We start from the raw sequence: 55,195 nt of genomic DNA, 5'->3' as shown, positions 1-55,195 counted from the left end.
ATAGAATTATTATTATTTTTTTTTTTGAAAGGAAAACGACCTTTATTAGTCATTAAGAGATAGTACAAGAGATGTGTACTTGAAAATAAAAGCAAATACAAAAACCGAAACCGAAACCGAAACCAGAGGATCAACAACATAGAATTATCTTAAAGAGCTAATACAAAACGAGGGGAAATGAGATACCCAAAAAGACCAATGGGGTTGCACAAAGTACTCTTAATTGGTGTCTCCTTGTTAATGGTATTTGTAAAGTAGGCTTAATGGTATAAGGTATTTATATCACAAGATCTCATAATTACAAATACCATTAAGGAGACACCAATAAGAGGAGAAAAGTTTTACACGATCCCTGAAGTTCTTTGTGCTTGATTTGGTCCCTTTGAAAAATCTCTAATATGTCTCCAACATTATCTCCAGACAGTAGCGTACACTGGATTACACCCAATAGTTTTTCTTGTCCTCTGATACAAGGCCCGACTAATAGTTGTAGTATTGTACTTAAAATGGTCTTTTGGAAGCACCAGATCAAAGCCAAAAACATTAAATAAAAAATTAAAAAAAGCTTGAATTTAATTGGTGTTTGACTTAAGCAAGAGACAGATTTCATTATATAAAAGTCTAGTTCTTGCTGTTAAGATCTTCAAAGTTAGGTATTGCTGAAGTTTTTTGTGAAATTTTTTCCTTATTTCTCAAATGACCCAATGATGGGTAATATAATACAAGGCAACTAATTATAGAAGGAAAATTAATAAAAAATACCCAAAAAAATTAACAAACTAATAAAAAACACAATTACATTAACACAAATTTACACTCCCGCTCATAAAAGCTTGTCCACGGTAACACTTTGGTGAGAATGTCAGCAGATTGGTGAGATGGAACATAGTTTTTTGCCACTGAATTATTGTTGACTTTCTCTGATATGAAACAACGATCTATCTCTATGTGGTTTATTATGTCATGATGGACAAAAAAAAAAAAAAAAATTCTTGCACAATTGTTGTCTGACTATCAAAAAATATTTTGAATGAACTCAGTGTTTCTATACCTAGTTCTTTCGTCGGTACTCATATGTAGATCTTTAGTTGATTAATTTTTCGACCCAACTAGTATCAGTATAGAGTTTAACCATTATGTTTTATGGCTTTTTAAATAATAATTTATGACTTGGAGTGTCTTTCAAGTATCTAAAAAGTCCTATTTACAGCTCTCGGATGTTTGTTTGGACTTTTCATATATTGGCTGTGAATACTAATTGAGTATGCAATGTCTGGTTTGGTATATAATAGGTAAATTAGTTTATCCATCGATCAAGGTTGTTAATAATTGTTTACAGGGTAAAAACTTGCAGTAAACATTAAAAACGCTCCTTATATGGTAAAAGTAGTATGGTATGGTAAAAATACCTACATCAACCTTACCCCACCAAAAATCAAACTTGGCCCGAGTTTGTTGAGCTTGCAAAAACTAATCAGGAGCCTAATAGGGAAAAAGATAAGAAACATCGAAGGTATTCCTAATCCGCATAGTTGAACGGAGATCAACACGGTAGGTATTGGGTCCATGCTTCTCAAGAATAGGAAAAGGCCAATCTTTTTATTGGTGAGCTTGGAATGAGTTCCTGAAGGCAGACAATTTCTTTTCAAATGAACCATAACAAGATTCCTCGCTTGAACTCCGCAGCTCGATGATGTGCATCAAGCTTTGATTGGCAGACTTCCTCATGCAACACTTGAATTCTGTTAGCATTAACACTTGCCTCGACATTAATATCATTAGAAGTAGAGAAATTAGCATGATCCAAGTTAGATGTGGGCCATGAGTATAAACAACTTCAAAGACTCTTCCTTGTGGAATGATTGACTATGTTGTTAAATGAAAATTCTGCTTGAACACGTATAGACAACGTAATAGGTTCCCAAGAGTGCTCTTATTAACTTTTGTTTGGCCATTCGCTTGAAGATAGCTAGTGGTACTGAAGAGGAAATCCATATCAAACTTCTTCCACAAGGATCGCCAAAAACAATTCATAAACTTCATATCTCTATCAGATACTATAGTTTCTTGAATACCATGGAGCCTAACAATATATATATATATATATATTTTAAACGGAAACAAAACTTTCATTGATGTAATGAAAAGAGACTAATGCTCAGGATACTATAAATCCACAAGGATCAATGAAAAAACGAACAAAGGATCAAGGGTGCACCTTGAAGCCTAACAATCTTGCAAAAAAAAATAAGTTAGCAATATTCAAAGCATCATTATTCTTTTTGCAGGCAAGAAAATGGCCATTTTTCTTAAAGTCAAAACCACGTTGACAAAAACCATAGAAAGGTCTTTTCAAGTGAACATAAGAATAGGGAGAGGGGAATGAAGACCCTGGTTTTGGGTGGAATCCTTAGAAGTTTGACACATATGACATCTTTTAACAAAATTGGCAACATCCTTTTTTGGTTGGGGCCAATAAAATTTAGAAGAAAGAGATGCATTAGTCTTATCAATATCTACAATGACCGGCTAAACCACCTAAATGAACTTCTTTTAAAAATGATTCCCGAAGAGGTGTTTGAGGAATACAAAGGCCACCATAAGACGCTGAGAAACTAAAACCCACTTCAATACTTTCAAAACAGTACATCTTGTACAAAACAATGTCTCTGAGGGACGTGTCTATGCTCTTGAAGTTAACAAGATTCTTTGAACTATACAAGAAAGTTGATCACCCTCATCTCCTTCGATATATTCAACCTTGTCCTCTGTGTTATCTACTTGATCAGTTCCTTGTCCATCTTCCACTAGAGCAATCGTTCTTTGTTGTGGGCATTCATTTGACAAGTGACCTTGCTGGCCACAATGGAACAATTTTCCCAGCTTTGGTGGATTATACTGATTTTGAGGTTCTTGTTCTGGGTTTCTTGAATCTTTGATTCCTTGAGAACATTTTTGATGCTGTGATTGGTCATCTTTGGAATTTTTTGCCTTGGCATATGAAGGACTGAAGTTTGTAGATGAATTCCCTTCATTAAATTCACTCCTTTTATATGAAGAAGGCTGCGTGATTGGTCATCTTTGGAATTTTTTGCCCTGGCATATGAAGGACTGAAGTTTGTAGATGAATTCCCTTCATTAAATTCACTCCTTTTAAATGATGAAGGCTGTCTATCCCCATTTGACTTCTTCATTGGTTGTTCTCAAAAAGATTGGTTTCCGTTCTTTTCCCCAATCTTTTTCCTATTTCAATGTGTGCGCGTTAATTAGTTGCATAAGGGGCCATATCGATTGATCCATTAAGTACTTTCTACATTGGTCTGATTTGGGTGAATTTTTGTCATTAACATGAATGATGATTGCATCCTTCCTTATCTTACCAGGAGGCGCAGGGGGTTCCACTTGGGGGATTTCATCTATTTTTGGCAGTAATAGCAGTGATAACCGTACTCATGTTAAAGAAAATTCATCAAAAAATTCATTTGGTGAGCCTTTGCATAGTGTGGAGCAATCTTTCTCAATGATCCACTTGAGAGAGGTTAGTCATAATACCATAATCACTTGTATTGAATTTTGTAGTTTAGCCACCACTACCACCAACTGTCTGACACATTTCATGTTGTTTTAGCCGCCGCCTGTATTGAGACCCTCAGAAAGCCTTACGGAGCAGGAGGCTATTGAAATTGCTATAACTAAACTGCTATTAAGATCCTACTATGACATTGTTAGGAAGAACATACAGGATTATGTACCTAAGGCGATCATGAACTTCCTGGTAAGTTAAAATCTTTAATTAATAATACCAGTTTGCATCATATTTTTCTTCAATTAAATACCGGAAGCCATGAGAAACAAAACCGTTTGTTTTTTTTGTTATAAGTTCATTAGATTCTTGATGGTTGTTCTATTTGGTTGGGCTTAGGTCTGAGTTTTTTTCCACTTTTTTGTCCAAAGCTTTTGGTTCTCAGTAGCCTTTCGTTTGGTTTCCAGAGTACGGACTGTTGTGTTGAGATTGGTTTTTCAGACTCTGTTAGTTTTTGTTCAGTTCGCTCAGTGTTTCTCATTCTGGAAGTTCTTTTCTGTATTTTCTTCTTTTCTGGTCCTTTGTAGTGGTTCTTTTTGTGTGTAATTGTATCTTTGAGCAATAATCATATTTCATTTGGTGAAGGAAATGTCTTGTCCAAGGAAAAAGTCATTAAAATGCATCTCTTTTGATCTTGTTTGTCAAACAAAAAATTGTACCTCTTTTTTCTTTTGAAAAACAAGACATTTCATTAAATTAATGAATTGAGTCTAATGCTCAAAGTACGAGATAGGAAACATAACAAGCAAGACTGAATTAAAAACTAATTGATAGAAGAAGAAAATAAATAGTTAAAATTGAGAAGAGAATAGTATAGTATTATTCTTCTTACGTATGAATCAAATACAAAGTCTTCTTATATAGGAGAAAGACCAACCGCCAAAAAAGGAAAAAATATTATAGACATAAATAACAAATATATACATATTAGGCATCCAATATTACAAGAGAAATAAAAGAAAATCCAACATAAATGCTTCCTAATTTAAACATGTCATGAATAGAGTAGTCTGCAAAAAGTATGAAAAGAGAGTAGTGAAGAAGCTTTGACAAGAACAATCTATGAAAACCAACAATCATGTGATGAGGCCAAAATAAGAGACAATAACAGAAAGGAGCTTGGAGAAGTAAGAATCCATCCACCAACTTTGGCATAGAACAAGGTTTGGTGTCAAACCAAAATCTGAATCTTTTATCAACATGGATCTCTTCCTCCATTGAGGGGGGAGGAAGCCTTTATTTATAGGAAAACAAAGTATAGGTTCTTCTTACATAGCATAATTATATACAAAAGTTCAAAACTAATAAATTTAAAACAACAATTAATTCGTAACAAACAACTATTAAACTAACCATCCTTCAAAGATAAAGCTTCTAATTACACCATATTCCAACCCCCTAAAATTAGACCCGTCCTCGAGGATGACAATTAGGACGCCATATGGAAGTCATCAGGAGCAAAATAGGGTTTGAGATCACCAACATTGAATATTGGATTAATATGTAGGTCACAAGGCAACTAAATGCGGTAACTTGGTTTGGCCATCGGTGTAGGACTTAAATGCAGACTTCCATTCATTCCTCGGCATTATTCGAATCTGGTGGTATTCACTCTTCATGTCCACTTTTGAGAATATTAAGGCTCCTCGAAGTTGGTCAAGCAAATCACTTATTCAAGGTATTGGAAAGTGATATTTCACTGTGATTGGATTGATAGCTCTACTATTTACGCACATCCTCCAACTACCATCCTTTGTTGGTGTAAGGTTGGTACTATATACAGGCTCAAGCTTGGTTGATATGCTCTTTTTCGAGTAATTTTTCAATATGTTGATGAAGGATTTCATACTCCTTAGGACTCATCCTATAATGAGGTAAATTTGATAGTGTAGCTCCCAAAATTAGATCAATTTGACATTGGATGTCTCGCAATGGATGTAGGCCCTCGGCTCTCTCTCTAAGTTGAGGGAATTCTTCAAACAAACTTTTTAGTTCCGGAGGAACTTCATTTTCTTATGTTTCTTTGGATTTTTCAGCAACAAGTCCTAGAATAACAACCTCCCTTTCCTTCATCAAAATCTGACCATTGATTGTAGTAAACAAGTGGCTGCTGTCTTTTTTCTTTGAATTCTTTTTTTCAATGGGAGTAACAACACTTTCTTGCCCATCCAATGGAATTCGTAAGTATATTCTATCCCCCTATGCAAGGTTCGAATGTCATATTGCCCTAATCTTCCCAACTGTACGTGACATGCGTTCATTTCTAACACATCACATACTATTTGGTCTTTATAACTACTGCCAATTGACAAAGCAATGGTGCAAATTTCACTTGCTTGTGTCTTGCCACTTTTCTTCACCTAACTGATCTTGTAAGGGCTTGGATGAACTTCTACCTTGAGGTTCAAGGCTGTCACTAGCTTCTTGGAGATGAAGTTCTCACTACTTCCACTGTCTATAATCATGTTGCACACTTTCCCATTGATTGTACATCTTGTCTTGAAAAGACAATGTCATTGAGAGTTGGGGTTTCCTTTAGGAGCAATCAGCATCCTTTGGAGAACACAAGATACCCTCTCACCATCATTTGGTTCAATGAATGCAACTTCTTCAATTTCATCACTATTTTCAGTTAGGATTTCTTCATCATCTTCCATGTAAGCTACTGTCTTCCTTTGAGGGCACTCATTGGACAAATGGCCAGCTTGGCCACATCGAAAGGATTTGCCCTATGAAGGTTGGTTGTAAGGGTTTTGGGACTTTTTTTGTTTGCTGCTTCGGCGTTCTTCTCCATGGTTCCTTCAAGGTTTTCTTTCTCCTTTTCTTTGGCCGAAGGGGTTGATGCTGGTTGGTTCATGATTTTATTTGAGGAATTTGCCTACTTGTGGATGCATCCCACAAGGTATTTTTTGAAGCTATCATGGAGCAAATTTCATTGAGTTCCTCCACCGTTTCAGCCAAAGAAATCACATCATCCAATAAATGGAATTGTTGAAGCTTTACTTTCTCTTTGATGTTCATTCTCAACCCTCCAATGAACTGTGCAATTAGGTGTTGCTTGTTCTCGGCCAAATTAGTTCTTGCTCCTAAGTGATGAAACTCTTCTACAAAATTTGCTACTGTCCATGGGCCTTGTTTGCAATTTTGATATTGATTATAAATGTTTCCTCGTAATTTGGAGGAAGGAACCATTCTTTCATCAGTCTCTTCATCTTTTCCCACGTTCAGATAGACCTCTTGCCTTGTCTTTGCCAATTGACTTCCAATTGATCCCACCAAGCGGAAGCTCCCCCTTTCATTTGGTCAATGAAATGTTATTTCTTGTTCAAGGAAAAAAAATCGTTAAAATGCATCTCTTTGATATTGTTTGTCAAACAAAAAATTCTCTTTTTTCTTTTGAAATGGAAACAAGAAATTTCATTAAATTAATGAAATGAGTCTAATGCTCAAAATATGAGATATGAAACATTACAAAATATGAAGCTCCAAGAACTTAGCCAGACTAAATTAAAAACTAATTGATAGAAGAACAAGAAAATAAATGCTTCCCTAATTTAAACATGTCATGAGTAGAGTTGTCTGCAAAAAGTATGGAAAGAGAGTGCCGTGGAGAAGCTTTGACACGAATAATATATGAAAACCAACAATCATGTGATGAGGCCAAAATAAGAGACAATAACAGAAAGGAGCTTGGAGAAGTAAGAATCCATCCACCAACTTTGACCACTTAGATCAAGGTCACTCTCATTAAGTAAGAGAATATTGTCGACTTGCCTATAGAATTTGGAGTAGAGATCCAAAAGCTCCAACAAGTGTTGCTGAAAAAAAAATTAATCTTATGCTTTAGGTACTTTATTTGCACAAAAGCTTCTCCTTCTGAATTCGATCTAGTTCTTCGTCAAGATAAGCTATCCATTTTCTACAAAGGGCCATGAAATAAATTTAATAGTGTTGAAATTATATTTTAGCCCTAAGGGCGATTTTGTCTTTTATCAGTCTAGGGTTTCTCATTGTTTGGTTATTTATACATGTTCTTGTATTATGTACTGGGTATTTGAATTAAAAATAAAAACTCTTATCGTGGTTTTTTCTCTCTGGTCTAGGGTTTTCCATGTAACTCTGGTGTTTTTTCTTTTCCCCTAACTTTTCAAGATGGTATCAGAGCATGGTGATGAGAACGTCGCTGGAATAGAAGAGATTCAGTCATTGACTCTAGTAGGGGATGGAACTCCAAGAGAAAACTCTAACAGTGATGAAATTAGGGCTACCGTCGATCAATACCTACGGTCATTACTTGGACCGATTCAGATTCAACCAGCCATAATCGATCCAGCCGTCACTGTCGTCGGAGGACCCCCGCCACTGCCGACGACGACTTCAACCACACTGCCGCCGCTGCCGTCGAGACTCGACCATCCGCTGTTAGCCCAGCCCAAATACGAGCGTCCGCCGTCGACTTCCTATGTTTTCCAGCCGCCGGGTTTTACAGCCGTTGATTCCGCTTCAGATCCCGCCGATGGAAGGATTTCAGGTCAGTCGTTCTCCCTTTCGACGTTACCTAGTTCTGTCTACCCATCGAATCTTCCATCTTCGAGTCTTCCTTCATCATCGAGTTTTCCATATTTGAATCTTCCAAGCCCTCTGAATGTGCCCGATATATCGGTCTACCAGAACCCACAACGTCATTTGAACCACCTGGTCCAACCGAACTCGGTCCAGCCGAACCCGGCTCAACCAAACCCGGTCTAGCCGAACCCGGTTCAACCAAACCCGGTCCAGTCGAACCCGGTCCAGCCGAACCCGGTTCAACCAAACTCGGTCCAGCCGAACTTGGTTCAACCAAACCCGGTCCAGTCGAACCCTTTACAGCAACTTCTCGTCTCCCACTATTTTTCCTCTGGTTAGCCAGCTCCTCCTGTTGTTTTTCCCACACTGACAGAAACGATATCTTCAGGGGTTTATGGGCAGAAACAACCTACAACGATTCATGGTGGGACTGCTAGTGTTCAACAGCAACTGGGAAACCTTCAACACCAAATTTCTGCACTTGGAGCAGTTGTTAGATCTTTGGCCAATCCTTCAACAGATTTTCTACCAGATACATACCCAGGGGTTCTGTTATGTTCAGAAACTCCGGTAACTACTTACTCTACTTTGCCTTTCACAAACATTATGTCTGGGTCTGTAGGCAATTCTGCAAGAATTTCCATTGGTGAAAAACTTAATGGACATAATTATTTTTCTTGGCACAATCTGTGAGGATGGTTCTCGAAGGGCGGCATAAGTTCGGGTATCTAACAGGGGAAATACCCAGACCAAACCTCGGGGATCCTCAAGAACGGATATGGAAGGGAGATGATTCTCTCCTTTGCTCAATTTTAATAAATAGTATGGAGCCTCAGATTGGTAAGCCTCTTCTTTACTCAGCTTCTGCTCTGGATATCTGGGAAGCTATCCAGAAACTTTACTCGAAGAGGCAGAATGCTTCACGCCTTTATACCTTGAGAAAACAGGTGCATGAGTGAAAGCAAGGGACACTCGACGTAACATCCTTTTTCAATAAATTATCACTGTTGTGGCAGGAGATGGATCTATGTCTGGAAATAGTTTGGAATTGCCCAGTTGACGGGGTTCAGTATTCAAAGATTGAGGAGGCTGACCGTGTATATGATTTTCTGGCTGGCTTAAACTCGACGTTTGATGGTGTTCGGAGCCGAATTTTGGGACAAAGACCAATGTCGTCCCTGATGGAAGTTTGCTCCGAGGTCAGATTGGAAGAAGATCGAACCAACGCTATGAATGGTACAACGCCTAATACCTTGGACTCTGCTGCGTTTGGAGTCAAGTCAACGGGTTCAGAAAATGATAAACAGAATGGAAAGAACCCTCCAATTTGTGAGCATTGCAAGAAACCATGGCATACGAAAGATCAATGCTGGAAATTACATGGCCAACCTCTAAATAGCAAGCGGCGTCCTCCGAACGAAAAATCTAAGTCCAGTTGCGCCTTCGTTAGTGAAGTTGTTGATGGTGCCCCTCCAGGGACGAGCCAGGTGGATCCAGGTACGGTCGGAAGCGGCAGTATTGCACAGTCAGGTACTCCCCATTCCTTTAGTTTCTTTGCTGAGGGAGATGAATCCTGGATTCTTGATTCTGGAGCAATGGACCATTTAACTGGATCGTCTGACCAATTCCTCTCCTATTATCCAAGTGCTGGAAATGAGAGAATAAGAATTGCAGATGGGTCATTTGCCTCTGTTGCAGGAAAAGGTCACTTATCCCCACTTCAAGGACTGATTTTGCATAATGTCTTACATGTGCCAAAAATATCCTATAATTTGCTATCAATTAGTAAGTTAACCAGAGATTTGAACTGCAAAGTTGTGTTCTCACCAGATATTGTTTTGTTTCAGGACCTAAGGTTGGGAAAGATGATTGGCACTGCCCGGCACAATAGGGTGCTCTATTTTCTTTCCGACTGTGCTTCGTTTAGGAGTTTATCTAGCACTTGTTTACTGTCGTCTCTTACTATTTCTGAAACTGATTTCTTATTATGGCATTTTCGTCTTGGTCATCCAAATTTTCATTATATGAAATATCTATTTCCCCATTTATTTCGTAATGTGAATGTGTCATCATTGTCGTGTGATGTTTGTATCCGTGCTAAGCAGCCTAGGGCGTCTTTTACCTCACAACCCTACAAACCTTCCCGACCCTTCCACTTGATACATAGTGACGTTTGGGGCCCTTCGAATGTCACAATGGTATTAGGTAAACGGTGGTTCGTTACCTTCATCGATGATCACACTCGTCTTACATGGGTGTTTCTTCTTACAGACAAGTCTGAAGTGACGACAGTCTTTCAACAGTTTTACATTACCATCGAAACCCAGTTCAATACCAAAATCGTCATTCTTCGAAGTGACAATGGGCGTGAATTTGTTAATCAGACCCTTCGTGAGTTCTTAAACTCGAAAAGAATTGTCCACCAAAATTCCTGTGCCTATACACCTCAGCAGAATGGGGTGGCCGAACGGAAAAATCGCCAACTCATTGAAGTAGCCCGATCCCTCATGATACCTGCATCCTTACCCTCGTATCTATGGGGGGATGTTGTTCTTACTGCAGCTCATCTCATAAATCGGATGCCCTCCCGTGTGCTCAAATTCCAAACCCCCTTAGAACATTTTAAAGAATCCATCTCGTCCAATCGCCTTTTCCCTGATGTTCCTCTTAGAGTTTTTGGGTGCACTGTGTTCGTCCATAATCATGGTCCTCACCAAAGTAAATTTGCTCCTAGGGCCCAAAAATGCTTCTTTGTTGGATATCCGCTCCATCAACGGGGCTACAAGTGCTTTCAGCCTTCCTCTCGAAAGGATTTTGTCACCATGGATGTCACATTTCTGGAGGACAAGCCATTCTTTCCTGTTAGTCCTCTTCAGGGGGAGACTTCGAGTGAAGAGACTAACACTTCCACCTACTCTGTTCCCTTAGACTTGTTTCCCGAACCTATCCCTGAAACGGAAACAAATGAATCTATCCTTCCTACAAAACAAGTGCCTTGGATAACCTACTATCGAAAGCATCTCCGAAAGGAAATGGTTCCCGAAATTGTTTACCCTGTTGCTCCGCCGGAAGGTGTTCAAGAGTCAGAACCGGAACCGGCTCAGGGTCAAGGTACCCCTAGTCATAATGACAATGAGTATGTTGAAGGTGATATAGGGGACTCAGGTGAAGTCAGAGATGATGACAGTGCAGTCAGGGATGATGGCAATAATGAAGCGCCCAGTGGTGCTCAGGGGACTGAAAATGAAAAACAGTTGGGTACAGATCAACAGGTTAACAAGACCAATGAGATTGAGGTTGATGCTACCTTGGATTTGCCGATAGCTCTGCGAAAAGGTACTAGGTCGTGCACCAAACACTCTATGACAAACTTTTTGTCTTATAGTAACCTGTCTACGAGATTTAGAGCTTTCACCACCAGCCTGGATAATGTGATAATTCTGGACAATGTGCACAAGGCTCTAAAAATTCCTGAATGGCGAGGTGCAATTATGGAGGAAATGAGGGCCCTTGAGACTAACAAAACATGGAATCTGGTTAGTCTTCCGAGAGGGCACAAAACCGTAGGGTGCAAGTGGGTGTTCACTGTCAAATACAAGTCAGATGGAACTCTCGATAGATATAAGGCCAGATTGGTTGCAAAAGGATTCACTCAGACGTATGAAGTGGATTACGCAGAAACCTTCTCGTCTGTGGCAAAACTTAACACTATTCATGTCCTCATTTCTGTGGCTGTTAATCAAGACTGGCCTCTCCATCAGTTGGATGTGAAAAATGCGTTCCTGAATGGTGAATTGGGAGAAGAGGTTTATATGAACCCACCTCCAAGTTTTGAAGCCCAGTTTGGCAATCAGGTGTGCAAATTGAAAAAATCCTTGTATGGACTGAAGTAGTCCCTTAGAGCTTGGTTCGATCGATTCACCACCTTTGTTAAATCTCAGGGGGTTTGTTCAAGGGCATTCAGATCACACCTTATTCACTAAAAAGTCAGCACTAGGAAAAATAGCAGTATTGATTGTCTATGTTGATGATATTATATATCAGGAGATGATTCAGCAGAAATTGACAGGTTGAAACGGCGAATGGTAGATGAGTTTGAGATAAAAGATCTCGGTACCTTGCAATATTTCCTAGGAATGGAGGTAGCAAGATCAGTAGAAGGGATCTCAGTGTCTCAGAGGAAATACACACTCGATTTGTTGAAAGAAATTGGAATGACAGGGTGTAAACCTGCAGATACACCTGTAGAAGCCAACCTCAATCTGATAGAGTCAGCAGATGATGTTCCTGTAAACAAAGAAAGATATCAATGGCTTGTGGGGAAACTAATATATCTGTCACATACCAGACCTGATATATCATATGCAGTTAGCTTGGTCAGTCGGTTCATGCAGGCTCCGTGTGAAAGACACATAGAGGCAGTCACACGGATCCTGAGGTATCTGAAGTCTTCTCTTGGAAAGGGCTTGGTTTTTAGAAAGCATGATAAAAGGTGTATCAAGGCCTACACAAATTCTGGCTGGGCCGGTTCTGTTACAGATAGGAAATCTACCTCAGGATACTGTACCTTTGTGTGGGGAAACTTAGTTACTTGGAGAAGTAAGAAGCAAGGCGCGTAGGTAGAAGCAGTGCCGAAGCCGAATATAGGGCTATGAGCTTGGGTATATATGTGAAGAGATTTGGTTGAAGAAGGTTTTGGTAGATCTACATCAAGAAAGTCATGACCCGATGAGACTTTACTGCGATAACAAGACTGCCATTAATATTGCACATAATCCGATTCAGCATGACAGAACCAAACACGTTGAGATTGACCGACACTTCATCAAAGAAAAACTGGATAACGGTAGCATTTGCATTCCTTATGTTCTGTCCAACCAACAAGTTGCGGATGTTCTCACCAAAGGGTTACCCAAACAAACTTTTGACACCTGTGTTAGCAAGTTGAGTCTCATTGACATCTACACCCCAACTTGAGGGGGAGTGTTGAAATTATATTTTAGCCCTAAGGGCATTTTTGTCTTTTATCAGTCTAGGGTTTCTCATTGTTTGGTTATTTATACATGTTTTTGTATTGTGTACTGGGTATTTGAATTAAAAATAAAAACTCTTATCGTGGTTTTTTCTCCCTGGTCTAGGGTTTTCCACGTAACTTTGGTGATTTTTCTTTTCCCCTAACTTTTCAAGAAATAGCAATATACAAACAATCACCCAAGCAAAGGAGGATGGTGATTGGAGACTTTACAAAGCTGTAAACCACAGGCTTCAATCAAATAAGAAAATTTGGAAGGGATTTGAGATGGAGAAAGTGGAGAGAACCTTGCTTGAACTGCATTGCTCAACTCCCTTATGGCTGAAACTTGAAACAAACCATTAAGCTTTTTCCCATAATTCTCAATTATAGGAGTTTCCTCAACATTTTTTTCCATCAGATTAAGATCAAGCTCCTCACTGTTAACACTTAGCATCGAATCATTGTTTGAGTCAACTTGTTTAGAAGAACTAATAGAGCTTGATTGTGTTGGATCGGTATGACAACCCTAAAGGGGAAAGGGGGTGAATAGAGTTCAATTAAAATTTTTCCCAAGCATGCTCAATTTAAACTAATCAAATACTTTTTAATATAAGTTAATAAAAACTTTAATTAATGCTAAATACAAGATTGATGAAAATTAAAAAGTATGGAATAATAAATATAATCAATATTCATCCATCAAAAAAAGTAATCTAAAGCATGAAACTTAAATTAAATCCAAAATTAATTAGGAAAGAGTTGGAGAAGAAAACACCGTAATTTTATAGTGGTTTGGTTGAACTCGACCTATATTCACTTTCCCAAGCATCTCTTGGGATTTTGAATAAAAATTTCCTTAGATTCTTTCCACGGATTAGATCGAACCACTACCTTACTCTATTGGGAATGGGTAGTGGTTGTAGTAATCCGGCAGGAGCTAATGCTTATACCTTGTTTTTTAACAAATCGTGCATTTCTCCACATAATTTTGTACATCTTTCTTCATCCCTTGCCAAAAGAGCTCCCCTATCATTCGGTTGTATGTTCTCAAGTACCTAGAGTGTCCCCCCATTAGGGAGTGATGGAATGTATGCAGTAGAGTTGGAATTAAGGAAGAGTTCTTAGAGATTACCAATCTATTCTTGTACAACAGTTTCCCTTGTTGCATCGAAAACTTGGGATGCCTGTCAGGGTCGCTACTGATTTCTTCAATGATCTTTTACAAATCCAGGTCCTCATTTACATCTTGCTGTATCAAATCCACGTCTAATATATGATGCATTGAGAACATTTGAAGTAACACCTCCTTCTCTAACTCCGATTCTTCTGGGGCCTGTTTCCTCGACAGTTCATCAGCCGCTTTGTTGTTCAATCCTGGTTGATATAAAATTTCAAAGTCATACACCATGAGTTTCGTTAACCATCTCTGAAAATCTGGTTGTACTTCCCTCTATTCCAGTAAGTACTTCAATGCTCGTTGGTCTGAGATAACGGTGAAGCATCTTCCTAATACGTAATGCCTCCACTTTTGCACAACTAGGACAACCGCCATCAACTCCCTTTCGTAAACTAACTTGGCTTAAGCCTTCGCGGATAATGTTTGGCTGAAATATGCCACTGGCCGGCCTTCTTGGATAAGATTGCTCTGAGCCCTGTTTTGGAGGCATCGATTTCAATGATGAATGGTTTATCAAAATTCGGTAGGGCCAACACTAGTAGCGTGGTCATTGTCTTTTTCAAGGATTTGAAGGCCTGATCTGCTTTGTCATTCTATTGAAAAGCATTCTTGTGTAATAATTGATGTAATGGCTGAGTGATTTTGCCATAGTCCTTCACGAAGTGTCTGTAGTATCTAGTCAACCCCAGGAAACTTCTGAGTTCCCTCTGATTTCTTGGTCTGATCCACTCAAGCATTGCTTGTATCTTTTCTCTTTCAGCCTCTCCTCTGCTCCCTGCTCTGAGATCTAATGGCCGAGATACTGGATTCTTCTTTGGCCAAACACACTTCTTTTCGTTCACAAACAATTGATTTACTTTCAAAACTTCAAATACCATTCCTAAATGTTTCATATGTGTATCCCAGTCCGGACTATACATATCACCAAGAAATACTAATACACACCTTCGGAGGAATGGTTGGAAAATTTGGTTCATCAATGACTGAAAAGTGGCTGGAGCGTTCGTGAGACCCAAGGACATGACTAGAAACTCAACGTCCTTCGTGAGTTCTGAAAGTAGTCTTGGGCATATCATCTTCTCTCATTCAGATTTGATGATATCCAAACCTTACGTCTAATTTTGAATATACTACCGACCTATGTAGTTCATCCAATAATTCTTCTATCACTGGCATGGGGAATTTGTCTGGGACCATTGCACAATTTAAACGCCTATAATCCACATAGAATCGCCAGGTCTCATCTTTCTTTCTTACTAACAACACAGGGCTAGAGAGTGGGCTATTACTGGTTCTGATGATTCCTGTGGCTAACATATCGTTCACCGAGATTGAACATTAATTGGGTTCTACCCTTCCTTGAGTGTGATGGCATGATCCACCTTCCTTTTTGGAGGCAGCCCTATAGGGACTTGAAAAACTTCCTTGTATTCCTCCATAAACTCGCAAATATCCTTATCCAGTCCGGTTGTCTCTCCCCCTTTTCTGGCGTCCTTTGTGTCTATTTCTTCATGTATCTCCATTTTCTGAAATTCAATCAGGAACCCTTGATCTTCCTCCTCCCATGTTTTGGTCATCATTTTCAAGCTCACTTCCACTGAGGTCAGTGATGGGTCTCCTTTCATCTCCACTTTGTCATCGCCTTTTGTGAAGGTCATCGTCATACTAGTCTAATCAACCTCCATATGCCCCATTGAATGTAGCCACAGTAGTCCTAATATCATGTCGACATTGCCTATCTCCAATGGTAGAAGGCTGTGACTGTGATGAACGACATGACCAAACACGCTGCCTTGCATACACCCTTCCCTTGCATAGCGGTTCCATTGCCAATGACCACTTCGTAATTTTAGGTTTCCGTTAATGGAAATCCTACTTGCGTAACGATTTTCTGATGTATGAAATTATGGGTAGCCCCGCAGCCAATTCACTATTACCTCGACTCCCATAATCGTTCTCTTCACCTTCATGATCCTCGGGGTGGAAAATCCTAACACCGTTCTCAAAGCCAATTCCATGGTTTTCACTGCCTCTAGGATCTCCTCCCCTACTTCGACTTTGTGATTTCCTTCCGGTTCGTCGAACCCCTCTCCTGCAATTAGCAGCATCAACGTTTCTCCTTGGTTTTACACCGATGTCTGACGAAGTACTTCTCATCGCAGCGATAGCAAAGACCCTTATCTCTCCAGGCTTGGAACTCAGCATCAGTCCAACGCTTCATAGGTGGATTTCTCTTCATCGTTCCCCCCTTTTCTGGTATCATGATGCTCTTGGTGCCTCCCTTTTTCCAAACTTGCAACTAGATCCTTCATTTGTGACCTTTCTTCGCCACCGTCCCCTATTTTCTTTACTCCCGAGTTTTCTGCCGATTCTATGTATGTCTCCTTTCCCTTGCCGATCGACATTTCCTTCATGTCGCTTGAAAGCTTAGTTTTGTTCATATTGAGTAGCATTTCCTTGATGCCTTGCATCTCCTTCTCTGCTCCTTCAATGCATTCCTCCAACTGCCTCTATGCCATGGCTAGCATCCGTCCCAACTTGGAACGTGCTCTGATACCAAATATTAGGATCCCAGTTCACCTGCACAGGAACAACAGTAACACACACCAACTAGATACCTAACTCCAAGAATCAGGGTATTAGATCCCTCCCTGAGTTATGATATTAACCAGCAAACCTTATAGTCCTAAAGCGTTTCTAACGAAAGGAAATAACAGATGGAAAAGAACAACGATACTACAAGGCAGAAATGAAAAGGATACTCGGCTGTTCGAGAGGCCGATTCTCCCAAGGATTCACTCCCAAAGCATTCCCCTCCTTCTTTCCTTCTTCCCTGTAGGTCCTATAAATACCCAAACACTGGTCCCCCTTCCTCTGTACGGCTCCCCCAAATGCTCACTGCCCTCTAACGGTTTGTGCTTCCTATTTCCATTGTGGTCCCCTCCTGTTGATCCTCACTCTTTGTTTCTGTTAAAAAATAAAGAATAGGGAAGAGAAAAACAACAAAGTTATGTGGAAACCCTAGTACAGGAAGAAAAACCACGATATAGACTTTTCTTATTCTTTTAAATCTGATACACTGAATACACAGGGGACACACTGTATAAATAGACAGTAGGAAACCCTAAGGGTCTTACACAATTACATAAATGCCCCTAGGTTAATAACCCTATTTTCAACAGTTTCCATATCCTTCCTCTTTTGTCCTTCCTCTCGTAGACTTCCATGATGGGTGGCCTCATAGACTCTTTCCACGGATTAGAGCCTAACCACTTCCTTACTCCTTCGGGTTCAAGAGCCAACCCAATCCTTTCCATATGTTAATATCAAACAGTTACAATGTCTAGAAGCTTTAATAACACACAATAAACTCTCTAAAAAGAATGGGTATACAAATTTGAGCTCTCACATTTTAATCCTCACAATACACGGAAAATATCTCTCCAGAATATGGTATTTTTCCGTTAGCTTTATCAGCTTCGTTTGAACTCTAATTTGGGCGATTCAAGATTGTCGCGCAAATCCCCAGGTGAAACAAATTTGAGAATGGGGAATAGAAGATGAATATAACCTCTGTGAAGAGTGAATTGGCTTTTGAGATTTTTTTTTGCAAGTCCGATAATAAAGCGCGAGAAACAGCTTCTTCCAATCAGTCATGATTATACTTCAACAAAGCCGGCACCTTTCCTACGCATGCTTCAGCTAAGCCTTACACGAAAAGAGACTTCACCCCTCTACTCCTTACATAACAACATTCCTTTTCCCTCCATACAAAAAAACCTCTCCCACCAACTATTTGAGGGCACAATTCCTTCTTTACCCCTCCTACTATACATCATCATAATTTGGGGCCTGACAATGTCCTCTTTTTGACCTCGAATTCACTGATGATACTATTTTTTTTTTTTTTTTTTTTTAAGTTTGGGGTCTTTCTTAATCTTGAAGTAAATGTTAGATTCTTGGGTTGACCACATGTGATCCCAAGAAGGTGGGTACGTGGGTTCTTGTGGTTTGCGAGATTGGATCTTTCCTTCATTCTATCTAAGTCTCCTTGTGGTGAACCTACCGAAGGCATATTTTGTTTTGGAACCCCATGGTAGATAAGAGGATAAAGAGATTTGTTTTTCGGAATAGACTTGTTTTTTTTTTTCCCCTAAAAGAGGAATACTGACCATCATCTAGTTCAGTTGGTGTTGAGTAGTATCCCATTTACTTTTTCCCCTTTTTTAAAGCCTCTTGTTCGGTGTGTAAGAGTTTTGAAAAGCGTATTGGAACTTTTTGTTGAGGGTGGAGAAGGGAAAAGGAGCACACCTTGTGAGTTGGGATGGGGGATTGGAGGGGGGGATCGGGTTGAGTCACAGAGATTCTTGTTTTCTTAATGCTGCAAACGTAGTGTTTAATGATGTGTAAACACATGTTGATGATGATCAACTTAACAGCCTTACAATCCAACCAGTCAGCTTGCAAAAGTTATACTTTCTGCTTTTGAACTACAATCGCTTTTGAGCTAGGCAGACTGGTAAACTCATCAGGAGCATAGTTGATTTGACAAGTATCACATGTTTTGCAATACTTTTCCTGCCTACTGATGAATAGTTTAGTTCCTTCCTATTTTTGTTCTTGTTCTTTGGTCCAAAGTCTAAGACCATGTTGTTTTAACTAAATAGGATCATATTTATTGCTTATGTTTTGGTTGGTTCCACTCAGGTAGTCCATGCCAAACGAGATTTGCACAATGTATTCATCAAAAAACTTTACAGGTATGTATCATTCTTCAACCATCTTGATTCTGCTTTTGGATGCTCGTGACCTTGTATGTATCCATAGAAGGAACTTCTTGACATTCTAAATTATGTTTCTCGTTTCGATGTAATGTTGTAAAACAGAGAGAACCTGTTTGAAGAGATGTTGCAGGAGCCTGATGAGGTGGCAATGAAGAGAAAGCGTACTAGGGAAACTCTTCGTGTACTTCAGCAGGCTTTTCGGGTATGGTTTTCCTGGCCACATGACACGTGCCGGTGCTTGCATCTTGATATGATGAAAGATCTTTCATGATGGAAACTATTCAGCGTCGAAATAACATAAAATAAAATAACCACTCGGATGTTGAATTCTGTAAGGGTCTATATATGAAATGGAAAAAGAAAGAGGGGAAAAGAAAAAGAATAATATACGATCAAATCTCATAAGAGAATGGGATGAATCTCACAAAGAGATAAAGGGGTTGGGTAATAAAACATCTAGATGGATTCATAACCATCATAATTAGATGAAATTGTTCATAGAACAAAAAAGCCTGGAGTTGCAATTTAAGGGGTTGGGTAATAAAACATCTAGACAGATGGATTCATAGCCATCATAATTAGATGAAATTGTTCATAGAACAAAAAAGCCTGGCAATTTAGTAAACATTGAGAAAACATTTGAGGGTTCTATCATGTTTCCCATTGAAATAAATTTTTCAGTTCAGTTTGCTGTTTGATCGTGACATTCACATGCATGAAGTTCTATGAATATATCTTCTTCTCAATGATTGCAGACATTGGACGAACTACCTCTGGAGGCTGAAACCGTTGAAAAGGGATACAATGTGGGTGCCGATCCAACAGGACTACCGAGGATCCATGGATTGCCAACATCATCGATGTATTCTACATCCAATTCCAGTGATTCATATTCTGCTTCTCCAAGGCATCTGAAATCCCGTAAGTCGTCTCATTCAGGGGAACTCTTGTCTCCATTCCATCCTAATGCTGATTCTAATGGAAATGGATTCCCATAAACGCCAGGAAATTATACGTCTACCGATCTGTAAGATTTCGAATGTGCATAAGAGACACCGATCATTACCGAATGAAGGCAATATATTTGATTTACTGCTTGACCAGATTTTGGAGTTTTACCATCCACAACTGAATTGTTGGGGCGCTAGTTCTTTCTACTAAGATTAAATCCAAGATATAAACATCTTTTCTCTACACATCCTCCTGTGTACCTTGATATATTTTAGTATTAGATTGCATTATTTATGAAGCTGCTATTAGAATAAATAGGAAGCAGAGGAACTAGTCATTCCATTTTTGGAAGTCAGCTGGTTGTAAAAATATATTGCCAGTGAAATTGTTCAGATTTTGGAATCAATGTCTAATTTTGGCATCTCCTATAGTTCATCAGTTGTAATTTTCCCTTTTTCTGATTCACTTCATATCTGTAACTCTGCTGCTCCATATCATATCTTATTGAGGGGATTTGTATGTTTGGATATTAGTTGGGGCTTTTCAGCCCAAACTTCTGTAATTGCATTTTTGAGGTGATCTTGTGTCACTAAATAATGAGCTGTTTTCAATTCCACCTACGCAATACAGGATTGATTCCAACCTTGCCAATTAATGAACAAAGCTGAGAAGATCTCTCTCTCCCTCTTCAATTTTCTTTCCATCTCCTATTCTCTCTCTTTACATTGCAAATAATTCAACTTTAACACCTAAAAAATGAGGAAGTAAAATGACTTGAACTACTTTCATGTTTACATAGTTTACACTACACAGGGATGAAAGTCTTCTAGCCAACCATTAACTAGAAGGAAAATTCATTGTTCGAGGGATTAGAAGATTTGAGTGGTGGTTGAACGAGCAGTGATTTCAGATCAGTCCTCACTTCAATTGATTTGAGAAAACTACCGGAGGTCTTCTCGTCAAGATAGTGATATTCTTTTCAATGAATAGGCTTTAAAATAAAGCCCCATTAGTATGTAGGAAAAGAATCTTCAGGGATGGTCAGTCCATTAGTTTGGGCTGAATTTAACACCAACATAAGAGGGTTGTTGATATTTCCATTCTAAAATTACCAAAAAAATAATTTTTTTCTGATATTAACCTAACAAACTAATGGCACATTTGGGTGAAATAACCTTTAGCTAGGTGAAATTATCAAAAAAAAAAAATAAATAAATAATGCGCACACTGAAAAGTCTATCTCCATCTTGCTCTCCCTCTCTCTCTCTTCCTTCATTCAAATCACTATCCTCTCTCTCTCCCTCTCATAACTTCACTCTCATTCCTGCTCTTCTTTTCCTCATTCAGAGTTGGGTGCTTGGTTTTTTGCTGAAGTTAATCGTGTTGGAGAAGAAGATACAAAGAAAGAGCGAAAAAGAAAAAAAGAAAAAACAATTTTGCCAAAATTGGTTGTGCTTGGGCTAAAGGAAAAAGGAAAAAAAGAAAAAAGAAAAAAGAGTTCTTACCAAAGTTGGTCGTCGGAAAAGAAGAATAAAGTAGGAAAGAGACAAAATAGTTTTGCCGAAGTCAGTCCACCGGAGAAGTAGTCGCACTCGAGAAGAAAGAAAGAGGAGGAAAGAAATCAAGGCAAATTCGTAACTTCACTCGACCTTGACATTAACAAAAGGTCATTTGATATTTTTTTTTAAAAAAAAATGGATTATCCATATAAATTTCTCTAAATGCTCCCTCAATACTTAAAAAACAAGGGTTCTCAAGTAAAAATAACTTAGAAAATCTTCTATTTGAATTTCCCAATTTTTATGAGTATATACCAACTTTTATAATTGGTTGATAACTGCATCGACACATCCACAAAATTGAGACTACAAAATTTCCTTCTACAAAGTACATACAAACTTTTGTTGTGCCATCCTATATCCTAGATTCACTTACCTTTGTAAACTAATTTGTTTTATGAATTAACTCACTGCAACTACCTTCCTTTTTTTTTTTTTTTTTTAATTTAACACATAGTAAGGGACACCAACTACTATCCAACCAACACATTTATTTTCAAGCTATGTTTCCAAGCTAAAGAGTGATAATTCGTCTGTGTTACATTACTTATCCTACCCACTTCTTTATGGAGAAACATCAATGCAGACTACAGAAATTGCAGTACTCTAAAAAACTTAATTGGCTTCATTTAGATTTAGTCATCCATAATTCTTTCAATGCCTTGCAATATGCAGTCTATTATGTGGACTCTAGTTAAAGATTGACGGCTAAAATTAATTAATCATACACTAAAAACCATTCATAAATGTATCATTTCTCCCATTTCATTCATGGGTGAAAAGCCAAAAAATGAGAGACTTCCAAGAGTTAAAGGGCAATAGAAGCAGGGCAAGACCTGAAGAAAGATAACCGCACTATATCCAAGCTTTTGTTGGGCTCCAATGAAACTATTACTTATAATTCATAAGATCCTAAAACATAAGGATGCAGCCACAAATCATACATCACCATAGCATATGCATAATTGGAAGAAGTGGGGAAAGGGTCAAAGAGAACCATAATAAATGAGAAAGTTGGACACCAATAAAATCGTACTTGTACTTCACGGAAAGCTCTTCCAAAAACCTGAATGAAAATCCAAGATCAAAGAGAAGAACGGTAACGATCTGGCTCCCAAGGACTTAAATTAGGTCGTTACTATAGATATGCATGCATACAATTCAAATTGACATCTTTTCATGACATAGTAAAACCAAATAAATAGCATAAAATAATTAACTTTATTAAAACTACATAACTAAAATTCATGTAGCAAGGTACCCTTAAAACCATAAAACAAAACTAGAAAATTATTTCAAAAAGTCTAAAGCACAAATATCAAAACTTCGAGTTCAAACTTAAGACTAGAAATTTTAAAATATAAAATCCTGAAAACATGACCGGAAACATATGACTGGTCCCAGTGGCTCGATTACGGATTTTGCCTGTTATTTGCCGGCGTGTTCTTACTCTTACCTGAAAAGTAAACATGAGAAAGAATGAGTATAAAATACTTAGTAAGTAACCCCACTATCATGGTCAGGCTAAACATCTGTCCTCTAGATGCCACTCTCTGGTGAGATGTGCATAAAACTCTACTTTCTATGGGATGACTAACTAGTGGTTAGTTGAACCCACTCTACCGTAGATTAGGTGTACCAAAAAACCTCTGTTGAATCCGAAGGAAACACAAACCTTTGATGAAGTCTCGAAGGAGATCATCACCTCTGGTGAATCCCGAAGGAAACACGAACTTCCGGTGAATCTCGAAAGAAACATAAACCTCTGGTGAAATCCCAAAGGAGATCACCACCTCTGGTGAATCCCAAAGAAACGCAAACCTCTGGTGAATCGCGAAGGAAACACAAACATTTGATGAGATCCCGAAGGAGATCACCACCTCTAGTGGGTATCTAATTATGGGCAGGGGTAACTATCATTATTATAAACTAAACGTGCATCATAAACATAATCCCACGCACATGCATATACATATCATCATGCTCAATATTCATCTAGCAAATCATATAAAGAAAATAATTTAGTTCATGCTTGCACTCATAACTTGCTTCAAAACATGATCAAGATTAGCTTATCTATCCTCATGCATCTCGATGCAAACAGTTTTTGAATCCTCAAAATTAATCTTAAATTTATAGTCTGGCACAAAGACGATTCCAGTAGTAAGATTTTAACTCAAATTTTGGTCACAAAAATAGTCCACGAAAATAATCTCCTCAAAACTTTTGTAAGACTTTAATCCGTTCCAGCCGTGATGCCTCCGTTCCAGCCGAGTGTGGGTGGGAGTTTCAGTCAAAGAGTTCCTATGGGTGGCAGATTTGAGGTGAGGGAGTCATCTTCTTCGTATCTTGGACAAAAACTTGACTATATCCAGGAACGATTCACCCAACTTCAACTCCAGATTAAACAACAAAACGAATCTGTTCAGCAACAAATAGCCACCCTAGGAGAAGCTCTTGGAACGACCTCGAATGTCCAGTCAGAACTCCCTTCCAGTGTACCAATTTACTCAGGAAATCCGATAACTTCTTTCCTTACTTTACCTACAACAAATTTATTTTCTGGTGCTATGGGAAATTCTGCGAGTTTTATTGTTCGGGAAAAATTAAGTGGTCACAATTATTTTTCGTGGTCTCAATCTATTAAAATGGCCCTCGAGGGTCGTCATAAATTCGATTACCTGAAGGGTGAAATACTGAAACCAAGACCAGGTGACCCCCAAGAATGTATTTGAAAATGAGAGGATTCCTTACTCCGGTCTATTTTAGTAGGTATTATGGAGCCTCAGATTGGAAAACCTCTATTATATGTTGCCACTACACGAGATATTTGGGATGTTGTTCAGAAGCTGTATTCCAAACGGCAAAATGCTTCCCGACTCTATATTTTATGCAAGCAAGTTCACGAGTGCAAGCAGGGAACAATGGATGTTATAGCTTACTTCAACAAGTTGTATCTTCTCTGGCAAGAGATGGACCTATGTCGCGAGATGGTCTGGGATTGTCCTTGTGGGGGAGTCCAACATTTCAAGTGTGAGGAAAATAATCGTGTCTATGATTTCCTCGTTGGGCTGAACTTGATGTTTGATGCAGTACGGAGCCGAATACTGGGACATCGTCCGATACCATCCCTGATGGAAGTTTTCTATGAACTTCTCCTCGAGGAGGAAAGGTCTAATGCTATGAATAATATGCCGATTTCATCAACTGATTCTGTTGCTTTTAAGACGTCAGGTCTTGTGTCCTTCAGGGAGTGAGACTTGATCCCAAGTACTGTTCTTCTCAAGAGCTCTCATTTCCTCCATAACTACAGCTTTCCACTCAGGAATCTCCATTGCCACATGTAAACTACTTGGTATTATTACTGTATCCAGGTTTGTGGTAAGAGCCTTGAATTCGAGTGACAAGTTACTGTAAAAGATGTAACTATGCATAGGACACTTTATACAGGATCTAGTACCTTTCCTTGGGGCAATGGGAAGATTCATGACTTTTTATCTTGTCTAACCGTTCAAGACATTCGGTATTCTACTCCAGGGCTTTATCTTCTGAGGGATCTTTCACACATTCATCTTCCCTTGTAACACTCTCTGGAGTCGTTTCCTCAACACAGTTATTTTCAATCGCAACTCCACTGCACATGGCGTCCTTGGCACAACATTGACAAGTTCTTCATTTTTACCCACATTGCACGTATCATTCTTAGAACAAGCATCAATATCATTAGAGATAGGAATACAAGTACCTGGAGCTGACGCTGGGTCAGACTTATGGATCGAAGCCGGAGAAGCAACAGGTGGCACTGTTTCCTTCCTAAAATTCTTCCTAAAGTATGTTATCCATGGGACTTCATTGGTGGGGAGAATCGTGTCATTACTTCTTAAGGTAAGCTCAGGTTCAGATGACAACTCTAATGGAATTGGAGATGTGGATCAATTAGTCTCTACACTAAAACTCTCCCCTTGAAGATGACTAATAGGAAAAAAAGGTCGATACTTGAGAAAGGTAACATCCATGGAAACGAAATACTTTTGAGAAGGTGGGTGGTAACATTTATACCCACATCGATGGAGAGTATACCCAGCAAACACAAATTTCTAAGCACGAGGGATAAACTTTGTGCGATTAGGATCGTGGGATTTACAAAGACAACACACCCAAACACCCGAAGAGGCACGTCAGGGATAAGGCGGGTGGTTTGATACAACTCTTTGAAATAGTCAAGAGGGGTGTGAAATTTTAGGACATGAGAAAACATGCGATTAATCAGATGGGCTGCAATAAAGATAACATCCCCCCATAAATAGGAAGGAAAGGAAGTGGACAACATTAGGGAACGAGCAACTTCAACTAAATGACGATTCTTTCGTTCAGCCACTCCATTTTGCTAAGAGGTGTACACACAAAAACTTTGGTGGACAACCCCCTTAGATGCTAGGAAATCCCAAAAGGAATTGTTGAAGAATTCACGCCTGTTATCACTCCGTAAAATGAAAATTTTCGTGTTGAACTGGGTCTCCACAATGGTATAAAACTATTGGAACACAAATGATACCTCGGACTTATCTGTAAGAAGGAAGACCCAGGTAAGCCGAGTGTGATCATCAATAAAGGTCACGAACCAACGTTTGCCAATACCGATGGTGATAGGTGAAGGACCCCAAACATCACTATGGATAAGGGTGAAAAGACTTATGGCTTGTAAGGCTTAGAGTAAAACGAGACACGATGTTGTTTAACCCCAATACACACATCACAAGTTAAAGAAGAAATATCAACATTACCAAACAAATGAGGGAATAAATATTTCATGTATTGAAAACTAGGATGCCTAAGGCGAAAATGCCATAACATAAAATCTTTTTCAGAAGTAGAATAACAAGAAGAAACGAAACTGGCCCTAAAACAATCCCTAAAGGAAGCATTTGCAATCAAGAAATAAAGCCTCTTATCGTGCCGGACAGTGTCAAACGTCGTCCCCGAGCTTAGATCCTGAAATAAAACAGAATCAAGTGAGGAAACAGCTTGACAACCTAGATTTCTTGTAATTTTACTGACAAATAAGCCATTTTTGGAATATGTAGCACATCCCATAACATTAAGCCCTCAAATGGTGAAAGATGGCCCTATTCTGCAACCTGAGCAAATGACCCAACTGCAATTCTAATTCTTTCATTACCAGCACTCGGACAATACAAAATGAACTGATCACATGAGTCAGTTAGATGGTCCATAGCTCCTGAATCAATAATCCATGGTTTTTTATCATTGACACTAATAAGACCAAAGGACTGAATCGTACTTGACTATGTAATGGCACTGACACCAACAACACCTGAATTATTCTGACCATCTACCGAAGGTTGAGTCTGAGGATTTCCACTCGCTGAATCACTCACAATAGTTTTTCCAGGGTTTGACTTATCATATGACTGACGTCGTCTGCTATTCGGAGGTCTTCCATGCAACTTCCAACATTGATATTTAGTATGCCATGACTTTTTGCAGTGTTCACAAATAGGAGGGGATCTACTATTCTGTTTATCACTCTCAGATTCAGAAAATTTTGTAGTAAAGGCAGCAGAATCGGTTAAGGAGATTATGGGGTTATTCATGACACTTGATCTGTCTTCTTCCAGACAAACCTTCGAGCAAACCTCCGTAAGGGAGGGTATTGGATGCTGTCCCAATATCCAACTACGTACATCATCGAACTTAGAATTCAACCCAGCAAGAAAGTCATACACTCAATCTGTTTCCTCAATCTTGAAATGTTGTACTCATCCACACGGACAATCCCAGACCATCTCACGACACAAGTCCATCTCCTGCTACAGTATAGATAATTTATTAAAGTAGGACGTCACATCCATTGATCCATGTTTACATTCATGGACCTGTTTATGTAATGTGTACAATAGAGAGGCATTTTGTCTCTTTGAATATAATTTCTGCACTGCATCCCAGATATCCCGAGCGGTTGAAGCATACAGTAATGACTTGCCAATTTATGGTTCCATGCTATTAACTAATATTGATCGTAACAAAGAATCCTCTGCTTTCCAGATATGTTCTTGAGGGTCACTAGGCCTTAGCTTTGGTATCTCACCCGTTAGGTAGCCAAATTTATGACGTCCCTCGAGAGCCTTCGCAGAAATTAGTGGCCCCACCAACGTTGATGTTGTCGTCGTAACACAGGCAGTCGTTGAACAATACTTCCAGACCACGTTACCACATCTTCTTTAGCCAGCACCACTCATGGCTGCAACAGGACCCTGCCTAGATTGAGTCGCCTAGCAGATCGGCTCCAACCGCCCAGTCAAGACCCACCAGACACACTCGATCCAGTCGCAGTCGAACGTTCCAGCTGCCGTTGGCTTCGACCGAGCCGCCATCCATCTGTACTCGCACCAATCGTTGTCCTTTCCGTCAGGTGCAGTCGGAGTCGAAGCCGGTCAAGCCGACCACCACGCAGCTGACTCCCTTCAACCAGTGCGGCTAGATTCCCACACCGGAGCCGGTTCTCGAATCAACCCAGTTTTTGTTCCTCCATTCGATCAACATGGATCTGATCGTTTGCGTAGCGCTTGGGTGAATAGCCTCACAACCGCACCAAGCAGCAGCGGCGCGCCTCGCGGTCTGATCCCGGTGGCTTCAAGTGGCGGCACTAGCACCAATCAGCCAATAGGCTTTGAGTTTGGAGAGTCAGTTTCTTGGACAGCAATCGACTCTAGGGAATCAGGGTAATATAGATCCCGTAAGTTTTTCCCCAAATGAGGTCCAACGACAGTTTGCTCATCTTCAACAGCAAATTGTAACTTTCGGAGCAGTTCTTGGTGCAAACTCGCAACCAATTCACCCAGATCTCTCGGCCAATTTACCAATGTATTCTGAGAATCCGGTAAATTCTTTCCCTACTTTACCCACAATAAATTTTTTGTCTGGATCAATGGGAAACTCTGCAAGGTTTATTATTGGAGAAAAGCTAAATGGCCAGAACTATTTCTCCTGGTCCCAATCGATCAGGATGACTATGATACCATGATGAAAAAGATGGAAGAAGTGAACACAATGTTTTACGTGGAAAACCCTAGAACAGGGAGAAAAAATCACGATGCTAGACTATTTTTTTATTATTTTCTGATGATCTCAAACACAAGAGCGACAACTCAAATAAATAGACCAGTAGAAAACCCTAGGTCAAGGCTAATCTACAAAACTGCCCCTAGGGCTACAACACTTATTTTCAACATATGCCATAATACACTGAGATCTTATTGCCTAAGTTACCCTGCAACTAGCTAGCTTGCACCCAGGATGATAACTAGATGACAGGTAAGTTACCATAATATACAAAATGATGTAGGTTAAATAACTCATTGTAAAATTTGATGGGTGAAACTCATTTTTACTCTTTTTTTTTTTTTAATTAAACATTGACATATGATGTGGATCAATTGCTTCTTATGTTAAAATAAAAATAATAATGATTCAAAACTAAGATGATTACAAAGCTTACAATAAGAGATTCTAATTCTACAACAAAATAAAACCCTAGGTCCATGCTTTTGAATTATCATACTCAATTACAGGTGGAGGATACCAAACTAATAAATGTCAACTTTAATCTCTACTGGCCAAATTGAATTACAGCAAGGAAACAAAGAAAAAAAAAACACATACTACTTCATATCAATTGTAATTCAAAATACCTGTTGTTGAGAAAGGTAGCATATAAACTTAATACTCACTTCATATCAATTGTAATTCAAAATATCTCCGTTGTTGAGACATAGACAGAAATTGCCCCAAAAAAAAAAAGGTTGTACAATTATTATAACTTGTATACAATATACATAAGAGGTGTTCCAAAAGGAGATAATTGAGTTACATTAACTTATCCAATAATAATATGGGGAACAAAAAAACCAGAACCTCGATAATAATAATCAAATCTATTTCTTTGAGACAACTACTAATGAAGTTTATAACTGTTTCCTTTTCTTTACCAAATGAAGATGGTTTCTTTGATAATTCAATATTGCCCACATAAAATGCCAAAAATTAATTTCTGGCCAAATTAGAGAAGGAGAATACAAATAACATAAAGAGGTCTGCCACAAAAGGAAATTACTCAAACGAGCCTCTCCAGATGTGCGAATTAACATATCGGGGTCGGGAGTAACATATGCTTCTCAACATCGGGTAATGTTATGGAGTTCTCACGATTTTCAGCCACTGCTAATTTGCCTAAATCATATCCATTTCTCTTCACAAGACCTTTGAACAGCATGAACAATTTCATCAGTGGAAGTGTAAGCGATACAGATAGCAAGTTCTGCTCTGTTATTGTTTCTGGTGGCTACCATAGCTCTTTCAACTGCTCTCCTAACAGGTTCACTCAATAAATTTAAGTTTCCTAAAAAGCGAAGTCTAACTCCATATCGATTCACAAGGCTTTCTTCTCTTATCAACAATTCAACTTTTTCCAACATCAGATCCATCACACTTTGAACTTCCTCTGGACTTTTTCTAAAATTATCAATGCTGAAGGCATAGACTGTCACACACTTCACACCCAATTCATAGCAGTACTTGAGCATGAACGTCAAAGCCAAATGCCCAATCCTATGGCCAGCCCCTTCTGCCAACTTCTTTTTCTTGGCAAATCTCCTATTCCCATCCATGATGAAAGCAACATGAACAGGAATCGAACCCATTGATAGAACAATGAAAGTGAATCTCCTAAATAAACTAATTACATGTTCGAAATTTGATTAAGTATAACCCAAAATTTCGTACACATATTTCCAAGTCTCATTCTGTTTGGATTGCTTGATGGGTAGCACCAAGACGCCTGTCAATGAAGCCAAGATTTATTAAATAGAAAAGAAAACCTTAATTTCACTCCTATCTACAACTTTCTTGATGGTATAAATGTATTGAACCATAAATCTACAGTTTAATCTTCGAATTTTGGGGCAGAAATTATCCCCAATCAGATGGAGCTCCCCAAAGAAAACACCCCATCTATCCATCAAATCGTAATAAATGTAAGAGAGAGAGACCTCACCAATTCTATTAGAAAGAATAGAGGTGAAAGCCTAGTTCAAGTAAAATGGCGACATGGGTGGTCATAAAATAGCGAAGAAAGATTAGAAAAAAAACAAGAAACATATAATCTCTCAGTTTAATCGATAAGAAAAAAAAAACATAAATTTTTAATCGATAAAACATATAAAAAGAAAAGAAATCTAGCCTGTTCAACTAGCAAGAACGTAAGTCAAGGCGAAAACTGACAAAAAAAAAACAAGAAATGCATAATCTATCAGTTTAATCGGTAAAAAAAATATTAAAGAGCAGAAATATTTCGTAAGTGAAGACGAAAACTGACAAAAGAAAGGGGAAAGAAAAACTAAACAAAAGACACATAATCTATCAGTTCAATCGCTCAAAACAAAGTATGAAACAATAGAAACATTTAATCGATAAAACAATAGAAATCTAGGCCGTTGAACTAGCAAGAACGCATGTGAAGACGAAAACTGACAACAAAGAGATGGGAAAGAACTAAACAAAAACAAGAAATGCATAATCCATCAGTTCAATCGGCCAAAACAAAATATGAAAGAACAGAAACATATAACTAGGAAGAACCTAAATGAAGGCGAAAAATCACAAGAGAGAAGGGAAAGAAAGAATACTTGGAGTTGCTAAGTGCCGGTGTCGACTGAGAAAGAGACCAGAGCGCCCTGCGGAGGTGTGTTGGAGAACGAACTGTGCCATCAGATATATATTATTATTTAAATATTGTGAGTTTTTTTTTTTGGGGATTTTCAAAATAAAATAAAAAATAAAAAATTATTTATACAAAATAGCAAAATTTTAGTCTTCTTTTCTAAAAATTGATAGTTCTTGGGTTGGGTTGGGTTGAAAGACTTTTTAGACATTCGGTTTGTAAATTTTTTCAATCCAAATAACCTTGGTTAAAAAATGAACCCAATCCAACCCAACCATAAAATATTTGGGTTGGGTTGGGTTGGTTCGGGTTAATCGGATCATTTATCTAAAATTTTGTTCTAAAAAGAAAAAAAACTTAAATATGTAAAAATCTAATTTAATTATTTTCATATATTGAATTAAAATTAACAACCCAATTTTAATTTATATAGTGAAAATTTTCTTTCTAAAGTACAAAGAAACTTGTTGAAGAATAAATTATTCAAAAGATATTGGAATTAAATAAAATTAAAATCAATATATGTATAAATAATTGTGTTATAAATAATAAAAATATATATTTTAAAGTTAATAATAAATTCGGGTTCGTTCGGGTTGGTTTGAGTTATATTAGGTAAACCCATGAACCAACCTAACTCATAAAATGTTCATTTATTTGAACCCAACCCAACCCAAATGAGTTGATAACCCAACCCAAACCGCACGGGTTGGGTTGGATTAATTGGTTTTTTCAAGCCATTGGGATTTTTGAACACCCCTAACCGATAGAGATCTATCAATGTGTATCAGTGATGAAACCGATGATAGAAATTTATCACTAGTAGATGCTGATAGATCAGTATTTTTTTTTTATTTCAATAAATAATTTGATATTTTTTCTATCTGTAAAATCTTTTCTTTTTATTATGTCTACTCTTTTTTCTTTTAATACATAAAATTTATTCTTTTATTTTATATATCAATAAAATTAATCAATACGTGAATATTAAATTTATAATTTAAAAAATTATATTAAATTTGGGATTGTCATATTTGAATTTAAGTATTTCAAATTCATAAATTATCAATTGTAAAGAATCAATATATTAATACTATTAATTCATTAATAAATTATATATAGTTAATTAATTTTCATTTACGATTAATATTTTATGAAGTTATTTTTAATAATTATAATTAATTTATTATTGATTAGTTATAATTCATTAATTTTTACCAAATGTTATATTTTTCTTTTAATTTTTTTTATTAATTAATACACCATAATTATATAAATTAATCAAATTCATACATATGTAATCAAATAACTTTAATTATAATTTACTCACTTGACTGGTAGCTAATAATTTAATTAATGTCATTATTGATTGTTACATAATTAATTTTACTCAAAGCTTTGAATTGAATTCATTATTTATTAATTAATCTATTAAAATTTTATTAAAGGTGTCCATGATTAATTTTTAAAATTAACTACCAAGATAATTTATTACCATAAAATTCTGATAATATTCTCATCTACAACCAAAATAGTCATCTTTCATTCTCAACAATCTTATTCGCAGACATCCTTAATTCATGAACATCTATCCAAGCCAAATAAAATGCAACGTTTTTTTTGTTGGAAAATTATATTTTTAGTCCAAGTTTTGAAGGATGGGTGTTTTTGGTCTCTGGATTTTCAAAACATACATTTTTAGTCTTTGAGTTTTTTAAAGGATGCATTTGGTCTCTTAGTTCTGAAAATGTATTCTTTTAACCCTCAAATTTTTAAGAATAGGTTTAAAAGATCCTCTAAAGTATTCGTTTCAACTTTTTCAAGAGATAATCTTTTAAAATTAATTTTCTAACTTAAAATAATAATAAAAATTATTGCATTAACCTTTTAAATATATTTTTAAAAATTTATCGACTAAAAAGTTACATTTTAAAAATTTAAAAACCAAATGCACATGTTCTACAAAATAAAAGGTATATTTCAAAAATTCAAAGACTAAACACACATATTCTTTAAAATTTTGAGACTAAAAAGACCTTTTTTTCTATTTTTTTAATAAAGTAAAATATTTTTTTAATCTTTGAATTGTTAAGAATAAGTTTATTTGGAAGGTAAATTTTTTGTTTAGTCACTTTAATCTTTAGTTTTTGAAAATAGGTTTAAAAGATACTTATTTCTATTTAAAATATATTTTTAATTATTCTAAATTTTAATAGGACATTAAAAAATATATTTTTCTCTCTCCTCTCTCTTTCCATCCACTCTCTCCTCTCTCTGTTAGGATGTACCTCTTCCTTCTTGACTTGACTTAACATTTATTTGCAGAAGGTAATCCAATCTCTTTGTTGGGCTAACCATCATATGAGCTTTATCTTCTTCCTCATTGATGTTGTATTTAAGAGTTGGAACTCTCAACTGTATTCATTAAGCTTTCATCAATAAAGATAATCGAGAACTCTCAATATTACTGCTTTATTCTCGAACACGTTTGATAACATTTTCGTTTTTCGTTTTTTGTTTTCTATTTATTTTTCAAGAAATAAACAGAAACGTATTTGGTAACTATTTATGTTTCTTGTTTCTTCTTTCTTGAAAAAAAAAAAGCATGAACGGAAATTTGTTTGATAATAATTTTTTTTGGTTCTCATTCTTGTTTTTTTTCTTTAATATTTTCTTTTATTTTATAATTTAATTATGTCAAATAAAAAATATATAGCATGTATTAAAATATAAAAAATAGTTATAAAACATTTACATTATCAAATACACATAAGTCTTTATGCAAAATTAATAACTATAGTACAATTGTTTCTATAGTTCATATGTTGCTACTTGATTCGCATATTATTTCTCACTCAATTTATTTGTTTGAGTTGATGTTGACTCAAATACGACTCAATTATATTATTATGCAAGTGTTGTAGTTGTAAATATTGAGGTGAACCTATATGAATATCTTAGTAAACAAAATTTATATATTATAAAATATTAACCGATTTCGAATTTATTAAAAATAATAAATTTAAATTTAAAATAATATATAAGCATGCATATTATAAAATAATATAAACAGGCATATTTTAAATTTTAAATTTTAAATTTTAAAATTAAAAAAATATTTAAAGATACATATTGAAAATTTGTAATTTGAAAATAAAAATAATATATAACCCTAAGTATTAGAAAAATTCAAAATTAAATTAAACATATAAGTATAAAGAAAATAATAAAGAAAGAAAGAAATATAAGAGGTTGGTTGGGGCATAAAGTTGAGATAGGATGTTTGGAGTTCATATGTTTGTGAAGTTAGAGTTCATATATTTGGATATCCGATGCAGTTTTTTTAAATTTTTTTATTCAATAATATGCTTTTATGATTACTATTTTTGTTTTGAAACTTTTTTATTCAATAATTCTTCCCATTTTTGTTTGAATAAAATATGGATTACAATTTTTTCTTTTAATCTTTAGATTTTTTCTTTTCTTTTCTTTCTTTCTTTCATTTTTGGGTAATGAACAACAATTAACCCATTACATTTCTTGTAGAAACATGTTTAAATAAAATGAGAAACCAAAGCAAAATCAAAACTTTTGATTTTAGCTAATCTTTCTCCATGAATTTCATTATAATCTTCTTCTTTTTCTTCTTCTTCCTATTGTTGCTCTATATTTTTACTATGTCATGATTTTTTTAATTAAAATCTCCCCCATCATCGTAACAGCCAATGAAATGTCACCATTTCTTCAACTATTTCACTTTTATTTTCTCTAAATTTGGAGATCATCAAAAAAACAAATCTCTATTTTTCACTAATTTTTATTGGAAAATGTTCCAGAATTTTTTTTTGTTTTATGATTTTTTTATTATATGTTACATACTTTTTAACTACATACATACTTTCCAACTACGTACATACTTTTCGTCTAAATATTCTTAACACTCATTTGATATGTGAATTCAATTAAATAAAAATATTTTTTTATAAATTTTTACGTATAAATGTTGCACTTAATGTAGACAAAATAATATTTTTTATATAATCAACGACCCTACAACATACTTTAACAGTCCTCAGTCTTATAGTAGTCGGAAGTGGTTGTCGAAGTTGATTATCGAAGATGATTTTTACTAGAGTTTGTAGTCGTAGGTAGTAGTTGGAGTCTGAAGTTGATTGCATGAAGGTGTATTGGAGTTGGTTGTTGAAGTTTGTCATCGGAGGTGGTTTTCGAATCTCGGGGTTGGTCGGACAAAAGTGGTCGTCAAAGTTGATCATCAAAGATGATTTTCGCTAGAGATTATAGTCGAAGGTGACTATCGGAGCCCAAAGCTAGTCGCATGAAGGTGGTATTAGAGTCGCTTGTCGGAGTTTGTCATCGAAGGTGGTTGTCAAAGCCCCGAGTTGGTCATTGGAGTTGATCGCTCAAAGGTGATCATCGAAGGTGATTTTCATTGGAGTTTGTAGTCGAAGTTGGTCATCGGAGTTTGTTGTCAAAGCCAATTGGTCATCGGATTGGTAACGTGAAGGTGGTCGTCGGAGTTGGGTCACAGAAGGTGGTTGTCGGAGGCCAGAATTGGTTGTTGGAGTTGGTCGCGTGAAGGTCGTCGGAGCTCGGAGTTGGTCATCGGAGTTGTCAGGAGATGGTTGTCGGAGTCTGGATTTCGTCATTAGAATTTTCATTGGACGTGGTTGTCAAAGCCCAGAGTTTGTCGTTGGAGTTGTTATCAGAGGTGGTTGTCGAAGCCTGAAGTTAGTTCTCGAAGTGTGACAGTGGTCGATGGGTATAGCCATTAAAAACATGGGAAGAAGGGAGAGTTGGGGTGAGTTGGTAAAATATGTCAACTCAACTCCACCAATATTTGTCCAACAACGAGTTGGTATATTGTACTAACTCAATTCAACTCATATTAGTGAACCAAACACCCCCTAAAAGAAATATAGCCAAATCAATATAGGAAAAAAATAAATATTAAACAAAATTTTCATTGTTGATAATTGATCCGTAGACCACAAAGCCCATGAGAACCAACCAAGCTGATATTTTGATTCACTTTAGAAACGAAATTACATAAAATGGAAACGAAATAGGATTGTAGTTTTTCAAGTTTGGTCTCATTTTCAAAAACATTTCTCAAATTTTAGAAACAAGAAATAAGAACAGTTATCAAACAAGTTGGTTTCTTGAAAAATGAAAAACGGGAATAGGAACATAGAAAATGGGAACGTTATCAAACAGGCCCGTCTCAAATGACGACTAACCTCAATAATGAACTAGTCGTTGGGAAGGAAAGGTACCAGGTACAATCAAGTACATGTCCAGTGGGCAATCCTTCATTTACCAACCTACTAAATCAATAAACTTCCATCGAGATTGATAAGGGAAATTTCTCTTATGGAAAAACATAATGCTTATAATATTAAGGAGTTACAAGTTGGAAGAACATCTTATGGGTACGACACTTGCGCCTAAGCAATTAATCATCATACGTCCATGAGGAAGAACCTGAAGGTCTACTGCTACAAATCCGTAGCATGATATATAGTTAGTTGTTGATTGATTACTTGTTGGATGGCTATATAACTTTGTGACCCTTGAAGTTGCAACCTAATTTATGGGTTAGCAAAGCTTTTATGGGATGCCATTCAAGAGTACTTTGGCATTCATTCAAGATCTCAAGAGGGCTACTACAGACAGGTGGTGCAGCAAACCAGAAAAGGAAATATGAAGATGGAAGATTATTTGGCGACCATGAAAAATTACTATGACTACCTTGTAACGACCCTAATTTCCTACTACATTCTAGGATGCTACTTCATGCATGCTTAGGCTTAATCATCCCATTTCTTTTAAAGCATCAAATACAAGAGCCAAAATTTTATTTAATAAAGCTCAATCGAGCTGGGAAAACATAATTAAATAATAATAAATAAACTAAAGCAAAATAAAATAAAATAATTTACTAATCGGGTACCTCTAAACCCTACTAAAAATAAATGAATGAAATTAAATAGTCAAATAATAAAATTGATACATTTTGCATAAAAGTGAAAAATTCCTAACTCCTAAACCAGGTTTCAAAACATAATACTATATGCGGAAGCAGTGAATCGTCCTGGCCAGGTCACGGATCTCTCTTGTCATGCACCAGTCTATCATTAATTTTACTTGAAAAATAGGGAAAGGGAAAGAAAAGGGGTGACTATAAAAATATACTTTGGGCTGCTTCAGTGATCTATTAGTTTATCCATTGGACCAAAAATACACAAGGGCATCATAAACATAGGCATAGGCCTAGGCATAAGGGGCGAACCCGAAGGCACGCTTTCATAAGTAGTGACACAAAGGTCACAGCATAAATACAAGTGGTGATCCCAAAAAAAGATACCGTACATAAGCATAGGGTGTGGGCCCGAAGGCTCACACATGCGATGTGCATGGCCCAATGGTACACTAATAGCCACTAAAATCTCATATGGACATAAGCTTACACCCAGTACATAATTAAACATAAGCATGCAATCAAGGCCATGACTCAACATCAAACTTTAACACCGTTACTCATACTTCAATCAACTATTTCACAGTCTACTCATAACTCATACATCAGTACTCAAACATCAGGTCTTAACACATTATATTCATTATATTCATACTTCAACCTTATCATAGTATCCCCTTAATCCTTATATCCAACTTCATCACAGTAAGAATACTTCAAATTCAACACATCAAATTTAACACAAAACCTATAGCAGATTTCATCACAGTTTTACACATAAAAATTTCTCAGCAGGCCTAACAACCAGCAGTAAACCACTTCCCTTAAGATAATGTACTGTCCCAAAACGAGACCTTATTCTGCTCGAGAACTTCCTTCACCACCGCAAATCAATCAGAAATTAGGCCCAAGAATCTCAAAAGACAGTGGGCTGCCAAAAGGATTAAGTCAGATAACCTTATTTACACTAGGGGATGAAACCCCAACTTATTTTATATAACTGACACTTACCCCAAATAGAAGAATCAGGCGGAACCAACCACGAATCAGCGACAACCGACACTGTTCTAGTGTGCAATCGAATAAGGTGAACGGTCTGACGCGCGTTGGGCTTTGACTATCGACGGAACACTGACGTGCGGCGGACGAACAGAGGCGGAAGGAGAGCTCGACGTGGCTGGAACGAGACGCGAAGCAGGAACGAACGATCTGCGTCTGGTCGAGTAGTGGATGGAGAAGAATCGACTAAGTAACTTGTCAACGAATGGAGAAACGACCGACGAAGAAGCTGATGTAGTCGACGATGGAGAATGGCGAGGAGGCGCGCGAAGACCGGCGACTGTAGAGTGGGGGACTGGAGAAGGAAGAAGAAGAAGAAAGGAAAAAGAAAATCTTTTTTTTTCTTTTTGCACGCATCCCAAGACCACCTTTTTAAAACCCTACTTCTTCTTCCTAAAATTAACCAAAATTCCTAGAATAGCTCTAGGTGCAGTGCCCTCATCTCGTCCTCTCGCTCCCAAGTTGCTTCCTCAAACTGATGGTTTTGCCACAGAACCTTCATCAGTGGCACTTCCTTGCTGCGCAAAACTTTCACCTTCTTGGCCATAACTTGCACGGGCTTCTCCTTGTAACTCAAGTTTTCATTTAGTTGTAATGGCTCAAAGTCCACCATATGCGACGGGTCCACTAAATACTTCCTTAACATAAAAACATGAAATACATTATGGACCGCGGAGAGGGACGGTGGCAAGGCCAAACGGTAAGCCACAGAACCGACCCGCTCCAAAATCTCGAATGGGCCTACAAAACGTGGACTTAGCTTACCCTTCTTCCCGAATCTCAGGACACCCTTCATCGGTGCCACTTTCAAGAACACCTTGTCACCTGCTTCGAACTCCAAATCTTTTCGCCTAAAATTATGTAAGAGATTCAAATATTAGATTTATATGAATTGGATTCCTAAAGAAATGTATACATACAAATATGTGATATTTATGTGTCAATTAACTCTATATTAAATATGATTTAATATAGTTACTTAATTGATTAATTAATGGTTAATTAATTGATTAAGAAATAATAGAGAGGAGGAAGAATATAAACACATGATGTTTATATTAATTAATTAACCATATATATTAAATTAGATTTAATATATCGTTATTTAATTAATGTGCCAATTAATTAAATAAGAGGTTATTTAATTAATTGGCATTAAGGGTAAAAAGGAAATTACTTGGAGATCCCTTCTCCATATAAATTTATCTTATTAGCCCATTTAGGGCAAGAATTGTTTTCGGTGAAAAACATACCCTAGCCTCCACAAATTACAAGGGAATAGATCAAATAAATAGACAATGAGAAACCCTAGGTGCATAAGAAATTACAAAACATCCCCTAGGTTAACAAGCTATTTTCGACACTCCCCCTCAAGTTGGGGCATAGATATCAATAAGGCCCAACTTACTGACACAATAATCAAAGCTTTGTCTGAGTAACCCCTTTGTGAGCACATCTGCAACTTGCTGACTTAAAGGAATATATGGAATGCATATGTATATCAATCTCAACATGTTTGGTTCGATCATGCTAAATTGGATTATTTGCAATACTTATTGCTGCTTTATTGTCGCAAAATAGTTTCATCGAAAGCTCAATGTCTTGGTGAATATCTGACAACACTTTCATCAACCAGATTTCTTCACATATCCCTAAACTCATGGCCCTGTATTCAACCTTCTTGCTACTTCTGGCTACAACTCCCTGTTTTTTTACTTCTCCAAGTAACCAGATTACCCCAAACAAAGGTGCAATACCCAGATGTTGACTTTCTATCAACAACCGACCCTGCCCAGTCAGAATTAGTGTAAGCTTCAATGCACCATTTATCAAACTTTCTGAATGTTAAGCTCTTACCAGGAGTTCCTTTCAAATATCGTAGAATACGCTCAACAGCTGTCATATGTTCCTCATAAGGAGTCTGCATAAATTGACTGACAACGCTTACTGCATAGGATATATCAGGTCTCATGTGAGATAAGTAGATCAACTTCCAAACCAATCGTTGATACCTTTCTTTGTTGATAGAGACTCTGTTATCTATATTGCTGAGCTTTGAATTATATTCTATCAGGGTGTCAACAGGTTTAAACCCAGTCATACCTGTCTCTTTGAGTAAGTCAAAAGTGTACTTCCGTTGAGATACTGAAATACCTTCTTTTGATCGAGCTACTTCCATTCCGAGGAAATATCTCAACTTCCCAAGGTCTTTAATCTTGAACTCTTTGGTCATTTTTGCTTTAAGTCTCATAATCTCAGCATCATCGTCACCAGATAACACGATATCATCAACAAAAACAATGAGAACTGCAATCTTCACTGAAGTTGACTTTTTTGTAAATAGTGTGTGATCTGAGTGCCTTTGGGTATACCTTTGTGCTTTAACAAAAGTGGTGAATCTGTCAAACGAAGCTCTCGGGGACTATTCAACCCATATAGAGACTTCCTTAATCTGCACACCCGATGTTTGAACTGACTCTTGAAACCGGGGGAGGACTCACGTAGACTTCCTATTTAAGTTCCCCATTGAGGAATTCATTCTTTACATCCAGTTGATGAAGAGGTCAATCCTTGTTTACAGCAACTAATAGCAACACCCGGATAGTATTAAGTTTGGCCACGGGGGAGAACGTCGTAGAGTAATCCACTCCAAAGGTTTTAGTAAAGCCTTTGGCAACCAGTCTGACCTTGTATCGGTCAATTGTTCCATCAGACTTGTACTTTATGGCAAAAAACTATTTGCACCGAACCGGCTTGTCCCCTTTGGGAAGAACCACCTGATCCCATGACCCATTTTTCTTAAGGGCTTTCATTTCTTCCATAACTACAACTTTCGATTCTAGAGTTTCCATCACAACATGTATGCTACTCGGTATCATCATTGTATCTCGGCTGGTAGTAAGAGCCTTGAACTCGGGTGACAAGTTACTGTATGCCATGTAACTGTGCATAGGATACTTCGTACATGATCGAGTGCCTTTTCTCAGGGCTATAGGGAGATCGAGAGATGCATCACGACTTTCCATCCTGTCAAGTTTCCCACTGTGATTGGTTGTCTGCTCAACAGAGGATTCATCTTCAGAGGTACACTCCACATCATCATCTTTTCTAGTACGACTTTCATTTTCTGGGATTGTTTCCTTACCCTATTATTTTTTCAACTGTCTCTCCATCTGCCATGGTTTCCTTGGCGATACTGTCAGCACCTTCTTTGCCTTTTTTCTCTTTGCAATTGTCAATCTCAGCACAAGTACCAATATCTTTAGTTTTAGGAATACACATACTTGGACTTGATGCTAGGTCTAACTCATAGACCGGAGCCGGAGATACGATAGGTGGCACTGTTTCCTTCCTGAGATTCTTCCTATAGTATGTTATCCATGAGACCTGGTTGGTAGGAAGAATAGAACCGACATGTTCAGGAATAGGAGATGACTCTAAGGGAACTGCATATGTGGACCAGTTAGTCTTTTCACTAGGATTCTCCTCCTAAAGATGACTAATGGGGAAGAATGGTTGATCCTCAAGAAAGGTAATATCCATGGAAACGAAATATTTGCGAGAAGACGGGTGGTAACATTTATACCCACGTTGGTGGAGAGGATACCCAACAAAGACACACTTTTGAGCACGAGAGGTAAATTTCGTGTGATTTGGACCATGGAAATGAACAAAGGCAACACAACCAAATACCCGAAGTGGTACATCTGAGATCAAGCGAGTGGTTGGATATGACTCTTTAAAAAAATCCAATGGATTGTGAAAGTTAAGGACGGGAGAAGGCATGCAATTGATTAGGTGGGCGACAGTAAGAATAAAATCCCCCCTATAGGTAGGACGGAAGAGAGGTGGACAACATCAAGGAACGGGCAACTTCCACCAAATGACGTTTTTTTCGCTCGGCTACTCCATTCTGCTAAGGGGTGTAGGCACACGATCTTTGGTGGATAATCCCTTTAGAAACAAGGTAGTCTCAGAAAGAGGCATTAAAAAACTCTCGCCCATTGTCACTTTTTAGAATTCAAATTTTCACGTTAAATTGAGTTTCCACAGTGGTATAGAATTGCTGGAATACTGATGACACCTCGGACTTATCAGTGAGAAGAAATACCCAAGTAAGCCGAGTGTGATAATCTATAAAGGTGACAAACCAGCATTTACCTGTGGAGGTGGTAGTTGGTGAGGGAACCCAGACGTCACTGTGAACTAGGGTGAAGAGTCTGGACGGTTTGTAAGACTGAGAATGAAAGGAGACACGACTCTGTTTGGCCCGAATACAAACATCACAGTAAGAAGATATATTAATATTGCAAAACAAATGAGGAAACAGATATTTCATGTATTGAAAATTTTGATGCCCTAGGTGAAAGTGCCACAACATAAAATCATTCTCAGAAGTAGAAAAATTTAAGGAAATGAAACTGGTCCTATAATCATCCTTAGAGGAAGTATCATTAGTCAGGAAGTAGAGCCCCCTATCATACCGGGTAGTATCAATCGTCGTCTCCGAGCTCAAATCCTAAAATAAAACAGAGTCGGGTGAAAAAACTACCTGACAACTCAAATCTCTTGTAATTTTACCGACAGGCAATAAATTATACGAAATCTTAGGCACCCAATCTATCCTCTTTTAGCCGTATTTCTAAACATACCTCCATGAGGGAGGGTATAGGGTGTTGGCCCAATATTCGAATTTGAACAACATCGAATTTAGAGTTTAACCCAGCTAATAAGTCATAGACTGTAGGATTGTATCAGCAACAGCGGAAGCACAAGGATCATTTAAGCACTCTAAGCACTGAAATCTTATATAAAATTCTAAATATTTATTACCAACAAATTTCCTCCTTTAATTATATTTTTCATTTTTTTTCCGTCTTTTCTAGAAGATTTAGCTTTTGGGCACTGCGAAAGGAATAGTAGTACGAAGACATTTGGCAAAATACAAAGCATGCTCTTGTAAAAAACAAGTGAGTTTCATGACATACATCATGTAGAACTTCTTCAAAGCTTGTTCTCCAGCTACAATCTTCTCCAAATCTTGTTGCAGACCACCTCAAGATCATCCCCACTATTCTCTTGGTGCTCTAGATTGAGTTGTGGGACTAAAAAAAAGCTTGAATCAAGGGATGAAAGAGAAATGCTCACTGTAGCAATCTTGTTGAAGAACCCTTTCTTCAACCCGAATTTTCTCTAAAATTTTCTCTTGATTGCATACTCAAATTTTACTCCAAACTCTTCATTATATTGCAGATCAACATGCAAGGGAGAGAGTTGCATGAGTTACAACTCATGCTTGGAGTAAGACAAGGCAAAGTGAATGTTATTTATGTGTGCAAGTTAGGTGATGAATAATGGAAAACCGATTTTTCCATTTTGTGTTTTGTTTTTCTATTTTCCAATTTTATCTCAAAAATAAAAAATTGATTTTAAAATCCATTTTGATTTAAAAATTGAAAAATAAAATTAATTTCATAAATTAATTTTTAAAAAAAACTTAATTAATTTAATATCAAATATTAAATTAATTTTTACACATATCTATCTTTATATATTTAAATCATATTTAAATATATAAATTCTCCTATTCAGTTTAATTCTCAAATTAAACATGTAATTATATTTCATATAATTACTATATAATTACTAATTCTCTTAATTCTAATTTAAACATTTCAAATTAACTTATCACTCTATTCTAGAGCTAGTCCGTTATAAGCTAGTAGGGGGACCTCGCGGACCTATAGATCATGGGCTCCAACGATCCGAGATTAATTGGCTAAACTCATTAGACCAAATTAATCGCCATTCGTTAACTAATGGGTCACTCCACTAAAGCCCATAGTTGCACTTCCCTCACTATAGATATATCATGTCCACATGATTTAACCAAACTCAGCAAGTCGACCCTTCACAGGTTGTTCGTAATAACGGCTGAGTCAAATATCTGTTTTACCCCCGAGATTACGTCTTCTTCCTCAAGTTCCTACTGATTCTCTAATGAACAACTGGTTTGTTATCCAATCACTAAACCAAACTCTCTCAGCCTAGTGAGAGGGTGAGGCCCCTTGTTCAACACCTGGATTCAGTACTTCAGAGAACAACCTTTCTTTTATCCATAAATCAAGTAGGCGTGAACTCCGACTTACACCCTATGTCCCCAGCTATCTATTCGGTCTTACCCTTGAAATGGGAGTCTTATTGAGCCGGTGCTATTGAGCCAACACTCACCTATGCAAATCTAAGGGCAATCTCGAATAAACAAAAGTTCATAGTTAGCTCAGGATTAAGATCGAGTTACCTAGGTCATCTAGGTAAAATAGTCAGTCTTATACAGTAAACAGCGTTATAAAGTAAGAATGACTTATTTCTTGATTCAATCTTATGCAAACTCATTGCATAGGATGCCTCCACTTCTCATGTCATAACATGTAGGAATTAGGATCACATCATATGTAGCACTTTACAACTCTTTGTAACAACTACAGAGTAGGCTGCATAAAATGGTGTTACCAGAATAAGGTACCCAACCTTATTCATGTACCATTGATCATTTTGACTATTTACTTGAACCTTATCCACTCTTATGTCTCCACATAAAGTTCAAGTACTCATGCAATAGTCATGGGTCTTAGTTTATTAGATTTAGAAATTCATACAATTTATGAAATCAATAATAAGTTTATTGATTATAGAAATTGTTTATCATTTTACAAACTGCGAGTTTTAGGACATAAAACCCAACATACATATGATTGGCTTCCTCAGTCTTTAAATACTGAGCCCCGTCTTATGTGCAATTCCAGATGATTTCTCGACACAGGTCCATTTCTTTCCATAACAGGGACAGTTTATTAAAGTAGGATGTTACATCCATGGTCAATCGTTGACTTGCTTGCATAGAGTGTACAGTTGAGACGCATTCTGCCTTTTTTTTAGTAAAGTTTCTGTACAACATCCCAAATATCTTTGGCGGTTGCAGTATAAAGTAATGGCCTACCAATTTGGGGTTTCATACTATTAACAAGAACTGACCGTAACAAAGAGTCTTCTCTTTTCCAGATACGTTCTTGAGGATCACCCGTTTCAGGTTTTGGTATCTTTCCCGTCAAGTACCCAAATTTATGACGTCCTTTCAAAGCCAGTCTGGTTGATTGAGACCAGGAAAAATAATTCTGGTCATTCAACTTTTCTCCAATGATGAACTCTTCATAATTTTTCATCGAGCCAGAAAAATAATTCATATTGTATAGAGCAAAGAAAGGGTTTACCGGATTCTCAGAATAGAGCGGTACGTTGGTGGGGAATTTTGGTTGAACAGTTTGTGGGTTCATGCCAAGAACTGTTCCAAAGTTTTCAATTTTCTGTTGGAGATAGACGAAACAATGTCGAATCTTGGTAGGGCAATGGGTCACGTCACTACTACTTGTCACGGCTGGAATTTTTTGTTTAACAGGGAAGGATGCTGTCACAAATGGCTGAGATTGAAAAGAGTCAGCCGCAAGGACCCAACTTTGATCATCGGCTGGTTTCTTCACGAATAGGAGTTGCGAACGCCCACCGGCTAGAGTTATCATGAACAGAAGCTGCGTTTGAAGTGAACCAGCCGCGAACTCCTGGTATCGACCATCGACTGGGCTTGGCGAGAGCGAGAGCTACGACCAGGAAGGACCTACCGCAACCTCTTGGTATCGATCATCGACTGAACTTGGCATAACCTGCTAGCTTCGATCATCGCTCGATGCTGTAATTTGGGATGGAAGGGTCGATTGGCCATCGAACGACTGCTGAAATCAAACCATTGGGCTTGGCTCCGATCTGGGATGGAAATCGGTCGATGGCTGCTGAAGAACAGCGGCTGGAACCTGTTGAGGCAGTGCGTCTTTGAGTTATCGTTTGATGGCTGCCTGAATTGTTGCTGTGATATCGAAATTTATGGCTCCGCCGATTCTCATGGAGGCTGTTGAAGAAGACTATCGTTGATTCTCGTCGATGACGGCTATGGTTTCGTCGCCTTGCTTTGATACCATGATAAAAAAGAGAATAGAGAAAGAACACACAGTTTACGTGGAAAACCCTAGAATAGGGAGAGAAAACTACGATAAAGACTTTTTTTTTATTATTATTGTTCTGATACATAGAATACAAGGAAACAGATCAAATAAATAGACACTGGGAAACCCTAGGTGCATAAAAAATTACAAAAAAGCCCCTAGGTTAACAAGCTATTTTCGACAATTATAAATATGATTTATAATTAAAATTGATAATATGAGATAATAATATTTAAATAAGATTCAAATATTAAATTAATATGAATTGGATTCATATTAAGACTATAGGCTAAGAAAGATATATGCATTTTTATATGATTGAAATACATGATGAAATAAATATGTCATATTTATATTCATTAACTAATAGTTAATTAATTAATTAATTAATTAATATTTATTTAATTATTTATTATATATTAAATATGATTTAAAATATTTATTAATTAAATAAAATAATTAATTTTAAAATGGGGAGGAGTGGAGAATGGGAGTGAGGGGAAGTTATTTCCCCTCACGTTGGTTTTTGTGTTTTATATAGAAATAGAAAAGTGTTATGTCTCTCAATCTCACTACTTTGCATATTTTTTTATCTCTTTTAATCTCTCAGAGAAAATCATTCTCTCAAAATTCATCTACTCCCTGCCCATTTGAATCCCACAATCAATTGATCTTCCCTAAGGATAGTCGGGTAATCTACTGGCGGTGTCTTATTGTTCTTGTTCTTGGGAGTTCATGTAGAGGAAATTCACAGAGGTCTTTGAAGAAATTGGTCTTCAAAGGTTTTTTTTCTTTCTAAATTCTCTTTGTTGAATGCTTAACATTTTCTTTTCTATAATGTCAATTTTGTGTTATTCCCTTCGTAATTCGAAAAAAAAACATTTAAATGCTTCCATGTTAGCATTCAATCCATTCAATTGGTATCAAAGCCAATGGAATTGTCTTTGCTTTTGATTTAAGCGAAGTAAAAACTTGATTTGGTGGGTGAATTTCTGTATTGTATTTTATGCGATGAATGATGTATTTTTAATTTTTTTTTTTTTTTTTTTTTGCATAATAGTTGTTTTCGATATTTGGCACTTAGATCTCGTATTGCTTTTGATTTGATCGAATTGTAAGGCATTTTTTGTTTGAGCATTTAATTTTATGCAATCGAGTCTATAATTTGTTGTCCAGGTCATTCGTGGTGCTTGATTGCTATGGAGAACACCGGAAAACAAAGGAGAGCTGTAGAAATGGAACAAATCTAAACATTTATAGAAAAGCGTCGTTTCGATGCGAGGCAAGACGGACAATTTTTCCGTAGTGTCATAGTGCTAGAGTACAGCGCCGTAATGCTCCGAACTTCATAGGTGCGCGCGCAAGGTCCCCGTCCTGAGTTCGAGCAACTGTAGCGGTTTTCACTTATTTTTTTTCAATTTATTCGTTTTACAATTATATTAATTTAATTATTTGTTTAGGGTGCCAAATATTGGTCTATTAATGCTTATAACATATTGTAATGTGTATGAGATGTATGTTCAAATTATATTATTTATATATTGCTTATTATATGCCATTTAGATTTAAAATCCCACCATAGGTTAAGCATAATCATGCATCATATTTAAATATAAATGTTATAGTTAAAGTTTAGGCTATTCCTAAAGTATGTACATGCATGATGTATATATATAATATGCACGTTTATAATATAAGTGTTATATTATTTCTTTTAGTGTATGATTAAAAGCAGTTTATTATATACATAGCTCATTAATAGCTTAGTATACTTTTTATATTATGTTTGTTAATGAAATTAGAAATGCATGCAGCATGATATTACTTAGGTAATATAATTGTTATATTTAACTAACGTCGTTAGTACGTATGTTATAGGTTTAAATAATTCATTAATTTGTAAGAGTTATATGATTAATGAATTAGAAATTAAAATCTATAATCAAGAATTGGATGCATATGTAGGTCTTAATTAATTTTAAATGGTTTAAAATTAATTCACTTCAGCTTCTTCGTTAAGAATGAACACTGATCCTGAAGTGGATTTCCGAGAATCTCTATCAGTTTGAAAATCAAAGTCAATGTATCCTATAAGGATCAAATCCTTAGAACTATACACAAGCATGTAGTTCCTCGTTATCCAAAGATACTTGAGGATGTTCTTGAGGATTGTCCAGTGATCATATTCTTAATTAGACTGATATCTACTGACTATCCCCACTGCGTAGCAGATGTCAAGTCTAGTACATAACATCATGTACATCAAACTGCCTATGACAGATGCACATGGGACTTGCCTCATTTCCTCAATCTCTTGAGGTGTCTTAGGACATTGTTCCTTAGATAAAGTAACTTTGTGCCTAAAAGGCAATAGGCCCCTCTTGGAGTTCTGCATCGAGTACTTGATCAGCATCTTATCAATGTATGATGCTTAAGACAGTGCTAGCATTTTTTTCTTTCGATCCCGAAAGATTTGAATCCCAAGAACAAACTAAGCCTCTCCCAAATCTTTCATTTTGGAATTGGGTCGCTGGCTAGTTCTTAACTGAAGTTAGTAAGCCTACGTCATTCCCTATGAGTAGGATATCATCTACATACAACAGTAGGAAAATTTTTGAACTGTTGATGATTTTCTTGTAGACACAAGGTTCATCAACATTCTGATCAAAGCCATAATATTTGATCATAGTATCAAACCTTATGTTCCAAGATCGAGATGTCTGTTTCAGTCCATAAATGGACCGATTCAGCTTGCAAACCTTTTGCTCTTGACCTTGGACTATGAATCCCTTGGGTTGCACCATATAAATTGTCTCCTCAAGATTTCCATTCAGAAAAGCAGTCTTGACATCTCTTTTCCATATTTCATAGTCATAATACAAGGCAATGGATAGGAGGATGGAGATAGACTTTAGTATGGAAACAGGCGCGAAAGTCTCCTCATAGTCGGCTTCTTCTACCTGGGTATAACCCTTTGCCTTCAGTCTAGCCTTGAAGGTTTACACCTTCCCATTAGCACCCTGTTTCCTCTTGTAGATCCATTTACAACTTATAGATTTAACCCCATCAGGTTGATCTACAAGATCCTAAACGGAATTGAAGTACATAGACTTCATTTTGAGATCCATGACTTTGATCCATTCATCTCTGTCAACATCCTTCCTTGCTTTTTTGTAAGATAATATATCCTCAACCTCGCCATCAGCTACCATAGCTAGGATTTTAGTTAAACTCATATAGCGAATAGATGAGTTCGCAACCCTCCCACTACGTCGAGGTTCCCTCCACACTTGAGGTGGATTTGACCTACTAGATGAACCTACATCAACAACTCTTGTTGAGGTAGCAAGCTCTTCAACAACTCTTGTTGAAGATTCAATAGTTTCTTTGGAAAGCTCATTCAACACGATTTTGCTTTTAGGTCTGTGCTCCCTTATATGATCCTCCTCAAGAAAAGTAACATTTGTCGATAATAATACTTTGTTTTCTTTATGATCATAAAAATAACCCCCTCGAGTCTTTTTGGGGTAGCCTACAAATAGGCATAACCTCAAACGTGATTCCAGTTTCTTAGGATTAGCCTCAAGCACATGTGTTGGGCAACCCCAGATACGAAAATGACGTAAACTAGCTTTATGACCATTTCACAACTCCAAAGGTGTTCTGACAACACTCTTAAAGGGAACACAGTTCAGGATATAAGTTGTAGTCTCTATTGCAAAACCCCAAAACGAGTCAGGTAAGGAAGTGTAACTCATCATCGATCGAACCATGTCAAACAGGGTTCGATTTCTCCTCTCTGATACACCATTCTGCTGGGGTGTACCAGGTGCTGAGAGTTGGAAAACTATTCCATGTTCTATCATATAGTCCTAGAAATCAGAATCCAAAAACTCTCCACTTCGATCAGATCGAAGTGTTTTAATCGTTTTACTTAATGCGTTTTTAACTTAACCTTAAACTCTTTGAACTTTTCAAAAGACTCAAACTTATGTTACATTAAATAAACGTACTCATACCTCGAATAAACATCAGTAAAAGAGATGAAATATTCATAGCCTCCCCTGGCTTGTACATTCATCAAACCACAAAGGTCTGAATGCACTAGCTCTAGAGGGTCTTTAGCCATATAACCTTTTCCAGTAAAAGGCCTTTTAGTCATTTTTCCTTCAAAGCATGACTCGCACACTGGTAAAGAATTTTCTTCTAACTCGCTTAGAAGTCCATTCTTCATCAACCTCTCAATCCTATTGAGATTAATGTGCCCTAAACGTAGGTGCCAAAGTTGGGCATTTTCTTTAGGAGAAATTTTAAGTCATTTGTTTTGAGTTACAGAAATTTTAAACATCTCTATGTTATGGACAGAATTTGTTGCTAACGACCTTAACACATACAAATTATTTTCCAGTCGAGCCGAACATATATCAACACTTTTTTTCAAAATAAAGACTTTATTTACAGAAAAATTAAGTTGATATCTACATTTGAGTAAAGACTTTACAGAAATTAAGTTCCTTTTTAACTCGGGAACTACATACACATCATTCAAAATGATAAACCTATTCTATAAAGTCAACTGGAGACCTCCCACTGCCACAACTGAGACGACGTGTCTGGTTCGGACTCGCATCGTCATCTCACCAGCACCAAGCTACCGTCAAGAACTAATTCCCTGAAATGAAGAATAAACATGGTTAGTGGCCTCAGAGTCAATAATCCAGGCAGAATCATCATTCTCCACTAAACAAGATTCTAAAACCAGTAAATCGTATTTACCTTGTTTGGCCTTCTTCTTCTTAGCCAAATAACGTGGGTAGTTCCACTTCTAGTGCCCGTTCTGGTTGCAATGGAAACACTTCCCTTTGTCAACCCTCACTGGTTGCCTACCCCGTGGAGCAGCAGGTTATGGGTTAACAGGCGCTTTCCCTTTACCACCCTTCTTCTTCTTCCACTTTCTGGTGCCAGAAGTAGAAGATGCAAACTTAGTTCCAGAAGTCGAACCTTTATGGAACTTTTTGGAAGATGAGGCAACATTTACCTTACCAACCTTCTTCGTCTGCAACTCATTGAGTAGAGTTGTAAGGTTGTAATCAACCTTGTTCAGAATAGCATTGCTTACAAAGTGAAGGAAACTTTCTGGTAATAACTCCAGAATAATGCTAACCTGGCTGGCCTCATTGATGCTCGACCTACTCATCTTTGCCACATTGAAGTGGACCATCATATTGAGAACATGTTCCTGAACAAATGTTTCCTCCTTCATGTGTGAGTTGAAGATGTACTTAAGAGCATTGTGCCTGAGAAGTGCGGATGGTTGTCCGAACATTCCCTTCAGGGACTCCACGATCTCGCGTGCAATGATCATGGGCTCATGCTTCTTGGCCAAAATGTCATTAAGGCTGGCCAAGATATACGCTTGGGCCTATTTGTTCGCCCGTGTCGAGCACTCATACATGTCTCGAATGTTTCGAGTAGCGTTAGGAGGTGGAATAGGAGGACACTCCTCTAGAAGGACGAACCGTAAGTCATCAATGATCAAAATTGTATTTATCGTGTTCTTTCAACTAGCGTAATTCTCGCCAGTCAATTTGTCAGCATCAAGTAAAGACAAAGTAGCAGTAGCCATAATTTAAAATTGCTAAAAAATGAACAAACTTAATAAGTCTACTTGCATTAAACCATTTTTATTACTAATTAAGTTTTAGCAAAATAGTTTTATTGTATCCTAAGGGACATCTATTTTGTAATGATGCTCCAGTGAGGTAGGACAAAAGTTACCGTAGGGTGATCAAGTGCCTCTTTACTGGAATGAGACAATCTCAACCATTAGACAGAAACAACTCCTTGTAACTGAATTTAATAGTCACCATTGTTCGGTCCAGAATTTGTTAGCATCCTTAACAATTCTGTGTAAGTGTAACCCCTCATTTTAGGCCCTAGATTCCCGTCCTAATGAGCCAACGATAGGGAAAAGCCAATTAGGACAAGAGACTAAAGCAACCTTATCCATTTCTGGAGATCAAATAAAGAGTTGTGCAAAACAACCATCCTTTAGGGGGACACTCTCAAGGTTCCACGAGGCAATGCACTAAAACTTTATCCAACTTAATGAGAGAAATCAAGGGATATGTTATCACACGTCCCGCTCTCACTTACTATGAACGTTTTTCCATTCACCTTGTTATTGACCTACCCAAATGCCACCCATAGGGGGACACTCCAAAGGTGTCTTGAGGCCGAGGATAGATCTCACGGTGTGAACTTTTTAGGGAGATGTGTAGAGGTAAAGTGAAGTATCATATACCCCAATTACCTCCAACTGAATGTTCTACCTAGGGATTCGTTAACTTAGAAAATCCGGCTACTGATTTTAACTAAGTGGTTTATTTAATTTGCTAAAAAAAAACACTTGCTTTTGATGATTAAACAAGTTTGATTCAAGTCTTATTAAACACTTTAACAGACTTTCATCAAAATTGCATGCATGTAACAAATCTATCTAATTCACCTTTCTAGGTAGGTTCTTTGGTAGGGGTGCAACGTTTCCATTGACTTAAATACCCCAACCTTAGCCAAAAGGCCCCTTATAGATACATTTGTTACATATTTAATCTTTTATTAGTCAATGTAATCCTATTAAACCAAATTAAAAGATTAAACTTAAGTTTCTAATCTTATTAGAAACGTGATCTTAGTTCTATCTCAATCAAAATTTAAAACACTTTTAAAACATGATTAAAGCCTAAGGTGTGCATGCAACTCTTTCTTATTGATTTTAATTCTAATTTCATTAATTATAACTCTAATAAAAAATGAAACAATTAAAACCATTCACATTGTTAAGCTAGACATTCACAAGGTATTTATAACTTTTATAAATAAAACTAAGTGTCATGCTTCATCCAATGTTCATTCATTACTAATATATATAACTTTTATATAACTAAGTAATGAACTAATCATACAATCCATGCTAACATACAACCTTATATTATAACATTATAATATAGATGATGCATGGATATGCTTTAATGCATGCATATATTATAACTCTTATATTATATGATGCATGAGCATGCTTTAAGTAATTTAATCATGCAAACTAATATATTATAACACTTATAATATAAAGATGATGCATGAATAAATTGCATAACCTATAGTGGGTTTTAAAACTATATATGACATACATTATGGCATATAATCTAAACATACATCACATGCACATTTAATAAAAGTTGATGGACTGAAATAATTTGTCTCAAAACCAAAAAAAAAAAAAAAAATGCTAAACTATTACAAAAGATAGAGTCAACCGGTTCGAACAGGTGAACCGGATCTTGAACCGCCCGCCTTGAAGCCTCATCACTTGATTGTGTAGCAAATCCTTCTGAATATAAACGATGGTGTAGCAATGATCGTGTGGCCTAGGACTATGTGATGAGCATGAAAGTCCATGCGATCGTGCAACACGCTTCGAGTAACGCATGCCATGCGATCGTGTAGTTAACTACTATGCAATGAGCGTGATAGTCTACACAATCGAGTAGCAAGCGTCGAGTATCGTATACCATGCGATCATGTAGCTATTGACTATGCGATGAACATGATAGCNTACCATGCGATCATGTAGCTATTGACTATGCGATGAACATGATAGCCTACATGATCATTTAGCATGCATGCCTTGTGTCGAGTATCAAATACTATGCGATCGTTTACCCCCGAGCGTCTATGCAATCATGTAGCCAATGCAACACGATCGAGAAAACTCTTTACACGATCGCGTAGCATTAGCTATGCGATCATTTAGCAAATACTACATGATCGAGTAGAACAATTCCACACGAACGCATAACCAAATCTAAACGATCATCTAGCTTGAGCTACAAATGTGACCATCGTTTTATCTTCTCCATCAAAGCAAACAACAACTCTTTGCATCTTAAGCTTCTTCACGAATGACTCAAAAACACAACAAGAATACAGAGTCGATTGCAAGTTATTATGCTAAAAAACGTAGGGGCCCTTACAATTAACTTTTGTAAATGTAAACGAAAGCATTAAACAGAGCAACTATCTCAAAATTATCCATCAACAACATCCACAAACATTTAACACTTAAACGCATTGCAGATACTTAAAGCCCACCAAACCATAAACAACATTCAATACAGTAAACCGAATTTGGAAATCAGAACACAACCTGGCTCTGATACCAATTGAAGGAACTTCATTTACAGAGGATCTTTGAGTGGAAGTGGATCGTTTAAATTCCATTGTGAATGAACGCAAACGTTTACAGTCAAATAGAATAGATTATGCATAAAACTTCAATTACAACATGCTTTCGAAATAAAAAAACAAAGGTTGAGAGATTATACCTTTGAAGAATCGTTCTTCAAGTAAATCCCTCGATCTAACTTGTTCATGAACGCAGCGAACAACTCGAATAAACAACAAGTAGTAACTCGATTGTTGAACAAGCAGCAAGCAGTAATTCAATCCTTGAACCAAATCGAACACTACCACTTGGTGACCCTGGTATTATCGGTGTGAGAATCTAGGAGTGGTGGCACTAGCTACTTTTGGTTAGAGAGGAAGTTTGGTGTGGAGGAGGAAGTCGATCGAGTAGAAACAAGGGCAATCATGTAGATGATGAAGTCTATCACATAGACAATGTAACTCGATTGTTTAGATGTTCAGGCTAT

The 55,195-nt window shown here is 37.1% G+C and overlaps 1 protein-coding gene and 1 pseudogene across 4 annotated transcripts in view; one reads left to right on the top strand and one right to left on the bottom strand.

Moving 5' to 3' along the window:
• LOC120077951 (dynamin-related protein 3A-like) overlaps positions 1–20,717 on the top strand; it is a 69,721-nt gene extending 49,004 nt beyond the window's left edge. For 3 of the 4 annotated variants that reach the window (XM_039032085.1, XM_039032086.1, XM_039032088.1), the window contains 5 exons: positions 3,384–3,538; positions 3,629–3,775; positions 19,048–19,100; positions 19,227–19,326; positions 19,880–20,717. In XM_039032085.1, coding sequence (XP_038888013.1) covers positions 3,384–3,538; positions 3,629–3,775; positions 19,048–19,100; positions 19,227–19,326; positions 19,880–20,122 — 698 coding nt within the window. In that variant the 3' untranslated portion in view covers positions 20,123–20,717. The remainder of the gene's footprint in view (positions 1–3,383; positions 3,539–3,628; positions 3,776–19,047; positions 19,101–19,226; positions 19,327–19,879) is intronic. The other variant, XM_039032087.1, reaches the window with a different exon arrangement.
• Positions 20,718–29,437: 8,720 nt separating this feature from the next.
• LOC120078118 lies at positions 29,438–30,455 on the bottom strand (annotated as a pseudogene).
• Between the last annotated feature and the right edge of the window lie 24,740 nt (positions 30,456–55,195).

This window comes from Benincasa hispida, chromosome 5 (genome assembly GCF_009727055.1).
Source record: "Benincasa hispida cultivar B227 chromosome 5, ASM972705v1, whole genome shotgun sequence".
NCBI classification, from domain to species: Eukaryota; Viridiplantae; Streptophyta; class Magnoliopsida; order Cucurbitales; family Cucurbitaceae; genus Benincasa; species Benincasa hispida.
The sequence above is the reverse complement of the archived record's forward strand: the minus strand, read 5'-3'. Positions and strand labels throughout refer to the sequence as shown.